The 72,089-nt window shown below is 33.1% G+C and overlaps 1 pseudogene; it reads left to right on the top strand.

Moving 5' to 3' along the window:
* Positions 1–40,118: 40,118 nt before the first annotated feature.
* LOC120130118 lies at positions 40,119–42,879 on the top strand (annotated as a pseudogene).
* Positions 42,880–72,089: the final 29,210 nt, after the last annotated feature.

The following is a 72,089-nucleotide window of genomic DNA, read 5'->3' as shown; positions in this document are numbered from 1 at the left end:
AATCACATAATATCATGATGATATAAACAAGGTCGACTCATCGCAAGTCTTCCTGATGATGTATAAAACATCCATGTATAATTTCTGCATTTATTGCACTCACCTTGACATTTTATATAATCCAAAATATGTGCCTCGCTATTATCCACAATAAACCCTTTTCTATTTGACTTGCTTCGATCACAAATCAATCACAATCTGTATAAATCAAAAATTCATAACGATAGATATGTTAGTATTGTACTAACATAAACATATTCCAAAATAAATTCATAATATACTTGAAACTCATTTTCTATAAAATACTTAACACTTAATAATTCCTTTTAACATTGGAACTAACTTTTCCAATTTACACAAAATGGTCCTTCACCATTTTATCACTTAGATTCTTAATACCAAAAATTCTAGCATTGAAATTATTACCATTCAAATTCTTTTATAAAGGTACAATTACATTTAAGTACCCTAACTATACGAATATTGGACTTAAATCACCAATCTTTTCAAACTTCCAAAATAGTCATATTTCTCATCTTTCAATATTCAAAGATGAACAAATAATTTCCACTTTACCGTTTTGCCCTTGCAATTTTCAAAAATTACAATTCAGTCACTTTAATCAAACAATCCAAATTAAACATAAAATTAAACCATTAAATATTATTTCCAACATTTTAAAATATGAAAATAATATTTTTATTTTCTTATTTTCGTGACCACTTTGTAATTTTTTTTAAATTTATATTTTGGTCCCTAAACTTTTTAAAGTTTATACTTTGGTCACCAAATTTATAAATTTTGTCACTAAATAAATCCATTTATGGAATAAAATTCTTTTTGTAAAAATCACCACTTAATTCCTTAAACTTTTCCCAATTTTCTACTTTGACCATCAAACTTTTAAAATTTGCATTTTGGTCATTATCTAAATTTTTGGGATATTACAGTAATGATCGATTTATAAGGGTTACAAATCTAATATTTGTATCAAATATTTATTGGTGTAGATATCGAACAGAAGTAAGTACTGGATGAGTCAACGAGATATGGTCGATCAAGAAAGAGATAAGTATATTGCTTGGATTAGTGAGGCAAAGGTGAGTGCTTATTATTAGGTATATTGATTATGGAAAGTAGAGTTGTGATAAGTCTATTTTCATGGTTTTGAATATAGGAATGCATGAATTAAAGTAGAGTTATGACTATGTAATTATATGAATGTGCATGATATGTATTATATGTTATGTGATATGTATATATTACATGATGATTATCTATGTGTCTATATGAATATATGATATAAGTCATGTGATATAATGAATGTGAAAACATGAACGAGATATGAAACTATATGAAAATATTATATGAGCTATGTGAAAATAAGTGATGTGAATACATGATTACAAGATATAAGATATGTGATGAGAATGAGATGACAATAAGTTATAAGAGTATATGTTTATGTGATACTAATATGTATATGTGAATATGTAATAAAAATAATTATAATGCCCATGTTATGTGAAATGAGGGCTAGAGGTTTTGTAGGATATCTATGTGTTCATTCGGGATATATATGTAATCCTTTGGAACATATATATGATTTTTTGGAACACATATTTGTCCTTTGGAATATATGTGTGATCTTTAAGAAGTGGTCTTTCAGGAAATCTATGTGGTCCTTCAGGATATATATGTGGTCCTTCGGGATAAATTCTATGTACCCTTAGTAGGAATTTATACGAGCTATGGTGACAGCATATGTGAACAACCTCTATGTAATAATATATCTTTAGTTCTCAAAAGTGTACATGGGCTATTAAAAGATATAACATAAATAAAGTGTGTGTTCTCATGTGTTTTGTTGTCTGAAAATGTATGATATGATGTATATAAGTGTTAATTACAAGTTTAAAGGATAAGAGAGATTAATGAGAATAATATATGATAATGTTAAGAATGTAGAAGATGATATATGTGCAAGTATGTATTTGCTACATGAAATAGTAGATGATTTTGTAAGATATGATAGAATTAAATGTTCATGCACTGTTAGGAATTTCAATTACATTATATGTTTTATATGTCTCACTAAGTTAACGACTTAGCGTGTGAGTGTTTCACACATAGGTTTCGATGAGATTATGGAGCAAAGAGGAACAAGACAAGTCAGATTTTCCTTTCGAAAGATCATATCATAATTGTATTTGAATAGTATTATTTTGTGATAAGAAATATAGTTGGCAAGTAAATAAAGTTTTTAATTGTATATGCTCTGATAAGTTTTCTAAACTCTTTGATTGAAATTGTATAAATTATACACTTTGATTTGATAAAAGATAGAATTTTAATTCTTTTGTAAAAGTAAATGTTTTAAAAAGTCAATGCAACACTTCAGACTCATATTTGGGTCGGGTACGGGTTGGGGTGTTAAATTTAATGGTATTAGAGCTAAGGTTTAGTCGATTCTAGGCTTAAACCGAAGTCAAACGAGTTTTAAAATGTGTGTCAACATGAAGTGAAAATTTCTGATCTGATAGAGTAAGGAGTGAGTTGTCTGGTTAATAAAGTAGGTCTATTATGTTATATTACAAGTATAGTAATGAAGTTTCGAAGTAAGCGAAAGGTAATAGACCTAATGGTGGTAGCAATTCACCTTCCTTGGCCAGTCATGATGAAGAGCTGACACCTGAGGAAGTGCCTTGTAAGATCAAATGTTGTTTTTAGAAAGTTGAAAACACGTTAGAATAACGTTAGAGGGTCTACACTGTTTTGAATCAGAGAAGTTATATGGAGTAGTTTCGTTATTATGTGGATAAGATAGAACATTGTGGACAAACTTCACTATAAGAACGTTAAAATATCAAAGGATATGGTTAGAATTTATAGAAGAGTTCAAGAATAAGTAAATTGGTGATAAGTTTATAAGATAAATGAAGTTAGAATTTATAAGTTGAAATGAGGGAATTTCAGTGAGTATGATTATGAGTACAAATTCAATTGATTGAGTAATTGATAGTGAACTATTTTGGCTAAGAATGGTGTATATGATTGGTTTGATGAGGATTTGCACTTTAGAATGAAAGAGTTGGTGTTGACTAACAATGTTATGTGATGATAAGTATATAGAGTTAGAAGATTTGAAGAAAATATCAGGTTGAGCTAATCAAGTATGACGTGGATTTGGATACGGTTGCATATTTTGATCATATGAATGTGATGTAGTGAAAGAGATAAGGATTCGTATGTTTAAGGGAAGTTAAGGATTAATAGATAAGTTTAAGATGATAAAAAAAATATGTGTATTGTGATTTGAACAAGGATTTTACAAGGAATAAGATTTGTGAGAATAATATGGATTATCAGAGTTATGAAGTCGTGATAAAGATGGGTAAACAGAGGTAAGTATAAGTAATATGAAAAGAGCATGAGAACATGAGGAAAAAGATATGATTTATGTTACCAAGAGGTCTTGCTTTTTTAATGTAATAAATAGATCTGGAAATGAAAGACGAAATTTAAAGAATCAAGTATGACAAGAGTGATATTGTGGTGAGCATTTCCTTGAAAAGTAAGAAAGGTTATATGAAAAGATTGTTGGATTTCGTAAGGTATATGTCTTAATCATATCTGATGGAAATTTAAGGTTGTGTTTCTTGGTCAAGTAGAAGTATTCAGAGAAAGATAAGCATTTATTTATATGTTATAAGAAAGTTTAAGGAAATGTATGTTAATTTTGAAATGAAAATGGATTAAAGGTTTGGTTGTTATTGCAAGGCAATTAGAGATTGATGAAGGAAATCAATTGACTCATGTTCGTAGATGGTAAGCATTGGGATTTTTGTTTATGTAATGGATGACATTATATGGATTTATAAAGGTCGAGTGTAGATGAAGAGTTGAGTAAGGGAAAAGGTAAGTTTATTAGCGGAAAACAGGAATATGTAATTTGAATGAAAAGGATTAAAGTTTGGTTGTTATTGCAAGGCAATTAGAGATTGATGAAGGAAATCAATTGACTCATGTTCGTAGATGGTAAGCATTGGGATTTTTGTTTATGTAATGGATGACATTATATGGATTTATAAAGGTCGAGTGTAGATGAAGAGTTGAGTAAGGGAAAAGGTAAGTTTATTAGCGGAAAACAGGAAACATTAAGTAAAGGAAGTAACATGAGAACATTAGAAGATATGTGTAGGAAATGTTCTTAATAATTTGTTCAGTAAAAATTCGAGGACAGATTTTCTTAAAAGAGAGGATATTTGTAACATCCCAATAACAGGGTAAGTGACTAAAATGTAAATTTTAAAAACTTTGAGATCAATTTTGAAAAAAGGTTAAAGTTCATGGATTTAATTTAGAATAATTTATGAGGGATTATTTTGTAAATGGTGAATGAAGTAAGGGTAAATTGGTCTTTTCCCAAGAAAGATTTTTTATCTTTTCTTTTTGGTGGGATATAAACATGTAGAGAATAAAGAGGAAAAGGGAAAGAAAAGTCTGGAGATTTATGGGTTTATCTACCTTCTTCTTCTTCTCTTCCTGTGTCTCCATAACTAAGGTGAGGATGCTTTCAGTTGGTTAATTCTTGTTGATTTTATTCTTGGGATGTTAAGTAAGCTTAAGGGAAGCTTAGGATGGCCTAATACTAAAGAATTTCAAGTTATGAGAGATTAAGTAAAATGAGTTTTTGAGTGAATTATTGAAATAGAAAGAGTAAATAGATTTTGAAGTTGAATTTGACTTGTCATGAGCTGAAATAAGGAATCTAAAGTGTTAGAAATGAATTCAAAACATGTTGATTTATTGGCTTGATTATTGAATTCAAGTGTGGTTATGGGATATTAATACTAGGATGAATTAAAGTGATCTAAGTTGATTAGAATAAGTGTAGTTATGCTTAAAGGGTTAAAATGATGTTATAGTAAAAGATTTAAGCAAGTTTGGTAAATTTTCGGGTAAGACAAAAAAAATTGGGCAAGGGGTATCGGTACTATTCATTCAGTACCAATACTTTAAAGAGAAAATGAGTGATAATTGGGGTATGGGTATCGATACTGGTTGATTGGGTATCGATACAATAAGGCAAAACTTTATAAATTATTCAAAGAGTATCTATACCAAATGAGTAGTATCGATACTAGGGGTATCAATACCATTAAACAAGTATCGGTACCATTTTGAAATAAGAATTCCATAATTGAATTAGGGTATCGATACCCAGACTTGGTATCAATGCCACAGCTAAGGAAGTATCGCTACCATACTTTGGGTACCGATACTGCTCAATGAGGAAATTCAAATTGGGTATTTCGTTTAACTTAGATTAGTGATGATCGATTCATAAGGGTTAGAATTCTACTATTCATATCAAATATTTATTGTTGTAGATATCGAACAGAAGTAAGTATTGGATAAGTCAACGAGATATGATCAATCAAGAAAGAGATAAGTATATTGCTTGGACTAGTAAGGCAAAGGTGAGTGCTTATTATTAGGTATATTGATATATGGAAAGTAGACTTGTGATAAGTTTATTTTCACGGTTTTGAATATAGGAATGCATGAATTAAAGTATAGTTATGACTATGTGATTATATGAATATGCATGATATGTATTATATGTTATGTGATACGTATATGTTACATGATGATGATCTATGTGTCTATATGAATATATGATATAAGTCATGTGATATAATGAATGTAAAAATGTGACAATGACATATGAAACTATATGAAAAGTGTGTATGAGCTATGTGAGAATAAGTGATGTGAATACAAGATCACAAGATATAAGCTATTTGATGAGAATGAGATGACAAGAAGTTATAAGAGTATATGTCTATGTGATACTAATATGTATATGTGAATATGTAATAAAACTAATTATAATGCCCATGTTATGTGAAATGAGGGCTAGAGGTATAGTTGGTATGCCAAGAGTCGAGGGTTCTATGTGGTCCTTCGGGATATATATATAATCCTTTGGAACATATATGCGGTTCTTTGGAACACATATTTGGCCCTTTGGATTATATATGTGATCCTTAAGGAGTGGTCCTTCGGGACATCTATGTGGTCCTTTGGGACATATATGTGGTCCTTTGGGACAAATTCTATGTGCCCCTAGTGGGAATTTATACGAGTTGTGGTGATGGCTTATGTGCACAACCTCTATGTACTCACATATCTTTAGTTCTCACAAGTGAACATAGGCTATTAAAAGATATAACATAAACAAAGTGTATGTGTTGTCATGTGTTTTGCTGTGTGAAAATGTATGATATGATGTATATAAGTGTTAATTACAAGTTTAAAGGATAAGAAAGATTAATGAGAATAATATATGATAATGTTAAGAATGTAGAAGATGATATATGTTCCTGTATGTATTTGCTACATGAAATAGTAGATGATTTTGTAGGATATGATAGAATTAAATGTTCATGCATTGTTAGGAATTTCAATTATATTATATATTTTATGCCTCACTAAGTCAACGACTTATGATGTGAGTGTTTTACACATAGATTTCGATGAGATTATGGAGCAAAGAGAAACAAGACAGGTCAGATTCTCCTTTCTAAAGATCAGATCATAATTGTATTTTAATAGTATGTATTTTGTGATAAAAACTATAGTTGGCATATAAATAAAGTTTTGAATTGTATATACTCTGATAAGTTTTGTAAACTTTGTATAAATTATACTCTTTGATTCGATACAAGATAGTATTTTAATTCTTTTGTAAAAGTCAATGTGACACCTCAGACTCATATCCGGATTGGGTACGGGTTGATAGTGTTATATTTAATGGTATCAGAGCTAAAGTTTAGCCGATTCTAAGCTTAAACCGAATTCAAATGAGTTTTAAAATGTGTACATACCAACATGAAGTGAAATTTTTCTGATCTGATAGAGTAATGAGTAAGTTGTCTTGTTAATAAAGTATGACTATTACGTTATATTAGAAGTATAGTAATGAAGTTTCGAAGTAAGAGAAAGGTGATAGACCTGATGGTGGTAGCAATTCACCTGTCGTAGCCAGGCAGGATGAAGAGCGGACACCTCAGAAAGTGCCTTGTAAGATCAAAGGTTGTTTTCATAAAGTTGAAAACACGTTAGAATAACGTTAGAGGGTCTACATTGTTTTGAATCGGATAAGTTATATGGAGTAGTTTTGTTATTATATGGATATGATAGAATATGGTGGACAAATGTCACTATAAGAACGTTAAAATATCAAAGGATATGGTTAGAATTTGTAGAAGAGTTTAAGGATATATAAATTGGTGATAAGTTTATAAGGTAAATGAAGTTAGAATTTATGAGTTGAAATAACGGAATTTCACTGAGTATGATTATGAGTGCGAATTCAATATATTAAGTAATTGATAGTTAGTTATTTCGACTGAGAATGGTGTATATGATTGGTTTGATGAGGATTTGCGCTTTAGATTAAAAGAGTTGGTGTTGACTAACAATGTTATGTGATGATAAGTATATAGAGTTAGAAGATTTGAAGAAAATATCAGGTGGAGCTAATCAAGTATGATGTGGATTTGGATACGGTTGTATATTTTTATCATATGAATGTGATGTAGTGAAGGAGATAAGGATTCATATGTTTAAGGGAAGTTAAGGATTGATAGAAAAGTTTAAGATGATAAAAAGAAATGTGTATTGTGATTTGAACAAGGATTTTACAAGAAATAAGATTTGTGCAAATAGTGTGGATTATCAAAGTTATGAAGACGTGATAAAGATGGATAATCAGAGGTAAGTATAAGTAATATGAAAAGAACATGAGAACATGAAGAAAAATATATGATTTATGTTACCAAGAGGTCTTGTTTTTTGAATGTAATAAATAGATCCGGAAATGAAAGATAGAATTTAAAGGATCAAGTATGATAAGAGTGATATTGAGGTGAGCATATCCTATAAAAGTAAGAAAGGTTATATGAAAAGATTTTTGGATTTTGTAAGGTATATGTCTTAATTATATCTGATGGAAATTTAAGGTTGTGTTTCTTGGTCAGGTAGAAGTAGTCAGAGAAAAATTGATATTTATTCATATGTATTAAGAAAGTTTAAGGAAATGTATGTTAATTTTGAAATGAAAATGGATTAAAGGTTTGGTTGTTATTGCAAGGCAATAGAGATTGATGAAGGAAATCAATTGACTCATGATCGTGAATGGTAATGATTGGGATTTATTTCTAAGTGATGGGTGACATTATATGGATTTATAAAGGTAGAGTGTAGATGAAGAATTGAGTAAGGGAAAAGGTAAGTCTATTAGCGATAAAAAGGAAAGCTTAAGTAAAGGAAGTAACACGAGAACATTAGAAGATATGTGTAGGTAGTGTTCTTATCAATTTGTGCAGTGAAAATTCGAGGACGAATTTTCTTAAAGGAGGGGAGATTTGTAACATCCCAATAACCGAGTCAGTGACTAAAATGTAAATTTTGAAAACTTTGTGCACAATTCTAAAATAAGTTAAAAGTTCAAGGATTTAATTGGGAATAATTTATGCCGGATTGTTTAGTAAATGTTGAATAAAGTAAGGGTAAATTGATCTTTTTCTAAGAATGATTTTATCTTTTCTATATGGTGGGATATAAACACGTGGAGAAGGAAGAGGAAAAGGGAAAGAAAAGTCTGGAGACTTATGGGTTCAGCTAGCTTCTTATTCTTCTCTTCCTATGTCTTCATATTTAAGGTGAGAATGCTTTTTGTTGGTTAATTCTTGTAAGTTTTGAGTTGATTTTATTCTTGGGATGTTAAGTAAACTTAAGGGAAGCTTAGGGTGGCCTAATACTAAAAGAATTTCAAGTTATGAGAGATTAAGTAAAATGAGTTTTAGAGTGAATTATTGAAATATAAAAAGTTAATGGATTTTGAAGTTGAATTTAACTTGTCATGAGGTGAAATAAGGAATCTAAAGTGTTACAAATGAATTTGGAACATGTTGATTTATTGGCTTGATTATTGAATTCAAGTGTGGTTATGGGATATTGAAATTATAATGAATTAAAGTGATCTAAGTTGATTAGAATAAGTGTAGTTAAGCTTAAAGAATGAGGTTCTAGTAAAATATTTAAGTAAGTTTGGTAAATTTTCGGGTAAGACAAATAAATTATGGGCAAGGGGCATTAGTAATGTTCATTCAGTATCGATAATTCGAAGAGAAAATGAGTGATAATTGGGGTATGAGTATCGATACCATGAGGCAAAACTTTATAAATTGTTCAAAGAGTATCGATACCAAAAAGAGTAGTATTGATACTGGGGGTATCGATACCATTAAGCAAGTATCGGTACCATTTTGAAATAAGGATTTCAAAATTGTATTAGGGTATCGATACCCAAACTTGGTATCGATGCCACAGCTAAGGAAGTATCGCTACCATACTTTGGGTACCGATACTGCTCAATGAGGAAATTGAAATTGAGTATTTCGTTTAACTTAGATTAGTAATGATCGATTCATAAGGGTTAGAATTATAATATTCGTATCAAATATTTATTGGTGTAGATATCGAAAGGAAGTAAGTATTCGATGAGTCAACGAGATACAATCGATCAAGAAAGAGATAAGTATATTGCTTGGACTAGTGAGGCAAAGGTGAGTGCTTATTATTAATTATATTGATATATGGAAAGTAGACTTGTGATAAGTCTATTTCACGGTTTTGAATATAGGAATGCATGAATTAAAGTATAGTTATGACTATATGATTATATGAATGTGCATGATATATATTATATGTTATGTGATATGTATATGTTACATGATGATGATCTATGTGTCTGTATGAATATATGATATAAGTCATGTGATATAATGAATGTAAAAAATGTGACAATGAGATATGAAACTATATGAAAAGATTATATGAGCATTGTGAAAATAAGTGATGTGAATACATGATCACAAGATATAAGCTATGTGATGAGAATGAGATGTCAAGAAGTTATAAAAGTATATGTCTATGTGATACTAATATGTATATGTGAATATGTAATAAAATTAATGATAATGCCTATGTTATGTAAAATGAGGGCTAAAGGTATAGTTGGCATGCTAAGAGTCGATGTAACACTCATCTCTTGTATATCATTCTGTACACGAGATACAAATGTCACATTATTCTTAAAATTGTTCTTCCTTAAAAGGTTTTCGAAAATATTTTTTCTTTTTTTTCTTCTAAAAATATAACTTTTTAATATAAAACAAACATTGATTTAAACCGATATAAGTTCTACTTAATTAAAGGTGAAAGCATTTTAATATTGTGATTACATGCCAACTGAGTTTTTACAAAATAACTAGATTGTCTTGTGTCACGGATTAGTCCACCTTAGTTGATGATCACCACAGCTACAAAAGCACTCCTTACTTAGCTAATCTTTTCTTTTACCTACGCGTGAGAAACAACACACGTTAAGCATTTACTTAGTGAGATATAATATAGTAAATAACATTAAAGAATACATAAGTATCTCATAGTTATTTAACTTCAAAAGAAGTTATATCATCCACCGGAATTTGTTAATTCATTCGTATTATATCCAAACCTTGGTCATATTATCCTTAATATCATTTTTAGTATGCCCAGCATACTTCTCTTTAGCGCATTAACCTCAATTATGTCTATTTTCACATATTAACACATCCATTTATGCATTTTAATATATATGGCATCCTTTCATGCCTTAATGCATCATTTCATGCATTTTTCAAATATGACATCCTTTAATGCATTTTCAATTATGGCATCCTTTCATGCCTTAATGTATCCTTTTATGCATTTTCAATTGTGGCATCCCTTCATGCCTTAATACATCCTTTCATGCATTTTCAGTTATGGCATCCTTTAATGCCTTAATGCATCCTTTCATGCATTTTTCAATTATGGCATCCTTTCATGCCTTCATGCATCATTTCATGAAATTTTCAATTATGGCATCATTTCATGCCTTAATGCCTCATTTCATGCATTTTCAATTATGACATCCATTCATGCCTTAATGCATCCTTTGATGCATCTTTCAATTAGGGCATCCTTTCATGCCTTAATGCATTCTTTCATTCATTTTCAATTATGGCATCATTTCATGCCTTAATGCATCCTTTCAAGCATTTTCAATTATGGCATCCTTTCATGACTTAATGCATCATTTCATGCATATTTCAATTATGGCATCATTTCATACCTTAATGCATTCTTTCACGTATTTTCAATTATGGCATCCTTTCATGTCGTAATGCATTCTTTCATGCATTTTCAATTATGGATTCGATTTAGAGTAGTTAATACTCTAAACTTATTGATAATGTTCTTTCCACACTTATAAAATATCATAATCAATATTATAAAACACATATAAAACTTAAGCAATCTAAAGTTAATATTCCTCATCTCTCATACTTATACTAAAGTACTCACCTGACTTACCTTGCTTTGACATTCAAAATTCACAAACTGCTACTCCGGAACTTGGCCTTTGGCTTTGGCTTTACTTTATTCAGGAGCTTGATTCTGATCTACACAATTACCCATTAAGTACACATAACATACACATGTTTTGTACTCCTTAACCTTATACTTTAAACATATTCAAAATATCATTATCTCAATTTCTATAACAATTTCAACCTAATTAGTTGTTCCAGGCTCCATAGTATCGATACTACTACCCTAGTACCGATACTTCTATACTATGTTACTGATACCCCCTTCAGGTATTGATATCGAATTTAGCTTCGATGTTGTTTGGTATCGAGACCCTTAACATGGTATCGATACTACTATACTATGGTACTGATACCCCCTTCTGGTATCGATACCAAAATTATATTCAATGTTTACTGGTATCAATACCCTTACCATGGTATCGATACTACCTTGTCGGTATCGATACTACACAGCTAATTCATTCCAGTTTAGCCTATAGTCGGTACTTTTCTATTAGTAACGATACCCTTGCCCAAATTTCCAGTTTTCAACACGAGGATTACATAAATTAGGGCAAATTTAATTATATTTACCCCATACATTACTATCAAACTCTTCTTTAACTATTCATACTAATATTCTTTCATTTTAATACTCAAAACATATAGTACCCCTCAAGATCATTGGATTCTAAGAATCACACTAAAATTTCTAACTTGAATTTAAACTCAACCAATGTTTCTAAACTCTTAGTTACTACCTTGACAAGTCAAAACTACTAATAATCATCAATAAACACCAATATACTAGCATTTCATTTCCAAACCCATTTTCTAAAATCCCAATTATTTCCTTCATTTAATAGTTTTAACCCCATTTAATCACTCCTTAAGCTTTTAACATACTCTAATCTTCAATGTGAAAGAGGAAGAAGAAGAGAGTGTTGACCTTTCTTTTCCCCTTTTTCCTTTTTTCTTTACTTAATATACCATAAAGAATGAATTTTAAATTCATTTTATTCCAAATACACACAAATGCCCTTTTTAATCTTTCATCACTAAAATTTAATCTAAACTACTATTTCTAACTCAATCTCATCTTTATCCATTAATCAATTTAGTTCTCCAAATTTTAATTTCTTTTATTTTTAATCACTAACCTATTATTTGGGGTATTACAGTCGAGGGTTCTATGTGGTCCTTCGGGATATATATGTAATCCTTTGGAACATATATGTGGTTCATTGGAACACATATTTGGTCCTTTGGAATATATATGTTATCCTTAAGGAGTGGTCCTTCGGGACATCTATGTGGTCCTTAGGGACATATATGTATTAATTCAGGACAAATATGTGGTCCTTCGGGACATCTATGTGGTCCTTCGAGACATATATGTGGTCATTCAGGAAAAATATGTGGTCCTTCGGGACAAATTCTATGTGCCCCATGTGGGAATTTATACGAGCTGTGGTGACAACATATGTGAACAACCTCTATGTACTCACATATCTTTAGCTCTCGCATGTGTACATGGGCTATTAAAGGATATAACATAAAAAAATAATGTGTTATCATGTGTTTTGGTGTGTGAAAATATATGATATGATGATGTATAGAAGTGTTAATTACAAGTTTAAAGGATAAGAGAGATTAATGAGAATAATATATGATAATGTTAAGAATGTAGAAGATGTAATATGTGCATGTATGTATTTGCTACATGAAATAGTAGATGATTTTGTAGGATATGATAGAATTAAATGTTCATGCATTGTTAGGAATTTCAATTACATTATATGTTTTATATGTCTCACTAAGTTAACGACTTAGCGTGTGAGTGTTTCACACGTAGGTTTCGATGAGATTATGGAGCAAAGAGGAACAAGACAGGTCATATTCTCTTTTTCAAAAATGAGATCAGAATTGTATTTGAATAATATGTATTTTGTGATAAGAAATATAGTTGGCATGTAAATTAAGTTTTGAATTGTATATGCTCTGATAAGTTTTGTAAACTCTTTGATTGAAATTGTATAAATTATACACTTTGATTTGATAAAAGATAGAATTTTAATTCTTTTGTAAAAGTAAATGTTTTGAAAAGTCAATGTGACACCTCGAACTCAATCCGGGTTGGGGGAGTTACACATGGAATGTTAAGCAAAAAGTTAAAAAAATCACAAGTCATGCGAATTAACTATCATGCATCCTAATTTGAACAAAAACAAGATCACAAAACATATGTCAATCAAAAAGTTAAAGCAAAATACATAATAGACAACAAAAAATTCCAACATTTCAATCAAAGAAAGCTCAAATTCTAGCAATCGAATATGCGAGAGACAAATTCAATGCAATTTCTACCCTCACTTACATCATATTGTCTCAATATGTAAATGAAAGCACATGGAAGGGAACATAAATACTCCCCGTTCAGAAGAGTAACCGTTGGAGTGCGGATTGATACCGAAGTTTCCTGTAAAGCTAAAGAGCAATACATCAGTAATGGGGTAATAATACTATGCTCATTATTTACCTCAATTTTTTTTGATTTGACGGTGGACATTGGATGTCACGGAGCGGTAGATGGCAATGTCTGTGATTAACCGAAAGAAGATAATTGACAGCTTCTTGATTTCTTGTTCTATCTATGGTTGTAATGTGAGACTCAGTAGGCGATGGCGAAGTTCAGTGATAACGATGAGCGACGGATGAGTTTGGTGCGGTTGAAGAACGAGCAGTGATGGCGGTTAAAGAAAGCGGCTGTTGGGTTAGAACAAAAAAAGAAAGAATGTTTTGTTTGGGGGTATTGTTGTGATATAGATCACGTGGGTTTATATTTATTTAATCGAGATAAATGGTGGACAATAAAAAGAATAAAGAATAAGAAATATGGTGGGGCCAAAGGTTCACGTGGGAAATGTGCAAATGGCATGGATATAGTTTACTTGGGGCCCAGATTATTAAAACCAAACTTGATGGGCGGCAGTTTAGGATGAAATGAAAATTTGGGTTTTTGCTAACGTGGGCATGGGGTCAAGGGGAGCGCTAACGTGCACCAAGGCTAAATGTAATGTTGATGTTTTGTCGCATGATAAGTTTGGGAACCAAAAACTGATCCATTATTTTGCGATTAAATGTCTTCGAATTCCATTCGAACCAACACCATGTTCGTAATTTCGATTTTGATTTCGATATGGTAAACACCTGATTACCTAAAAATTCAAAGAAATAAAATATATACTTGATAAAATAAATAAATAAATAAAAATTAAAGAAATGAAAATAAAAATGGGGTTATTCTAATTAAAATATTTTGTTTAACGTCATTTAGCTCGACGACCTGATTTAGAATACAAATTCTGATAAAGTTGTTTCCTTCACTTAATACGTTTTTTCCAATTAAGAATTTCCTTATGAAAAATTCTACGATCATAGATTTTTATTTTACCATTCTAGATTGCGACATTGTCATAGGCTTTTGTCCGGATATATTTCAACTTTAAAAGCTTGTCCAAAATAATCGATAAATTATTTCCTCCACCCAAAAATATGTTCTTCAGATATTTTTGGAAGCAAATTTAATTTCAATTTTGATGTCTACAAAAGAAAGAGAAAATTTAGATTGAGAAGGCATCAAATTCAAGTATTTACTTAGCTTTTTGCCTGAGGATCGCGAATTTACAGCATTAGCGATATCCAATTTTGTGACCTTAACAATTGCATCTTGCGAATTCTCATATAAAAAACTATGTTTAGAAGGTCGATTATATTAACATATATAACATTAGGCATAGAGTTAGGATGCTTCATAACTTTATAAACATTAAATTTAACAACCTCGCCATCGAATTCCATAGTTAGAATTCCACTTCTCACGTCGATTTTCGTATGTGTTGTACTGAGGAAGGGATAACCAAGAAGAATTTTTGAAGAAGTATTCGTCCAGTCGTTTTTCATGTCAATGACATAGAAATTAGCCGGAAAGATAAGTTCGTTTACCTTAACTATGACATTCTCCAAGAGTCCTTCGGGATAGATTACGAATCAATTTGCTAGTTGTATCGTCAATCTTGTATCCTTCAAGGGCTCAACAGAAAGTAAGTTGTACACATATAAAGGAATAACATTTGTAAAGGCTTCTATATCACACATTGCATGTTTTATTCCAACCTTACCGATTTTGCAAGGTATAGCAAACATACCTTGGTCCTTCAACTTTGGTGGAAGTCTTCATTGAAAAATGGTTGAAATGTGCTCTCCTAAATTGACCTTCTCATTTTTATAATTTTTTTGTTGCGCAAAGGTCCTTCAAAAATCGAGACCTTTCAGATTACTTCAAGGAGAGATATGTTGATTTCCATTTTCCAAAAAACTTCCAAAATCTCATTCTCCACGGATTTTTTTATCTCTTTTTACTAACATCGAGGGGAACAGAGGTGGAACGACATGGGGAGATTGCACATAATCCAAAAAACTTCTCATTCTCTTTGGGAGTTTGCATCAACTGCTTCTTCTTCCTTCTGGGATCTCAATTCTTTTTTCTTCTGGAATCTTGTGCCTTAATCTTCTAGGACTAGTTGTGCGAAAAAATTTCCACTCCGGAGGGTGATGACGCTTACATTATCCCGTGGGTTTGCCTCGAAGTTTTCCTTGTGATTGTAAGCGCCCCATGATCTACACCAGTTGACTAATCTACTTGTCTGCCTCTTGTAAATAAGCTTCAATAATATTATGGAATTTCTCATGGGAAATAACCAACAGCTCGACAATTGATTCAAGTGATGACTTTTGCGATTGATAAGGTTGTTGTGGTGTGGCCTAGGTTGATAGGCTTGATTAGGCCTAAGGTTTTGTGCATAACTGAAGTTTGGATGTTCTCTCCACCCCTGGTTGTAAGTATTTCTATGAGAGCTCTAACGCCTTGTGGAGTTCTCGAAAAATTACCCACCATGTTACTTATGCGCCAGATTCTTCTTGTAATATCGAGCAACATTCTGTTGGATGATCTAACATTGTGCATATTCTGCGTACCCTCGTCGTTCCGATTTTTCCTACAACAAGTAAATTAACTAAAAAATTAACTTATCGATTTTATTTTCAACGGAAATAAATTAACCTTCTCATTTTTTATAATTTTATTTTGTTGCGCAAAAGTCCTTCAAAAATTTAGACCTTTCAGATTACTTCAAGGAGATATATGTTGATTTCCATTTTTCGAAAAACTTCCAAAATCTCATTCTCCTCGGCTTTTTTATCTCTTTTTACTAACCTCGAGGGGAACAGAGGTGGAACGACATGGGGAGACTGCACATAATCCAAAAAAATTCTCTTTCTCTCTAGGAGTTTGCGTCAAATGTTTCTTCTTCCTTCAGGAATCTCAGTTCTTTTTTCTTCTGGAATCTTGTGCCTTAATCTTTTAGGACTAGTTGTGCGAAAAATTTTCCACTCCAGAGGGTGATGACGCTTACATTATCTTATGGGTTTGCCTCAAAGTTTACCTTGTGATTGTAAGCGTCCCGCGATCTACACCAGTTGACTAATCTGCTTGTCTGTCTCTTGTAAATAAGCTTCAATACGATTATGGAATTTCCCATGGGAAAGAACCAATAGCTCGAGAATTGATTCAAGTGATGACTTCTGCGATTGATAAGGTTACTGTGGAGGTGACTCGGTTGATAGGCTTGATTAGGCCTAAGGTTTTGTACATAACTGAAGTTTGGATGTTCTCTCCACCCCTGGTTGTAAGTATTTCTGTGAGAGCTCTAAGGCCTTGAGTAGGTCTCAAAAAATTACCCACCCCGTTTACTTATGCGCCAGATTCTTCATGTAATATCGAGCAACATTCTGTTGGATGATATGACATTGTGCATATTTTGTGTACCCTCGCCGCTCCAATTTTTCCTACAGCAAGTAAATTAACTAAATAAATTAACTTATCGATTTTATTTTCAAGGGAAATATAACTTATATTGGTTAGTCCGTGTTGCGGATAACTTGCACAAAGCTTATTATATCGCTTCCAATAATCATATATTGATTATATTTCTTTTTGTCGGATTCCAAGATTATTCTTCTTAATTCGTTTACCCTTGTTGCTGGGAAAAACTTGTCAAGAAAAATACGAGTTAAGTCAACCGATATATTGACAGAATTGGGTGGTATGTCAAATAACTACTCTTTAGATAAATCGTTTAAAGAAAAAGGAAAATCTCTCAATTTAATTTGGTCTTCGAAAACTCCATGTGGTTTCATGCTTGAGGAAACCATATACAATTTCGTGAGATGCTTGTGTGGATTTTCACTAGGAAGCCCTCGGAAAGTCGGAAGAAGGTGAATAAGCCCTATTTTAAGCTGAAACGGAGTTTCACCTCGAAGAAAAGCAATTTAAAGTGGCTGTTGAATGGCAGGCTCCACAACCAACTCTTGGATTGTACGATCTTCCATTGGTTCTGCCATGAAATTAGTTTTTAAGGTAGTTTCAGGTATCAATTATTCTTTGTTATTAACGTTGAATGATGTTTCAGATTCTGGGTCTAATTGTTGTTATTGTTCTTGGTATTATCGTCATCTTCTTTTCTCTCAAAGCATTTATCTATAAATTCTTCTAACTTGTGCTTCAATCTTTGGATCAAATTCTTCTAGTGTACATTGGTTCTACCTGGTCATAAATAAAAAAGAAACTAATCAACCACTTTTGTCGAAGTTTCCAACAACGACGCCAATTTGACATGCATCGTTTTACTGTAAAAATAATATTCCTTAATCTCAAATAAAAGTAATAAAAATAGTATAGTAGAGAGAAGAAGGGTCGATCTATAGAGACTTTGGAGCTGTTGATATGGAAGGCTTTTGATTCTAGTCCAGGCGAAATTATAAGTAAATATTGGGAGATTTGTTTGAAAGAGTAAATAAAAGTAAATCTAGGAAATTTAACTAAGGTAAAAACGTAGAAGATATTCAATTTAAGAAAGAATCCTTAGGCCTCGCTTTGCCTCAATTCCAATTGATCATTGAATAAGTTTTTTACTTAATATTAATGTCAGGTACATTCTACAAGGCCCAACTCTTATAACTTATTTTTCTCTCTGGTAAACTGACAATCCAAAATCAATCTTTGGATCCCAATCCTTATGTAGACTAGCCAAGACTATCATCGCAAGTGCTAACTCAGTTTAAGATTTGTAAAAACTGACTTGGACTATGTTGTCTCAATGAGAATCGAATTCGATATCAATTTCCCTTAGCAGACTGTCGCTAAGTGTGTTCCCAGGAAGTTGAACTTGCTACTAGTCGATTCTTACTCTCAACTTTAATTTGAAACAACAATAAACCCAACGAGCTCTTTTTGAAATGAAAGCGTTTTGATTTTAAAGGAAATGACCAAGTTTGCAGAAAATTGAGAATATAACCCGAATGTATTATGTGCTTTTCAATCCTCACAATTGAAATTGAGTCATCGCTTTAGCGTTTGGCTTATTGGAAAATTAGCTAAGCATGATATAAATAATAATTAACATATTTTAAACAAAGTAAATAAAATATGAAAAGTAAAAATGAAACAAAAGAAAAGAAAGAAACTTTAAAAAATAGAAAATAAGAATAAAGCTAAATTCAAGATATGTTTCATGCTTACACCGATGGGGTATTGATAGTTTTTTAAAACCCTAAAAATGACAAAAAATAATTCTTGGAAAAAATTTAAATCCTAAAAACAAAAAGATAACTCCTAATTCAAATTTAATATGCAGCTGAGTCATCCCCTTCTAGAAATGTTGATAGGACCTTCTTCTAGAAGTTGCTGACTGGGCGTAACGTCAGACGCTTTCATACCCATTACTCCAGACTCGACTCCAAAAATAAAAAATTTAAAATTTCATCTTTTTAGTATTGTTTCTAGTATTCAACGCCCTGCATAGAAAATGAACTAAAACACCAAAATCAGCAACATTTCTTTAATTAACAATGAGTAATTAAAGATGAAATAGTAACTAAATAAATCACTCATCACATGGCCTGAATGTTACGATTGAATCTAGGCGGTCACATGTCATATACAAAAATCTTTTTTTAGTGAATAAAATTCGTATAATGGTAAAAGTACGAAAATGTGCAATGGTAAAGTTCATATGGTAAACATATACATTTACTATCATTTGAAGTCTATATAAAACATGTCCAGAACCTAAAGACAATAGTAAAAACACTTGTCAGCAAAGTATAATAGAAAGGGCATACAAAAATATACAGTGGTACAAAAGTGAGGAGAGATCCATCCTCCTAATGCAAGTCTGCTAGCCTACTATTTGGTACTATTTGAAAGGTTAAAAATTAACGAGTGAGCTATAAAACCCATTGTGCTCCTAGCAGTGTATCAAAACATACAAATAAATTACTTTAGTAAAAGTTAATTTATAAAATAGGTTTTTAAAACTTGAACACTACCCTCATCCGATCACTAGAATGTGTAAGTTTTCCTGAACCAAACATCCACCCGGTAAGGACCTTATATTGATAGCATAAGGGCTTACGGTACGGACTTACCCAGTGCACAAAACAAAGGAGCATGCAATTAGGTCTTACAAGTTATAAACTAAGCTTGAGATACTTCCTCCAAACATGCTTCTTCAATGATAGTAAACGTACATGTATTTGAGTGGAAATGATAGTTTAATTTATTAAAATATTAAAAACATGTCATATTCCAAAATCAGATACATAAATACGGTATCCAGAGATCATATTGAAAATATACTATAAATCAGATATCATGCAATCAAAATATTGAATATAATCAAAATTTTAAAATAGTTCACAACAGTACTATAACACCAATATGAATACACAGGTACCGATCTGAGAAGTTTGGGATGGTAGCCTACTGTTGGGATTGTTAAAAGTTTCAAATTGACAACCGAAAGAATGCAAAGTGGGTTAATTGGATAAATTTGATTAGGGAGTAAGGAGAGAAAAAGATAAAAAATTTGGCACAAAGATTTAAAGTAGTTCGACTTATCAACCAAGTCTACATCCACTACCTTAGCTCCTCACTAAGGATTTTCTAACAAATTCACTAATTTGTTCTCTCTTTTTTCAAGGACAAAGAGATAACCTTTAAAACTCCACATCTTTTTAAATGGCTAAGATAGAACCAAAAACCCTTTTACAAGGAAAAGAATGTAAACAAGAAAACCTCTAAAAAGGAAGGTGTTTACAAATTAAAAGCTCACAAGAACAAAATATTTACAAGAGAATTGGAATAAAGAGTGAAAATCTCTTCTCTTGTGTTTGATTTCTTGGATAGGTGTTCTTAACCCTTCTTCAAGTGTTATCAACTTGTATTTATGTGTTGGAATGTTGTTATTGTCATTGCTAGTCGTTGGAGGTGGTTTGGAGCCGTTGGTGATCAATTTTCGTGCAAAATAAAGTTTCCCAAACCAAGGGGTATCATTACGCCTAAAGGGAGTATCGTACTACCTTTGTTAACATTTAAATCAACTAGTCTTTTATAGCCTTTGGGTATCGATACTATGCCTATAGTATCGATAATACTATACATAGTAGTATCCGTACCATTTTAGGTATCAATACTATTTTTGCATTCTGGAATTTGAGCAAAGCTGGTAGTATCGGTACTACCTAGTTAGTATCGATACTTCCCTTACCTTTGGTATCGATACCATATGAACAATATCGGTACTTGTTCAATTGGTATCGATACTGTAAAAAAAGTATCGGTACTGCTTGTCCAGAAAATTGTTTTGTTCTCAATTCCATGTTTTAATGACTTTGAATTATTTTTGAAAAACTTTGAATAAATTTAATTCAAGCCCATAAACATTTTGCCTTAATTGTTATATCAAAATATAGTTCAACAATCTCCCCCTTTTTGATATAACAAAACATTTGGAAAATGTTTTTTGGCAAAACCCCCTTAATAAAATATTTAATGAAAAAGATACCAATTGTTGAAAAATATGTGAAAATGTTTAGCTCCCCCTTTTTCATTAAGAAATTGAATTTTTCAAACCATATTTCTCCCCCTTTTTGTTAGATAAAAAATAATTCAACTTTAAAGTTCTAAAATAATTTTGGAGAGTAAGTGATAAATTTAATCTTAAAATCATTTGAAAAATCAAAAATAAAACTCCCCCTCAAAAAGTGCCAAACAAATTTTAACTTTAAAAGCTTAAAAATTAAACAAAATTGAATTTCAACAAAAAGTAACAAAAATGTTAGTAACACATGAAATTCAGTTTATCCAAGTCTAAAATACTTTATGCAATATTCAAATGTTGAAATTAAGTACATATGTATAAAGCCTTAAAACATTTCATACATTTGAAAATTTTGATATCAATTGTTAGAGAAATATCTTTAACATTTAAAACACAAGCATAAACATTTAAATTTAGGTCAAAAATTTAAAATTTGTAAAATCAAAGCATTTGAAAACTTTGATATCAATTGTTAGAGAGATATCATTTGCATTAAAATCAATTTTTACCAAAATTCATTATGATAATGAAAAAAAATTATGAAAAATCATTAAAAATTTAAATGTTCATCATAAAGCTTTTTCAACATACAAGAGATGAAAAAACAAAAGCATAATCATTTAAGATAAAAAAACTCATGCATGCATAAACAAAAATGAGCAACCAAATAACCAAAATAAAAAGCATTAAGCTTAGAGGTTACCCATTCCTTTTCAAGTGTGGCTAGAGAATCTCAATTTTTTCATCTTCATCATCATTGCTCCCACAAACCTACAAGAGACATTTATTTGGATTTGGTATGCAAATTGCTTTGGATCCTTGGACGTTAGTTTCAATGCCCTCTGTTCCCTTAGGAACACATACTTGTCTAATTTTAAAAGATTTTCTTTTCCTTATGGGACAAGTATGTTCCGAATGACCATAAAAATTACAATATGAGCATTTTGCTATTTTTAAACATAATGAATTGTTTTGAGAAATTAATTCTTTTTCTTTTGTTAAGCTTTCAAGCTTAACTTTCAAATCAAAATTTTCCTTTTCTAAATCATTAATTTTAACATTTGAAAGCTCTAAATCATTTTTGAAAATTTCTTTTTGATTTTCAAAATCAACTTTGGCTTTTAAAATCAAATCATTTTCAACTTTAAATTTCGAAATTAATTTCTTATATTTGGAACTCATTATCTCAAATTCCAAATACAACTCATTATAGGCATCTTGTAACTCATCAAAATAACATGAATTAAATTCGTTTGAGTTAGAAGATACCTCAGAATCTTCTTCGATGGCTATGAGACATAGGTTGACTACTTCTTTATCATCATTGGAGTCATCTTCATCACTCCAAGCTGCCACAAATGCCTTCTTCTTTAAGAGAGGGCATTCATACTTGACATGCTCCTTTCTTTAACAATTGATGCACACCGGGGGACCCTTCTTCTTGGTTGATTCATGCTTCACTTCCTTGGAAGGCATGAATATCTTGAATTTTTTGAAGAGCTTGGCCATCTATTCTTCTTCATCATCGTCTTCAACCACCTTTTCACTTGAATCTTGATTGCTCTAATTGGTGGACTTGAGGACAATGTTTACCTCCTTAATTTTCTTGTTTTGCTTCTCTTCATCTTCTTCCTCTTCTTTCATCGTCAACTCATGGGTGAATAGAGAACCAAATAGCTCATCGAGAGTGAGAGACTTTAGGTCTCTAGCTTCGATAATTACCATCTTCTTCGATTGCCAAGACTTTGGAAGAGAGTAGATCATCTTCCTCACAAGCTTTTCATTGGAGATTACTTCTCCAAATCCTTTGAGATCGTTGACAATCACGGAAAATCTATATGCCATAGGTTTGATGTCTTCATCGGGTTTCATCTTAAAGTTCTCATAAATATGGTTGAGAAGACTTATCTTTGTTTCCCTCACTTCATCGGTTCCTTCATGAGTGACTTGGAGCTTCTTCCATATTTCCTTGGCACTGGAACAAGATGAGACTTTTCCATATTAATCCGGGCCTAAGGTACAAAAGAAAATGTGCATGGCTTTAGCATTGAGCTGAAACTTTTTCTTCACTCCATCACTCCAATCATCAATCTCTCCGGTTGGAGTGGTATATCCTTTCATTATCAAATTCCAAGCTCCTAGATCGTTGGCTTGAATGAAGAGCTCCATCCTATTCTTCCAATAGTCATAATTCGCTCCATTGAAGGATGGTGGCTTGTTAACCAGTTGTGAATCTTCAATATATTAGGCACCGGAGGTTGAAGCCATTTCTTTGTCGGTTGCTTTTGGAATTGGTAGATCTTCTTCTAGGAATGTCTCAAAGAAGTTAAATCTTTTAAAGAGTTAGACTCTGATACCAATTGTTGGGAATTGTTAAGAGGCTCAAATTGATAATCGAAAGAATGCAAAGGGGGTTAATTAGATAAATTTGATTAGGGAGTAAGGAGAGAAAAAGATAAAAAAAAATTGGCACAAAGATTTAAAGTAGTCGACTTATCAACCAAGTCTACATCCACTACCTAAGCTCCTCACTAAGGATTTTCTAACAAATTCACTAATTTGTTCTTTTTTTTCAAGGACAAAGAGATAACCTTTACAACTCCTTATATTTTCAAATGGCTAAAATAGAACCAAAAACCCTTTTACAAGGAAAAATAATGTAAACAAGAAAATCTTTAAAAATGAAGGTGTTTACAAATTAAAAGCTCACAAGAACAAAATATTTACAAGAGAATTGGAATAAAGAGTGAAAAGCTCTTCTTTTGTGTTTGATTTCTTGGATAGGTGTTCTTAACCCTTTTTCAAGTGTCCTCAACTTGAATTTATGTGTTGGAATGTTGTTGTGGCTGTTTCTAGTCGTTGGAGGTGGTTTCGAGCCGTTGGGGATCAATTTTCGTGCAAAATAAAGTTACCCAGACCAAGGGGTATCGGTACTCCTAAAGGGAGTATCAGTACTACCTTTGTTAATATTTAAACCAACTAGCCGTTTATAGCCGTTGGGGCCTTTGGGTATCGATACTATGCCTATGGTATTGATAATACTATACACAGTAGTATCGGTACCCCTTTGGGTATCGGAACCATTTTTGCATTTTGGAATTTGAGAAAAGCTGGTAGTATCGGTACTACCTTTGGTATCGATACCATATGAACAATATCGATACTTGTTCAATTGGTATCGATACTGTAAGAACAGTATCGGGATTGCTTGTCCAAAAACTTTTTTTGTGCTCAATTCCAAGTTTTAAGGACTTTGAATTATTTTTTAAAAACTTTGAAAAACTTTGAATAAATTCAATTAAAGTCCAAAAATATTTTGCCTTGAATGTTATATCAAAATATAGTTCAACACCTACTCTCAAATCTACCTATCAAGGTCGGTAGCAATGTTAGATTCAACGAGTACAAAAAAGTTGTATCAAAATCCTACCACAATAAATAATAAACTTTAATTCAACTATTTAAAGAAACCTACGAGTAACTCTCGATGAACGTGAACCGTGTGGATGCACTAGACGAGAAGCGTCAGACATAGTCGGGCTTTGGTCGAGAGAATCACAATTACCTTAATAAAAATATAATTTCAAATTAATTTCATAATCAATTCCCAAATAAAAATGTCGAGACGTTTCTCTACCCGGTGACGGAGAGTGCAAATAGTACACCTCAAGGGGTGTAACTAGTCTCGAAAAAGTAAGTGTTTATCCTCCATGAATTAGGAGAAACACCAAGTTGTAGAGTCGCCACCAATCTTTTAATTCGATGAGATTCGTCACCAAAATGTCATATTATTTTAATAAAAATTCCTAAGAATAATATTAAAATAATACAAATCGGGTCTGCTTACCAGAAAAATGAGTTCGGGAGTCGGTTACTTATGGGGAAGAATTAGCACCCCCAAAACGCCCAAAATTAGTACTAGTATTTATTAATTAATGTCTTTGCAATAACTTATAAATTTGTTTTCTAAATTTAAATTTACAAATAATTTAATATAGATAAATACTAAATATTTAATATAACTAGTCATATTATAATATTTAATATTAAAACTAAATAAATTAGATTTAAAATTAACCTAATATACAAAAGTACTATAATAATAAATAATTATTAAAAAATAAAAGAGTAAAATTAATTAACCTTATTTGAAATAATATAAAATTTATATGCTAATTATATTATTTACCCTAAATTATTATTCATGATTAAAATAAAATTTATTAATATTTAAGGGACTAAATACATAATTTTACCTAAAATATATGTATATACGTGGTAGGGATTAAAATAAAAATAATTAAAATACGAAAACAAAATTAAAAGATACAACACCTGATTTCAGGAGCAAAATGGGAGATTTACAGAATCAGGGGGACCACGCTTGTAGTTTACCCATGCTAAAATTAGAAAGGTACCCTCCCCCAAAATGACATCGCACAAGGGAGGGTATTTAAGCCTCGAAACCTGCCCAAAGAGAGTAAACCCTCTCATTTCTTTATTTTTCTTCTCTCTCAAAGGAGAGAGAAGCTCTCCCTTCTCTCTAGACTTCCTGACCGGAGGAAGACCGGTCACTGACAGGTAGCTGTTCGTCACCGTAGTTCGCCATTGCCGACCACCTCCCACGGTTACCGAAAAACACCTAACTTACCTAAAATGTAGATCAAGACCCCCTCTACTTAAATCGAGCCCCTTCATTGCTAAACCCCCTTTAATAAGCCTAAATCTAGGATTTTTACCTTCGATAAAATCGATTTTCCGACGACCTTTAGGCTTCGGTGATGGTAAGTGCACTCAACTTTCGTTTCTTGCTTTTGAATATTGATCTTTGGTTACAGTCTTAGTCTTGCTCTTGTTCGTATCTCTTTCTTTTATGTTCGTTGTTTTTATTGTTTCTGTTTTGTTCCTCCTTTTGTATGTGCAGGAACGAGGCTATTTATAGCCCTCGTCGAACCACCCTTCGGACTGGTTAAAGAGGAGTACCCCCATGAGTCACCAAGGCTATGATGGTGACTCATCTCGGGTTGCGACGTGTGCAGCTGGTGTGTATCTTCTGGAGCCTTCTAGGGAGTTCTGGTGAGGCGGCGGTGGCATGGCAATCTTCAGTTGGAGTAGTGGAGGCAGTGGCCAGAATAGGCCCTAAGGTGGCAATGATACCCTAGGGTTCCTGCTGGATGGACTAGTGAACAGTTGGTGGAAACCCTAGCTGTTGATGGGCTTCTCACGTGGGCTTACTGGAATGGGCTGAATCAATTGTAACCAAAATCTGGACCTAGCCCGAGTTGGGTTGTAACTGGGCTTTCCTCTTTGTAAATGGGCCTCCATTTGTAATCATAAATAATATAATAATATATTAATACATATAATAATATATATATATATATTATATAACACTCGGACGAAAACTATTGTCGACAGTTGTCCATCTTTGCTTATTTTTGTGTAAACAAGAATAAAGCAAAGATAAAAAGACAAAGTTTTCATCGAGTGAACTTCTTGCTTTGCTGGGAATTTATTCCACTACTATTTCGTAGAGATCGAATTTTGATCTGATCTTGCTCCTGCTTCACTACTCTTATGTGAAGGCTGAGGATGACTTTGGAAATGATTTGCTTCACTACTCTTCCGTGAAGGCTGAATTTGCATGACTTGAACAGAATCTGTTTCACTACTCTTCCGTGAAGTTCAAACTCGAAATTAAATTGCTTCACTACTCTTCCGTGAAGGTTTCATACTTTGCTGAAAAATCCGTTCCACTATTCTTCCGTGGAGTTTTAATTTTGATCTTGTTTTTGCTCTTGCTTCACTACTCTTTTGTGAAGGTTGAGGATGACTTGATAAGAATCTATTTTCACTACTCTTCCGTGAAGATCAGACTCAGAATTAGATTGATTCACTACTCTTCCGTGAAGTTTTCATACTTTGCTAAAAAATCCGTTCCATTACTCTTCCAAAGAGAGTGAATTCTGACTTGAGAAGAATCATCTTGCTTGAAATTACTGACGGATGACCCAAAGGATTTACAAATTACCCAAAGGCTTTATAAATTACCAGAAGACTTTAATTTTCTATAAAATTACTTGAGAAACTTTTGGAAATTGCTTTCTTATTTTCATACGAAAACATCCTACCCTGAGGCTTTACAGATGACCCGAAGGATTTAAATATCATGCTCGAAGGTTTAACAGATGACCCGAAGGATTTACAAATTCGTGGAAAATAATTTACTGGGTAAGAAACTTTCTTACTTTTCAAAAAATTTTATTTTTGACAAAGATTGAATGAGAAACATTAAAAAATCGTTTTCTCATTTTTTTTCCAAACAACTTGTTGGTTGGGCATGCCCCAAAAATAATACTTTTTCTGTATGGATCACGTTCATCTATTCTTCAGATGTTTGCCTCTCCAAACATGATACCTTCTATTTGTAAGGTATTTTGTCCCTGTACCTTCTTGTGAAAAATTTATCCATGCAAATGCAATGAAATGCATGCTCTTTATGCAAATAATGTTCTTATGAATGAATGCAAAATATCAGTTCAATCCTTAATTGATTCCAAAGTTTGCTCTTTTTTCACTCGATCATTCCCTTTTTTGAATAACCATATGGTCAAATTATATATTTGTATATTCTTTACATTAAACTCTCAGAATTTATGGGACTCTTCCCATACTCAGAATTATGACCTTGTTGCCATACTTTTCTTGATAACACCAGCTGTCTCTATCTGAACTTTGTGTAAAAATTCGATAAAGTTTTCATCTTTGAAAAGAGAATCTATCATCTTTGAAAATAGAATCTATCATCTTTGAAAATAGAATCTATCATCTTTGAAAATATAATCTATCAACTTTGAAGAATGTAGATATGAATATACTAAACCTAACAAAGCTTAATCAGGAGATCAGCCACGTTTGTTCTGATTTGACTCTTGACACACATTACAAGAAAGATTTATCCTAATTCCTTTCATGTCTCCACATCTAATCAGATCTCTTCACAAGAAGGATTTTATCCTAATTTCTTTCATGTCTCCATATCTAATCAGATCTCGAGCAAGGGTTTTTTTAAATCATATAATGTCAAGATGCTTAACAACAACTCATTATTTAATCTTAGTTGACTCCACTAGTTTCTTATTGTTAAAGTTCCAACATTCATTTGTGGAAAGAAATCTTCATTATTTCTCATAGAATTGAGGAAAAGTTTCATCTTAAGTTAACCACATGATCGTAACATTGGTTCAGCACCGTAATTACTGTTTCGTAAAATATTTGACAACACATTCATCATTTCCTGTGGTTTATGTTTATATTTCTCATCCAGGAAACTCTTTATATGACGTTCAGAGCTTTTTGCATGACATTATAATGATATTTCAATAAGAATACAAATGGGGTGCTTTAGCTTGTTAGCATAATATAAAGGAACATTTGACAACACATTCATCCTTTCTAATGGCTCCTGTGGGGATAATGTAATCACATGGTGAACAAAACAATGATGTATGATCAACTTGATTGTCATTGTTTCTCCATTTTCATTCTTCATATCTTTCTGTTTCAGGGGAATGATTTTTCCTAGAATGATAAGGGTCCAACATGCCTTATTATTTTACTGATACAAACGCTACTGATGTGATCATTCAGAATACTCGGTTGGATCATTTTTTTCTGAAATCTTCATCTCATAACTATGATCAAGATAGTGCCTGTGATTTCCACTTGGGGCATATGGGCATTTTACGGGGAATTGTAGGCCGTTGTTAAAGGAGATAGAGATGCTTGTTGAAAATGAGACGTTGGCACAAGAATTGGTGGAACAGGGGATGACGAACTCGAGTGGTACATCAAAGCACAAAATTTAGCATTCGATTGAGTCAACTGACATTGCATTAGATGAGTAATGGGGCATTCTAATTAGGAAGAGATCGTTTCATCCATCATGGAGCTTTATTTCATTTGCAGCATCTTGTTTGAACTTTTTTTGTTCTTTCTCAGCTTTTTTGTAAGGATATTTTAAATGAACTTGTGATACTTTAAAGATGGTGAAAATTGAATCAAATTTGCATTCTTTTAGTTCTTTGAATATCAATTGAATTAAAAACTCTTTAAGTGATTAGAGTTATAAATTTGGACAAAGTGAAAAGATTGAAAACTGATAAAACAAATACCTTTGATCGTACCCTAGAAGATACACTCGAGCACCATACCTTTTCTTGCAATGACCAATATAGCCTTCTTATCTCATAAGAAAATGAACAAGAGGCTTGGTAATCAGGAATGTATAGGAGCAGACAACATGGGGCATCTCTTGTGTATGACATTGCAAAACTGAATAGACTACATTTATGATGTGATCCGATTCAGCATCAAAAATGGACTTGCATCTCCAACCTTTCTCAATGTTCAAAGGGGGATTTTCTTTAACTTAATCTTTCTTTATACCATAGTTATGATAATGGCTTACATACATTATATTTATAGTTATGATGATGATATTATGAATGTATGAAGTTATTATTATGAACCATATATTTATATCTTATATTACTTAGCTTATAAATGCTTTCTTTTGTAGGTACATGTTCGGCCACATCATGGGAGCTGATTTAAAGCTAGAATTGAAGTCAATGAGCTAGGAAACCTTACATAGGATGACTTGGGAGATCATGAAGAACAAATGGTGAAAAGTTGTCAGCTGACCCTCGAGCTCATAGCTCACTTGAGCTGGACTTTTGAGCTAGCTAGAGACTTCATTTCAGCTGGAGAGTTGCACCATCATCTTCACCACACAGAGCACTACAAATATGGTCTAGGTCAAATTTTGTGAATTCGTACCTTTTCGCGAAGAGTTGCCAATCCGAGAAGTGACCTTTCACAAGGAGCTGTCCTATGACTCATCTTCATGCAATTCATCTATGGCCAGCTCATCTTCAGCTCAAACTCATGGGAAGTAGCTCAAATGATGAAAGGTTGTTTCACACAAATGTGACCTTTCATAATTAGTTGCTGCCCCATTGATGCCAAGTCACCTAGACACATGTTTGATGCCAAGTCACGCCTAAGTTGCTGTTCATCTACACACCATGGAAGAGTCCACGCCTTAAGCATTCAACACCAACCATGTGAGTGCCACATGACCAGCCACCCATGTGCTTTGCATGTGAATGAATTAGGCGCCAAAATGAAAAGGCTTCTCTCTATTCGGCCTAAACATCATCATGCTTCAAATTGGCGCCAAGATGAAGAGTTATGGGAACCATTCGGCCAAAGACATCTCCCCTCATCCAAGCATCATTTATTTTCGTTTTAAGACATGTACTTTGCCGAAAAGGCATCTATTTATTCGGCCAAGCCTTTACAAAACTATAAATAGGCTTTGGCATTCATTTGTAAACTTAACCCTTTGATAATTAAAAATCCTTTTGTGAGATTATTCTCTCTTCAAGTTCTTTTCAGAACTATATCGATTAAGCAAGCCTTTTCTAAAGCTTGTGGCGTCATTTCCTCATTGATAATTCTGGTTCCTAGTTTAAATAACTAGTGGGTCAAAGTACTTTCATACCATCCCTTATAGAACTTATAAGAAACGGGTCTTTGCTCCTTTATAGCATTGGTTCCTTCTTAGTTTTATAAGATACAATCTGTCCATCACCATTATCACGCCTATATCATCACCATATTCCATCACCATATCACGCCAATAACATCATCCTTCCATTACCATTTCATCACCATTAAATCATCCTTCATTCATCAACAAGGCATACTTCATCACCACCATTGGAGGCCGAAGTCAACATCACTTGAAGGAGATTTATTCAACACTTCCGCAGCCCATCTTTGATAACTATTCTATCCATTTCAAATCTTTCCATTTCTATTTACTTTTCATTTCTTAATTATCATATTACTTAATCAATTCTTCTTCTTTTTGTGCATATTACATTCAATCCAAGGTGTAGCATTTGGTGTCTCTCCTAGATCGGGAAACAACAAGGTTGCCAACTTCTCCATCATTGAAGAAGCCTGGTTAGCCTTACATCAATTTATGTTGAGGAAGTTCATTGATGATCCTAATCTTAAAAAATGGAATGGTGGAGTGGATGAATTTAGTATAGGTCAGTTGTTTGGGAATTAATGAGCTTAATAAATTATAATCTGAATACTCAAAGGTTAATAAATTATTATACAATAACGCTGAGCTATTCCACTAAAGCAATTGGTTATATAGTAAACTCAAAAGCCATCAATTTTGACACTTGTCAAAGAATTATAACTTTGAAAATATTAAAAGAGTTGTTGATTCTTTTGATATTATGTGAATTCATGTTTATTATTTGCTTCAGTTGTGAGCCTGAATTAAGAAGTAATACTTTACAAAATTCTTTCATTCTTTTATTTCTAAAATAAAATCTAGGAGAAAAACATTTTCAAATAGGACAGTTTCAAATGCAAAAGGCCCTTGAAGCAGGTGAGGCTCATTCTGCCTCTATTGGAGAAAAAAGAATAAGCGATGCCAGAATAATGAAGTATTCTACAATCTCAAAAGCAAGTAGTCTGAGAGATCAGAAGGGATGAAGGATAGAACTTGTAACCCATCGAGAAGCAGATGATCGCCTTGTTTTAAAGGGACACATACCCCAACGCATTAATAAAATGCAAGAATAAGACCAATCAATGATGAATTTTGGCACCCAAATAGGGAGGAGCCACGAAAATACCTACCTTAGGGCATGACCCAAAACACAGATCATGTTGAAATAACAAGGTTCAAACCAAGAAGACATTGAGATTGAGTCTCGCAACTTGGAGTGGCAATGATAGACTATGAAAATTGAATCACCATTTATGCATTCATGATAACATCATTTGCATAAAAGAAAATGCATTACATTGATACATTTAATTGCATTCGTATTTCACACAAAAACACATGGTTTTTACAAATCATCATGTGAAAAGAGAAGATTCATGATGTCAAAATCCTAACAAGTGGAAGGTAGAATTCAAAACTCAAATACAAGGAATCATGTTTAGAGCGACATAACCTGAAGAACAGGGGCTAAGCCACAAAAGAAGCATTATTTTGAAGTGGGGCATGTTACCTGACCATTAAGTTGTTTTGAAAATAAGAGAAAACAATTTCCAAAGTTTCTCATTTAAATATTTTCTGAAAATGAAATTTTTGAAAAAAAAGCGATTTCCAAAGTTTCTTACCCAGTAAATTATTTCCAAAATTAATAAGTCCTTCAAGACATCATTAACTCTTTTGAGCATGATGATTAAATCCTTCGGGTTATTTGTCAATCTCACATGAGACAGCGGAACCAGACAAAAACGTGTAGTCTTTTTATCTTTTCCATATTCTTATTAACACAAGCATTGGCAAAGAGGGGAAACTGTAGATACTCATTTTTGTATTGGTTATTATTAATATTTATTATTATTATTAATTATTAATAATTATTATTATTTTTTTCTTTTTTACAGACCAAAACTGAAGCCCAATCGGGCCCGAAATGATCCACGCTCAAACCAACCCAATTACAAATGACCCTAGCTCAACATAACAACTAGGGTTTGAAACCCTAGTGTGCCCAGCAACTGTTGCCGCCAGTAGGGGAAGAGCTACACCGCAGCCACCGTTTCAATCACTCGCTCCCTCCGATTTCATCCACTTTTCAAGTTACTCCATCGTCATCATCTCAGCAAACAGTGATAACCAAATCAGAAAGAAAAATCAACCAAATCTAATTTTTAAAATCCAAAAATCCCAAAAAATCCAGATCTTTAAATGGTTTTGAGGAAGAAAAAAAGATTCGGGTTTTGAGGAAGAAAAAGAAAAAGGAGAATGATTTGGTTTGAAGAAAAAATGGTTGGGTTCTAAAAAGAGAGAACAAAAACCCGAAAAAATAGAGGAGCAGATTGGGGTTTTTCAGAAAAAATGAAAAAACAAGAAAAAAAACTTACCTCGGGTTTAAAGGCTCTCATCGGTGACGAGTGGGTTAGCCGAGCAGTCTAAGGTAATTTCTTGGAGGGTTATGGTTTGGGGGAGTTTAAGGGGGCAAGGATCTCGATTTAGGGGTTAAAAGGGTTAAGAGTTTATATTTAGGGTGTTTTCGATGGAGATTGGCCTCCAATCGGGGCTCTGTACGGTGGTGGCTACGATTGTTTGTGGCCACCTGTTGGTTTTCATAAAAAATGGGAAAAAAAGAAAATGGAAAACGAGAAAAAATGGGAGGGATCGATCGTATAATAAGAAAAATGGGGGAGTTAGGCGAGCCAAAACCCTATAATAGAGTATTTATAGGGCCCTAAAATGACGTAGTTTTAAGGATTAGGGCTTCAAGTTTTTATGCATGGGGTAAACTACGAGAGGGGGTTTCATGTTTCAGGATTTTACATTTTAGTCCTGGATTAAAACTTTTCCTAAGTTTATGATTTCAGCCTTTTTTATTTACGCATGTTCATTTTGGTCACTGTAAGCTATGTATTTTTTATTATTTCAATTTCCAGCTTGTAATTTTGGATATTTGTATTTCAATCCTAAATATATGGGTTTATTACATTTTCAGTGTTTGTAATATGTTATTTTTATTGTATGTGTTGTGTTACTTATTTAATTTGTTTTTGACACATTAACTTTCTAGTTTTATTATTTTAGTCCCTTTATGCTTATTATTTTATCTTTATGATTATTTTAATTTGAGTGCCTTACTTTAATAATTTCCGTTGTAGTCCAGAATGGTTGAAGTTGGTTTATTTATTATTGTAGTGCCTAGTTTGTAAAATATTTGCAATGGTTGCCTTGATTTCTTGTTGGTTATATAGTTTAATCCATAAAATCGCCATCTTTATTATTTTGATCCATTATTCATATATTTGTTAATTTTTGGCTATTTATAATATTTTCAAATATTATTTTACTCGAGGAATTTATAGAAACGCGCCTTAATTGACAAGGAGTGTGTTTCGAAGAATTGTTCGAATAAAATAATACATTTTTTAACCGAATGAATTTTTATATATATTTAATATATGTATTTTATCAAAAAAGTTGGGCAATATTATTTTGTATGGGGAATCCATGGAAATGCCCCATTTACTGACAAGGAAGGTATTTCGAGAATTGTTTGTGCAAAATAACAACATTTATATTTTTTTTCTAAAAAAGGATCATAATTTAAATGTATATTCGAATTTTCCAATTTCTATATTTAGATGATGTATAATCGCTTAGGTACCGATTTTGGAAGTTGTGGGGGTGTTAATCCCTCCCCACACGTAATCGATTCCTGAACCCTTTTCAAAATGAATTTCTGGTTAAACGCAAATCAATTTTTATCTTTTAAAATTATTTTTCTTAAATTATTTTAAAATGCATTTTTAGGTATTCGACCTACCTAACCCAAAGGTCAATGGCGACTCCAAAATTATTTATTTGTTTTTTATTTTAAATCCCAACCTTTTCCAAGATTAAGTTGGATCGATCCCCTCCATAACCCTAAAAAGCTTAAGGACCGTTCCGACAAATAGCATTCAGGCTTCTATACAAAATTGTTAATTATGTTATTGTTATTTTACTTTAACGGATTAAAAGATACGTGAATTGGAGTAAACAGGGTCGATTAGATAAATTATTCATCTTTATTCTCTCATATTGTTTTAGGTGATTAATTTTAGACTTATTAATAATATTCTCTCTCTTTTTCCTAAAATTCCTCCCATTTTCTCCAAGTAAAATTAGAATTAGAATATTTTTAAAGAAAAAACATTTGAATTGGTTTTGATAAGCTTAGGGTTAGAAAGAAAGAGGGGTTAGTGTAATTTCCACATCACCATCTGCTATCTGCCGTTTGTTTTACCACCTTGGCCTTGGGGATGGATAACATTATGCATATGCGACGCGTACAATTGGCACCCATCTGTGTGAACTTGAGTTTTAGTTGAAGTTGGGAAATTAGTAGTAGTCAAAGCAAGATCAAGTCTGTGAGTCAACCTTCACACCTTTCATTTCGTCTCAATAATTGAACTTCAATTATAATGAGAATACAACTCAAATTTTAAATTACAAGAATATCAATGTGACTTAATTATAAAACTATTAACATTTTTTATTATAATTTATTTGCTGATGTTAAAATAGTGGTATTATTTTTATTGCAATCATAGAAATACAATTAAAGATAGACAATTGAATGTTTCCGTACGTTTTAGAAAAAATCATAATCACTTTAACAACAACTAATAATGGCTGTCCCTTTTTCCCATATATATGGGGTAAGGGGAGGTAAGATAGTAGGCTACCCCCAACACCAGGTTGAGAGCAGCTTCCGTAAGAGACCTCCGAATTATGAAATGCCCTCCGTGGGACACGATCCCACGACCTCAAGGTTAAGAACCTTGTGCTCTACCAACTGAGCTGGATGGTCATTTCTTTAACAACAACTAATAATATTATTTATTCAAAACATATCGAACCCAATTAGAATAAAGATAATAAAGGTGTATGAGTTTGTATATATAAAAAAAAGTAAAGATAATAAATCTAAATCGTAATTAGAACAATAAAATAAAATTTCATAAAAAAAACTTTTATTGGTTTTAGATATGACTTTTTATTTAACCTCGTAAAATTATATTTGTATTTTGTCTAATTTTTCTCGCCAATTTCAAAAAATGTATATATTCACTTTCATTTTTATTTAATTAAGATACGCCACTTTCGTTTATATTTAGTTAAGATGTAGTCACCACGGGTTAGCTAGTTAATAGATTAGGTGATATAGTATATTGGTAAAATCACACATTTGATCCATGTTATTTACATATTCTCTCAATTTAATCATACTTTTAATTTATTGAAATAACTTTAATCCTCAAATCGAATGATATCGTGTGTCATTTGTGCCAAGACCAATGCTTGGTTTCCCAAGTGACCTAGGTTCCAATCCCTTTGGCCCCGATATGATTTGCTTTGTTTTCTTTCAACCAGGAAGTGACGCGTGTCATCTAATGGGTGGTAAATAAATATATTATTATTCGATTGAATGATTAAATTTATTTTAATTTATTAAGAATATGACTAAATTGAGAGAATATATAAATAAAAATGATCAAATATGTGATTATACTAAAATATTTAATGACATTTAACTTGTGATAACCCATCTTAATTAAATATATATTTTTTAAAATCAGTGAGAAGAATTAACAAAACATAAATATAAATAATTAATAATATAATTAACCCAATAAATAATTATAAAACACTTTTAATAGCTGATGACCCCCCAAAAAAAATTGTTGGTCACATGTAAAAACAGCAAAGTTAGGGAGGGAGGTGGGTAGAAGACAAAGGAAGAGTTACGCTTGAGAGATATTGTTTCCTAAGGCCAACTATTTTATTTGCCGTTCGCAGTAACCAAGACGCGGCTATCGGCTACCCTTAGTATTTTACTATGATTTTTTTAGTTATCGATATCTGATTTATTAGTCAATTATTTTAAATCAAGTATTATAAAGACAAAGATAATACTTTAAACCCAATTCATTTTATTCACAAAAGCTATAATTCAAACCCTTGATTTATTTTTAAAGAATTTAATGTGTTATCATACTAGATCAATTAGTTGTTAGTTACACCCTCTGTCTCATAGTTTGTCTTATATTAATAATGCACATAATTTTAAGAAATATATTTAATCATGAGAAATTATAAAATTATCTCTAAAAGTTGATTGATATATTTGATATGTGTAAAAAATAAACATATAACGGTAAAAAAAATGATGAGTCTATCACGCTCGACGAGTACTGATGAGAACCACTGACGATGTGCACCTAACTATTGCCCCTTTTCATTTAAAGGACTCTGGGTATAAGTTTTGAAATAAATTATCTCTAAAAGACTCGACATATAATTATAAATTAATTAAAATTTAATGATAAATTATTTAAAATATATAATAAACTATATCAGTGACCACCTAATTATTGCCCATTTTCATTTTGATCATAATTTTTGAAATTTTATCAATCAGATCACTCAACTATTTAGATTCATTCAAATTAAGCCATTTATCGTTAATATTTAACGGAGAAGTTGATGTGACAGTTAAAATATTTGGTATAATTACACATTTAGTCATTGTTACTTCTATAATCTATCAATTTGATCCTAATTTAAATAAATTAAAATAAATTTAACCCTCAAATCTAAAGGTTTGATTAAGTTGGAAAATATTTAAAATATATTTTTTATGTTGATTTGGATTTTGAATTATTTTTGATAATTTTTAACAAATTCAATTAAATCCAAAATCAATTTTACAAATTATTATTATATCAAAACATTAGTTCAACACTATTAAATTTCATTTTTTTAAATAATCCTATTAAATATATTATAAAGGGAAATCCATCAATTTTTTTTGCTTAAAATATAAGCCCCTTTATTTTCCTAAATTCATATAGTATCTTAATTTAATTTTGTTCACTTTCTTTTCCTTGGCTTTCTTGTTTTATTCTCAATCATTTCCACAAAAAGAAAACTTTTTTTCTATTCCAAATCTCGAAATCTTTGCAACCCAATTCATCTTTTTCAATTGATCACTCTAATTTCTTATCAAATACAGTCAGTTTTATGTTTTTTTCCTTGTAACCTATTAAGTTTTCTTTTCTGTTTTTACCGTGTTTGAGTATATAATTTTGGTAAATGATGAATAAAATCATGTTTGTGTATTAGATCTTTTCTTATCGAGTACAGTCAATTTTAAATGATTTGGCACACATGACATCATTGATTTGAGAGTTAGGTTTATTTTAATTTATTAAAATTAGGAATAAATTAATAGAATATATAAATAAAAATGACCAAATGTGTAATTATACCAAATATTTTAACTGTCACATCAACTTCTTCATTAAATATTAACGACAAGTGACTTAATTGAGTGCATTTAAATAGTTGAGTGATCTGATTAATAAAATTTTAAAAATGGTGGTCAAAATAAAAAGGGGCAATAGTATGATGGTCACTGGTATAGTTTACTCTTTATTTTAAATAATTTATATTCAAATTTTTTACTAACTTATAATTATACGTTGAGCCATTTAGAATTTTAATTTTTTATAAATTAAATTAATGGTGTTCATTGTTAGTGATGCTCATCGATACTCGTCGAATATTGTAATTTTTTTCAAAAATAATATAAATATTGTTGTTTATTAATTTTTATAAAATAACTTTTTTAATTGAGATAATTTTATAAAGTAAGGGAGAGATATTTAATACGACTGATGAAATATTTTAGTTCAATATACTAATTATTCTTTTCAATGAGAATCCCTACTATCCGGACCCAAAGAATTCAAGCTAGTAGCTTTATCTAAATATTCATAATTAATTTTAATAATAATAGATTTGTATTTTAGGTTTTCAACCTTGTTTGAAATCAGCAAAATTGAGTCGGTTAGAATCCAAGTCAATAATAACAGCCGCTCTTTCTCTGAATCTTTTTATTTTGCTTGTTCCTTTCATTTTGATTGTTTCAGATTAATTAATATTAAACATCTCACCAATAATTAACGATGCCTCACAACTTCTTGTCCGAAATTTAACCAGATTTTCAAACCTTAATCGACGTCCTCAACACTCAATATTATCGTCGTTTCTTATTCATAATTTATATATTATACAATGATTTAATCAGTCTTAAACTATAACATATAATTTAAATTTCAAAATATTTTAATGAAACTCTCAAAATATAAATGTTATATCAAGAAACATACAAACCTAAAATTTAATGTATTCAATATTAAATTTAAATTAGCATTTAATGTCAAATATGACGTTTAAAAACGTTAACTTGAGACTGTGCTAAAAGGTTACCAAATTCAAACGAGTAAAGCATATATATATATAAAGATATGGGATCCAACATACATGAATAGAAGACATCTTTCAGTTCCACCAACCGATTCTTGTACAACCATAATAATATTACATTAGTTGTCGTCTTCTCTTAATCTCAGGGAACACTTCGATTCAATTCTAAAATCATACAGAATGCCTGGATGTTTAAAAAACGAATTGTAAAACTTGCTATATTTATGTCATTGTTTTGTTAACGTCTGTGGTCTTGTACTGCATACCTTGTTAAGAGTACTCTTTTTCTCTATCTAAGTTTAGAGAAATTTTTAACGAGACTCTTAATTAGGTTTGTTTTATTAATAAAATTCATATTGCCCAGAAAAAAAAAGCATATTAAGAAAAGGAACTTTGCTTGCATCTGATACCCTCCATCCATCACATGTGGAGGGTGGATCAAAATTTTTCCTAATTTCGTGTGTTACTCTCTTTCTAGGGGGAAGTTGGCAGTACCCAGAACGGCCAGCACCGCAAAAGATACAGTTTTGTTGTTCTTCTTCTTGTCACAATGGATGGTTACCATGTAATACAAAATTTCCCAAATACCTAAAGCTGTGGGGACAAGATAAACCAAGGCCATCGATTGTGCCCAAAAAACAATCTTGCCAATTATGCCGGTTCCCAGTCCCCAACCAAGCCTATATATGCTTATCATCTCTTAAACAAACGCGTGTAGTCAAAAAAAAAAAATTCAGCTTCAGAGATATGCAGAGAAGCAGCATGTTCATTGAGCAAAACAATGCAGACTATGAAAATGGTGATGCAAAAAAGAACTTAGATGATGATGGTCGAAAAAAGAGAACTGGTATACCATCATCTTCTTCATCCTGCTTTTTTTTTTTTTACATTTACTTGTATTATTGTTCATGGATGTGAGCTTGGGTTATTCTGATTGATTTTTTTGAAGGGACATGGGTGACTGCAAGTGCTCATATTATCACGGCTGTGATTGGGTCGGGGGTGTTATCTCTTGCCTGGGCGATTGCTCAGTTGGGTTGGGTGGCTGGACCAGCTGTTCTCATGATATTCTCCTTCATCACCTATTTCACCTCCACCCTTCTAGCTGATTGCTATAGGGCTCCCGACCCGGTTCATGGGAAAAAAACTACACCTACATGGATGTTGTTAGAGCTTATTTAGGTAATATCAAGGTATCAACTGTTTAAAGTCTACATTTTTATGGTATTTCAAATAAAAAATGTCTGGGTTTTTTTATCGGGGGGAGAAAAGTTCAGCTTTGTGGATTGGCTCAGTATGCAAATTTTCTTGGAGTAACCATTGGCTATACAATCACTGCATCAATTAGTATGATGTAAGTTTTAAGAAGTTAAAGTTTGGAAGTTTGAACAATGGACTAATAATATGTTGGATTTTGGGTACACAGGGCGGTAAAAAAGTCAACTTGCTTCCACAAGCATGGGCATGAGGCAAAGTGCCAGACATCAAACAACCCATTCATGATCATATTCGGATGCATCCAAATCATACTCAGCCAAATCCAAGACTTCCATGAGCTTTCATGGCTCTCCATCCTTGCTTCCATCATGTCCTTCGCTTATTCATCCATTGGCCTTGGACTCTCCATTGCCAAAGTTGCAGGTTATTCGAATTCATCCATCATTCATTAATTCATTTCATCATTCATTAATTCATTTCATTTCATTTGTGGCTTATGTTAAATCAACATCAAGGTGGGACGGGACACGTGAAAGCGACAAGTTTAACGGGAGTCACTGTAGGGGTTGACGTGTCCGCCTCTGAGAAGGTTTGGAGGACATTCCAAGCTATTGGGGACATTGCCTTTGCCTATGCTTTCTCCACCGTCCTCGTTGAGATTCAGGCAAGTATTTATCTACGTATATAAAAATTTTATATTAAAAGATAAATCTATAAAAATATAAAGAGAGATGAAATTATAAGATTTTAGAAAGAAAAAATAGATTTTGATTTTAAATTATAAAATATATTTAATATATTTTAATTTTTTGAAAAACGTTTACTTTCGTTCATATATATATATAATCCTATTGTGCTTGTATGTATGTAGCATTATATCATGGGTGTGTCTACATATATAAGTGTGCATGGATGTTGAAATGTGTACGGATTAAATGTCTGCATGAAATGACGGTAATTGGAAAAATAATTGATGGCAGCTTGAATAAATTACCCTTCTAAAACATATCATCGATTGTTAGGCACATTGGTATAGATTACATAATATTATTTCTCATGTCTGCTAAAAGACGTAGCATGTCATGTGAAGGGACTATATTTTGTATAAATTATATTTTCTATTTACTTTAAAACACTTTTTTATTGAGTGTAATAGAATTTAATATTATTATAATACTTTTGACATATTTGATGTATTTTGTATTAATGTTAATAGAATTGATAGAATAAAAATATAAAATATCAAAACAATAGAGTTATTTAATTAATTTGATGTTTAGAATATGATAGCGAGTTGTCTTGGACTTTGTCTATTTTATTGTCCATCGATTCTAAGTGGTACTGCACTGTAGAAATTCCGACCCAAAATCTGAAATCGATTAAAGAAAAAGTTAATTTATGAGTTCATAAGGACCTTAAATAACGTGGAGCATTAGGACCACTGATTCCATTGTATTTCTTGTCCAAAAGATTGTAGTAATCTTTCCTTTTCTGCTCGTTGTGAATCATCAAACTATTAGTAACGGATAGTGACATCCAATATAGCTGAGTTTTCCATTTTAAAGATCTCAGGACACACTCAAATCCAGTCCACCGGAAAACAAGTCGATGAGGAGAGCGAGCGGAGTCGGTGTCATGACGACCACCTTATTCTACGTACTTTGCGGCATTATCGGATACGCGACCTTCGGAAATGATGCACCAGGGAATTTCCTTACGGGGTTTGGTTTCTACGAACCCTTTTGGTTGATCGACTTCGCCAACTTCTGCATTGCCGTCCATCTCATCGGTGCATACCAGGTTTTTGCCCAACCGTTGTTCGGCTTCGTCGAAAAACTGTGCACCAAACGTTACCCCGATAACAAGTTCATCACAAGCGAACACGCCATCAACGTTCCGTGGTGCGGCGTTTACTATCTCAACTTCTTCAGATTGGTATGGAGGACGGCATACGTTGTTGTGACGGCCATGTTGGCAATGACATTCCCTTTCTTCAATGATTTCTTGGGTCTTATCGGAGCAGGGTCGTTTTGGCCGTTGACAGTCTACTTTCCGATCGAGATGCACATTGCACAATCGAAGATACCAAAGTACTCATTCAGGTGGGTGTGGTTGAAGATAGTAAGCTGGGTTTGCCTGATCGTATCACTCATGGCTGCAGCTGGATCCATTCAAGGACTAATAAATAGCCTGAGTGCTTACAAGCCATTTCAGACGCCCAAGGAGTTATTATAACTTAGGTTAATGAAATATCTAACATTGGTCAATAAGAAACAACTTGCAGGAAATGTAATTTTAATGGTGTATTCCAGATGCAAATCTGCTCATAGCGTGCTACCTTTTTGAATGGCAATGCTCAACACAAAAGTTTACCAAACACTTCAAAGGGGAAAATTGCAGTTTCAAAACACATCTTTAATTCTCATCATGGAACCTATTTATACCACATAGAATGAAGGTGCACTCTCGTGCTAACGTCTTTTTGAAAGTTCAAGTGTCTTTGCTTATATGATAATTCATCTACACTGTTTTTCATCTTAAACAAAAATTAATGAAAATATTGAACCAAAAGTTATATAAATTTCATTGAAAAAAAATGATCCGGAGGTAGATTTTCCATTAGCTGTTGAGAAACAGATTGAAGCGCTTTCCTAACTGCATCAAACTCACCTGTATTCTGCAGCAAAACCATAGAGCATAAAGTCCATAACACGTTATCGATAATACCTAATTTTCATATTTAATCATATGATAAACTGTTATAGTGGAAACAGCACTATGACAAAGTTTAAATCTCAAACGATTGTTCACAAAACAGAACAAGAAATTAAACCATTTACTCAGTCAGCAAACTGTGACACAATTTTTTTTTTCTTTTTGCTGTTATTTTCGGGAAGGCTGTCGCTTAGAAACGTCGGATACGAAGTGCAAACCAGCAAACTCGTTCTCCCCTCTGTTTTCCTGACTTTTTTGTTTTGAAAAATAATATTTTTTTTCTTACAAACATCAATGGTTTTTCATAGATCTTATGTAATGAAAATAACCCAGTTTTGTTTTCTTCAGGTTTTTTCTACTACTGTAAATTTCTCGCTTAAAGTTGAATTTAGAAATCATATTTTTCTGTGTGGAACATTTGTTATTAATAAAGGTAATATAGAATAGAACCTAAGGTACCTGAACTAATTCATCTGAAGCTGAAGCACACACAGGCAGTTTGTCTCTAGGAAGAATTCGAATCTGCGCTCCACTCTCGGCAGTCATTCGCTTAATTACACTGCCACCTTTACCAAAAGGGCAGCCAACTTGACTGGGAAGGACAAGCAACCTTAAAACCATCGTGAAAGACTTAACAGTTTCCTCCTCAAATCTGAACTTCGATCTGCATCAATCATTCTTTCGAAAACAAGTAACAGTGCCTTCTGCAAACAGGAAGTATCATTTACAGATTTTAAACCTTTCACAGAACCAAAAATCTTATCATTGTTGTTTTCATCATTTTCTTTTTCTTCATCATTTTGGTTGGCTGCATTAGCCTCGTCGCCACCATCCTCCTTACCCAGCATTGTACCAACTTCAGTCTCTTTATCAGAAGATGTCGGAAAAGACTATTGATAAGTGTTTTATTTTGTTAATATTTTGTTTTTAAATTGTTCCTTAATCATTGGTTTTTTTTTTTTTGACTTATTTGTTCGTTTTGATTCATTTTCTGTAGATTCTGGAAATTAGTGGTGATGACGTCATCACCTTTTAGAAGGTCTAGTCAGCGCTTCTAGAAGAACGAATAAATCAGTCGCACGTTTCTGTAATTCGGATTTGAATTAAACTCATGTTTTAGGATATTATTTTAAATATTATATTTTATCATATTTTTGTTTTATGTATTTTAGTTTAAATAGTTTTAAATATTTTAATTATGATTTATTTCTTTATTTTAGGATTATCTTTACCTTGTTTTTAGGATTTTGAAAACTATAAATATCATCTCATGGTAAGCCTAGGGACATATCACTTAAGAACTGAGAATTTACTCTTCTTCTTCTCTCTAGCTTTATAAAATTTTCTCTTCTATTTTTGTAACACCCATCTCCCGTATACCTTACCGTATACGAGCAACAGATGTCAAATCATTTTTTTAAAATAGTTCCTTATTTGAAAACCAATACTATTTTGTTTCGTTTATAAAACATTTTAATTTACTTAAAATAAAACATACATTTAATAAAATAAACAACAAAACGAGAGGTTCAACGTTTCACCGTTTACAGAAGTTTAATTCAAAAGATTTTCAAAACATTTCTTTCTCTAAACCTATTACATGCCAACTAAAATATATCAAAAGTAGACATGTAAGTCGTACTGTTACTGACGAGGCGATTCTGGCTTGGATGTCTATTGATCTTCTAACTCAGCTGATATTCTGCTTATGCATGAAATAAACACACGTTAAGTATTACTTAGTGAGGCATACTTAATCATAAGTAAAATTCTAAACTCAATTTATTTAATTACAATTCACATTTCAATAGATTCTTTTAATTCAATAAAACTCTATGGTTTACATCTGGAGTGCTAATGCCGTCATTTCTCAACAATTTCTATAATCTATGTGGTTTGCATACCCTTTGCCAATATAAAGATGCATTTCCTTATTATGTAGTTTTTTTATTCACACATTTACCATATGGAAATTCATACAATTAGTATGAATATCTTTATGATTTGCACAAACAGTGCGCAATACAGAAATTCATACACTTAGTATGAATTTCTTAACTTTTGCACACGAAGTGCCATTTGGTAATCACCATACGTACATTAATAATTTCTCCAACTATGACTATTGTAGCATGTACGTACATAATTAAATGCACTCACCTGGATCGCCTTGGTTAGATATCCAAAATGGAAAGATGATTACTCCGGAACTTGGCCCTTGCCTTTTGCCTTACTCGACTCGGGAGCTTGATTTCGATCTATCCATATTCATTAAATACATGTATAATAGCAATTATTAGTGTATTTCCTAACAATTATAACTTAAACATTAATCAAAAGTACTTATTATTAACCTTTCTACAACAATATTAGCCTATCTTAAAATTTCTGGTTCTTCAGTATTAATACTCCTACCATGGTATCGATACTACTATACTATGGTACCGATACCCCCTTCCGATATTGATACCAATTTTAGATTCGATGATACCTGGTATCGATACCCTTACAATGATATCAATACTACCATATTATGGCACCGATACCCTTCTATGGTATCGATACCATTTTTGCATTTTGTTTCAAAATGGTATCGATACCTTCCCTTCGGTATCGATGCTGATTGAATCCATATCAATACTACTTAATTAATTCATCTCATTTTAGCTTATAGTATTGGCACTGTTCTATCAACACCGATACCTATGCCCAGATTTTCCAGTTTTCAACCCGTTACATACCCAAATTTGGCCAATTTTCCTGTCATTTACCCCTAACAATACTATGTAACTATTATCTACTTAACCATACTAACTTTCCTTTATTTAGATAATTAAAACATTTAGTATCCCTCAATAACATTTGATTCTAAGAATCACATCAAAATATTTAACTTGTTTTTACACTCATCCAATACTTCTAATCTTTCATTTACCTCTTTGACAAGTCAAAACTACTAATAATCATCAATAAATACCAATATACTAACATATCATTATAAAACTCATTTTCTAAAATCTCATTTATTTCCCTTATCTCTTTGTTTTAATCTCATCTAAACCTTCCTTAAGCTTCCATAATATACAAGGCTTCATAAACTAGTAAATTAAAAACTTACATTTGAGCTATAGAGGAACTTTGCTACGGGGGAAAGAGGAAGAAAATAAAGAAAGCTTTTGTGTAACCTAATTCCCTTTTCCCCTTTTCTTTAATACCAATTTAAAAAATACATTTTGAATTCTCTTTCATTTAAAGGACCAAAATGCCTATTAATAATCCATTGTCACAATTTAGTCTAAACCATTAATCCTAATCATTCTCATCTTTCATCATCTAATCAAATAAATCATCATATTTTTAAATCCTTTCAATAAAGTCCTTAATTCAATATTTGCGGCATTAAAATTCTCCCCCTTAATAAAATTCATCCTCGAATTTAAAAAAGTACCTATAGCAAAGAGATGTGGAAACTACTCTTTCATATCCTCATCTCTTTCCCAGGTAGCCTCTTCAACCTTATGATTCTGCTAAAGCACTTTAACCAACAAAATCCTCTTGTTATGTAATTCCTTTGTTTCCCTAGCTAAGATCCCCACTGGTTCCTCCTCATAAGATAAATCTAGTCGGATCTCTATTTCCTCAGGTGTGATAATATGAGATGGATCTGATCTGTACCTTTTAAGCATGGACACGTGAAAAACATTGTGGATCTTGTCCATATCAAGAGGCAAATCTAACTGATAAGCCACGTGTCCAACCTTTTTCAATATTTCATATGATCCAATAAATCTCATACTCAGCTTTCTATTTCTCCCAAAACGTAATACCTTCTTCCAAGGTGACACTTTAAAAAATACTTTGTCTTCCACTTAATATTATATTTCTTTCATTTTCAAATCTGCATAGGACTTCTAGATAATTTAAGGCTATCTTTAGATTGCTCTAGATAATTTTCACTTTATCCTCCATATCTTTCATCAAATCTGGTCCGACCAAGTCTCGATCTTTCAGTTCAAACCAATTTAATGGTGTTCTACATTTTCTCCCATATAGAGCTTATACGGGGACATCTTAATACTTGATTGATAACTATTATTATACGCAAATTCTGCTAACGACAAATACTTATCCCATGATCCCTTAAATTCAATCACACAAGCCCTCAATATATCTTCCAATATCTGAATGATTCGTTCTGATTACCCATATGTTTGTGGATGAAAAGTTGTACTGAAGTTCAATCGAGTACCCAATAACTCATGTAAAGACTTCCAGAATCTTGAAGTAAACCTTGGGTCTCTATCGGACACTATCGATGTCGGTACTCCATTCAATCTCACTATTTCTTTTATATACAACTCCACAAACTTATTCATCAAGTAATCTACTCGAACTGGGATAAAATGAGTTGTCTTGGTCAATTTTTCCACTATTACCCATATCGAGTCCTTTTTACTTGGTGACAATGGTAGCCCCGAAACATAATCCATTATGACTCTTTCCCACTTCCACTCAGGAATATATATTGGCTGTACCCGAATGGCACTTCATATTCAGCTTTCACTTGCTGACATGTTAAACATTTCGCAACAAACTCTGTTACAACTCTTTTCATGCCAGACCACCAATAACGACTCTTCAAGTCTTGATACATCTTATTCTCGCCTGGGTGCATAGTTAAAGGGCTACAATGGGCTTCACAAAGAATATCCCTCCTTAAATCATCATCATCGGGAATGCAAAGCCTTCCCCGGTAATATAAGCATCAATCATCCCTTATTTCAAAACCTTTGATATTTTTTTTCAACCTGCACCAATCTCATCAAACATTTCTTATCTCACCCTTGCAGCTCTTTTACACGATCCAACAACATCGATTTTAACTTTAATTCGAAAATGAAAGAACCACATTCATTCAAAGACATACGTGCGTCTAAAGCTAAAGCCCTTAAAGTTGTAAACATCTTTCGACTGAGTGCATCTGCTACCACATTAGCCTTTTCCGGATGATAGTCGATAACCAAATCATAATCTTTCAATAGCTCAATCCATCTTCTCTGCCTTAAATTCAGCTCTTTTTGAGTCAACAGATACTTTATACTTTTATGATATGCGTAGACATGGCAATGCTCACCGTACAAATAATGGCACCAGTTTTTTAAAGCGAAAACCACTGCGGCCAATTCTAAATCACGCGTCTGGTAATTCCTCTCGTGATTATTCAATTCTCTTGAGGCATAAGCCATAACTTTCCCTTCTTGCATCAGCACACATCCTAACCCATTATGGGATGCATCACTATAAACAACATATTCTTTACCCGACTCAGGTTGCACGAGTACTGGAGCCTCAGTTACAATTCTCTTTAGCATTTCAAAACTTTCTTGGCATTTTTCTGTCCAAACAAAAGGTACATCCTTTCGTAATAGCTTTGTTAGCGGCAGAGCTAACATTGAAAAGTTCTTCACGAATCGCCTATAATAACCAACAAGTCCCAAGAAACTCTGAACTTCCGTAATATTCTTTAGGGATTGCCAATCTACTATAGCTTGAATCTTATTGGGATCCACTCTACTGCCTTCTGCCGACACTACATGACCAAGAAAAGAAATCTCAGATAACCAAAATTTTCATTTGGATAATTTAGCGTACAATTTCTTATCACGAAGTATCTGAAGGACAACTCGAAGATGAGCGTCATGATCCTCCTTTGACTTGGAATATACCAGGATATCATCTATAAACACTACCACAAACCGATCAAAATATGGTTGGAATACTCTATTCATTAAACTCATAAACGTTGTACAAGCATTTGTCAATCCAAACGACATTACCACAAATTCATAATGTCCGTATCGAGTCTGAAAAGTCATCTTGGAGATGTCCTCCCTTTCGATCTTTAACTGATGGTACCCGACCTCAGATCTATCTTAGAGAACACTACTTCACATTTCAATTGATCAAACAGGTCATCAATCCTCAGAAGAGGATACTTGTTCTTTATTGTTACCTTATTTAGTTGACGATAGTCAATACATAACCGCGTAGACCTGTCATTATTTTTCACAAATAACTTAGGCGCTCCCCACAGAGAAACATTGGGTCGGATAAAACCTTATCGAGTAGTTCTTACAACTGAGCCTTTAATTCCCTTAACTCCGTTAGAGCCATCCCTTAACTCCGTTGGAGCCATCCGATATGAAGCCATAGAAATAGGTTCGGTACCTGGATAAACCTCAATTCTAATTTCAACTTCGCAATCTGGAGGTAAACCCGGTAGGTCTTCAGGAAAAACTTCTGGAAACTCCCTAACTGTGGGGATATCATGTAGTCACGCTTCCTGCACTCTAGTGTTTATCACGTTAGCTAAAAAAACAACGTATCCTTTTGACATCATTTTCTTTGCGGTCATGGTTGATATCACATTGGACAGGGATTTTGCCTCCTCACATATCCCCACAATTTCAGAGCCTTCCACATCCTTTAAGAATAATCGTTTTTGGCGACAATCTACCTATCCATTATATGGAGAAAACCAATCCATGCCCAAAATGATTTCAAACTCATCAAAGGGCAACTCCATCAAGTTTGCCAAAAATACTACCCCTTGAATCTTAATTGGACATTTTCACACATCCTAGACATCCTTGCACTTTGACCCATATGATTTATCGCTATCATTTCACTAGAAATTGGTTCTAAAGGAATTTCTCTAGTTCTAATCAACTTGATACTGATATATGAATGTGTAGGACCTGGCTCAACTAGAGAAAAAACAGGTTCATCAAAAAAGTGAAATATACTTGTTATGATCTCTGGATCATCCCTATCTTCACTGGTCTTTCTATTACAAAAACGGACCACACCCCGAGTCTCTTGTTAAACTCATTTTGACTGCCTGATCTTTCTCTCCCTCTACTTCTACTTGGTGCGGTGACTGATCTCTCTTATTGTGCAGATCTATCTCCTGATTTCTTTGGGAAACACCGAGCAAAGTGAACAGGTTCACCATAATGGAAATAAGCACTTGAAAGAAACCTGCATACTCCCCCATGTGACTTTCCGTATGTTTGATATAGAGGTTTCTCTCCCTGAGCTCTACCCGAGCTAGTAGCATAAGAATAGGACTACTTAGTTTTCTTTGAAGCTGCAGATGATCAATTTTATCAGTGAATCAAGAACCCTAGCCCTTGCCCCTTTTTGCATAATGTGAAGATGTAGACATTTCGATTCTTTTTCTCGTCTGAATACTTTTTTCTTTTACTAACGTCTCCTCCTGAGCTCTTTTAATAGCCTTCGCTCTGTTAATAACTTCTTGTAGACTAGACAAGTTTAAGGCCAACATAATTTCTTACAACTTTTGCCTCAAACCCTCAATAAACCAATCCCGACAAGCTTTTTCATTAGGAACTACCTCTGTAGCATATCGGCTAAGTTTGTTGTATTCAGCCTCATACTCATGCACTGCTCGATCACCTTGCTTCAAATTTAGAAATTTCAACAGCATAGATCTCATAAAATGTTCCTTGATATACTTGTTCTTGAACTCATCTTGGAAAAATTGCCAATTCACTTATTCCGACGATGCATACATTGTCTTATTTGTCCACCACACCCGAGCTGATCCTCAGAGTAATGATACCACTCCGCCTAACTTTTCATGATCCGAACACTACAAACTTTCCAACATTGCCTTAACATCATTGAACCATAAGTTTGCGTCCATTGAACCTTCACTTTCTTCTACCTTAAACTCAGGAGCTCCCAAACTTCTTAACTCATTTGGAATAAGTATTCGTGGTACTTGAGGAGTAGGTAGAGGAGGAGAAGGTTGAAACCATGTCAAAATGACATCTAGAGCTTGCATAAAAGCTTAGAACTACGGAACAGGCATCCCCTAAGGTGTCGGTGTGCTGGCATTCTCTGAAAGAATCGGATGTTTGCTATTTTCCTCATAACTTTCACTTCCCGATCCATCTCTACTTTCTGGACCAGCCACTGTTCTCGAATTCATAGAATACGACATCTATCATAACATTCATACAAATCAAAATTAAGTTAGTAAGAAGAGACACCTTTCATATTCATTCTATGCCCTATCAGTAACCTTGACATCTTAGTGGCATGTAAACTATTTTTATATTAAACTACACTCGTTTTCTGCCGAGAATCGGCTAAACCTGTAGCTCTGATATCAATAAATGTAACACCCATCTCCCGTATACCTTTCTGTATACGAGCTACATATGTCACATCATTTTTTAAACAGTTTCTTATTTGAAAATAGTACTATTTTGTTTCATTTATAATACATTTTAATTTACTTAAAATAAAACATACATTTAATAAAATAAACAACAAAACGGGAGGTTCAACATTTCACCGTTTATAGAAGTTTAATTCAAAAGATTTTCATAGCATTTTTTTCTCTAATCCTATTACATGCCAACTAAAATACATCAAAAGTAGACATGTAAGTTGTACTATTACTGACGAGGTGATTCTGGCTTGGATGTCTATTGATCTCCTTACTCAGCAGGTATTATACCTACGCATGAAATAAACACACATTAAATATTACTTAGTGAGGCATACTTAATCATAAGTAAAATTCTAAACTCAATTTATTTAATTATAATTCAAATTTCAAGAGTTTCTTTTAATTCAATAACACTCTATGGTTTACATCCGAAGTGCTAATACCTTCATTTCTCAACTATTTCTATAATCTATGTGGTTTGCATACCCATTACCAGTATAAAGATCCATTTTCTTATTATGTAGTTTTTTTTATTCACAAATTTACCATATGGAAATTCATACACTTAGTATGAATCATTTTATGATTTGCACACACAGTGTCTAATACGAAAATTCATACACTTAGTATGAATTTCTTAACTTTTGCACACGAAGTGCCCAATACGGAAATTCATACACTTAGTATGAATTTCTTAGCTTTTGCACACGAAGTGCCCAGTACAGAAATTCATACACTTAGTATGAATTTCTTAACATTTGCACACGAAGTGCCCAATACGGAAATTCATACACATAGTATGAATTTCTTAACTTTTGCACACGAAGTGCCATTTGGTAATCACCATACATACATTAATAATTTCTACAACTATGACTATTGTAGCATGTACGTACATAATTAAATGCACTCAACTGGATCGCATTGTGTAGATATCCAAAATGGAAAGATGATTACTCCAGAACTTGGCCCTTGCATTTTTCCTTACTCGACTCGGGAGCTTGATTTCGATCTATCCCATATTCATTAAATACATGTATAATAACAATTTTTAGTGTATTTCCTAACAATTATAACTTAAACATTAATCAAAAGTACTTTTCTACAACAATATCAACCTATCTTAAAATTTATGGTTCTTCAGTATCGATACTCCTGCCATGGTATCGATACTACTATACTATGGTACTTATACCCCATTCCGATATCGATACCAATTTTAGATTTGATGATACCTGGTATCGATACCCTTGCCACGGTATTGATACTACCATACTATGGTACTGATACCCATTTATGGTATCGATACCATTTTTGCATTATGTTTCAAAAAGGTATCGATACCTTCCCTTCGGTATCAATACTCCCCCTTCGGTATCGATACTGATTGAATCGACATCGATACTAATTAATTAATTTATCTCATTTTAGCCTATAGTATTGGTACTATTTTATCAGTACATAACCATACCCAGATTTTCCAATTTTCAACCCGATACATACCCAAATTTGGCTAATTTCCTCTCATTTACCCCTAACAATACTATGTAACTATTCTTTACTTTACCATACTAACTTTCCTTCATTTAGATACTTAAAACATCTAGTATCCCTCAATAGCATTTGATTCTAAGAATCACATCAAAATTTCTTACTTGTTTTTACACTCATCCAATACTTCTAATCTTTCATTTACCTCTTTGACAAGTCAAAACTACTAATAATCATCAATAAATACCAATATACTAACATATCATTATAAAACTCATTTTCTAAAATATCATTTATTTCCCTTATCTCTTTGTTTTAATTTCATCTAAACCTTCCTTAAGCTTCCATAATATACAAGGCTTCAATAACCACCCAAAAACAAAGGAATAAACTAGTAAATTGAAAACTTACCTTTGAGCTATGGAGGAACTTTGCTACGGGGGAAAGAGGAAGAAAAGAAAGATAGATTTTGTGTAACCTAATTCCCTTTTTCCCCTTTTAATTAATACCAATTTAAAAATACATTTTAAATTCTCTTTCATTTAAAGGACTAAAATACCCTTTTAATAATCCATTATCACATTTTAGTATAAACCATTAATCCTAATCATTCTCATCTTTCATCATCTAATCGAAAAAATCCTCCTATTTTTAAATCCTTTCAATAAAGTCATTAATTCAATATTTGGGGCATTACAATTTTCTTTCAAGTTTTTGTATTTTTTACTTTATTTTATGTTTTTAAACGAAATCTCCCACCAAAGATGAAGGATCAAGGTATGTTAGTCATACCTTGTAAAATAGGTAATTTTAAAAATAAACGTGCATTGTGTGATTTAGGAACTTCAATTAAAGTTATGTCATTTTGTATTTATAAAATGATTACTAACAAGCCTTTGAAGGAAACGAGAGTAACCATATAGTTGGTTGATCGGTCCGTGATCTATCTAGTGGGAATGATGGAAAATATCTTAGTGAAGGTCGATGTATTATTTTTCCTGTAGATTTCTATGTCATTAACATGGAACATGACATGTAGGATACTTATGTCGAAATACTGAGAATGGAATTTGATGGTGAGATCGTTGAATTTGATGTTTACAAAGCAATAAAATACCCGGATCGAGTTGAAAAAATTAATTCTGTTGATATTTTAGATCATTTAATTGATGAATATATTGAATCTAATTTTTCTTATAATATTTCCAGAGAACTTGAACTTGCCACAAAGAGGAAAAAAAAGAGTTTGAAAATATTTATTCAATCAATTCTGATTCATTTTTACCTTCCTCTAAAACTGAAATTTTACCTTATTTTTTGTAGGCACCTGAGGTAGAATTAAAGCAGTTACCAGAACACTTGAAGTACTCCTTTTTAGGTGAAAACGAAACCTTACCAGTGATCATCTCAAATAAAATATCCGAATGAGAAGAGGAAGCTTTGGTAACGGTGTTGCATTCGCACAAAGAAGCTATAGGATGAACTATTGCTAACATAAAAGGATTATGTCCATCGACTTGCATGCACAAGATCAAAATTGAAGAAGGAGGAAAGCCGTCACGAGAAGGACAACGCCGATTAAATCTACCAATGATGAAAGTAGTAAAGAAGGAAATTCAGAAACTCCTTGATGCTGACGTAATCTATCCGATATCAGATAGTAACTGGGTAAGTCCGATTCACGTGATTCCCAAGAAAACGGGAGCCAAAGTGGTCGAAAATCAAGAAGTGGAGTTAGTGCCAACAAGAGTTCAAAATGGATGACGAATTTGTATTGATTATAGGAAGTTGAACTCTCTTACTCAAAAAGATCATTTTTCTCTTCCCTTTTATAGACCAAATGATTGAAAGATTAACTGGGAAAACTCATTACTGTTTCCTTGATGGATTTTTTTGGTATTTTCCAAATCCCAGTAGCGCCAAAAGATCAAGAAAAAATTACTTTTATTTGTCTCTTCGGTGCATTTGCATATTGACGAATGCCTTTTGGCCTTTGTAACGCACCCGCCACCTTCCAAAGATGCATGTTGAGTAATTTTCCGACTATGTGGAGAATGACATCGAAGTCTTTATGGATGATTTCACGATTTATGGTAATTATTTTAGTAAATGTCTTAATAATTTAACTAATGTGCTTAAAAGATGCTTAGAATATAACATTGTTTTAAGCTATGAAAATGCCATTTTATGGTTGATAAAGGGTTAATTTTAGGTCATATTGTTTCCTCAAAAGGAATTGCGGTTGATAAAGCTAAAACATATATTATATGCTCACTTCCTTACCCCACAACTGTGAGGGAAATTCATTATTTTCTTGGCCATGCCGGATTTTACCGCATGTTTATTAAAGATTTTTTGAAGATATCACAACCTTTATTCAATCTTCTCCAAAAGGATCAAGACTTTGATTTTGATTCAAAATGCAAGGTGTCTTTCGATTCATTAAAGGAAAAGCTTATTTCAGCTCCAATTATTTAGCCACCAGATTGGAATTACCCCTTTGGACTTATGTGTGACACATCAGATACTAGCGTTGGAGCCGTTCTCGGCCAAAAAATAGGGAAATAGCCACATGTCATAGCCTATGCATCCCAAACTTTGGACTCGGCTCAGAAAAATTATTCAACTATGGATAAAGAACTTTTTTGCTATAATTTTTGCTTTAGAAAAATTTAGATCTTATTTGCTTGGCACTAAAATTACTGTTTTTTCTGATCATGCATCTTTAAGGTTTTTGATCAACAAAAAGGAAGCAAAACCGAGGCTTATCCGATGGATCTTGCTTTTACAGGAGTTTAACTTGGAAATCAAAGACAAAAAGGGATGCGAAAATCTGGTAGTGGATCACTTGAGCCAAATTCCGCTTTCCACATCTGACCAACCATTTAGTGTAGAATTTCCTGAAGAAAAACTGATGGTGGCGCAAAGCATAACTCCATGGTTTGGGGATATGGTTAATTATTTGGCCACAGGTAAGTTACCATTAGATTTGTCGAGAGCTGAAATCAATCGAATTAAGCGAGAATCTTGATATTATATTTAGGACGATCCTTATTTATGGAAGCACTGCTCAGATCAAGTAATTCATTGCTGTATTGCCGAAAATAAGGTAAATTCAATTTTACAATTTTGTCACTCTTACTCTTATGGTGGTCATTTTGGGCCAAAACGTAAAGCTTATAAAATTATTGAATGTGGTTTCTTTTGGCCTAACATCTTTCGAGATTCTTATTTGTTCTGTAAAACTTGTGAGATATGTCAACGTACAGGTAATTTAAGTCGTAGATATTAGATGCCACTAAATCCGGTGCAAGTTTATGAAACTGTAGATTATGTTTCTAAATGGGTGGAAGCTAAGGCCACTCAGAATATTGATGCTAAAAACTACAGTTAATTTTTTTTTTGAAAAATTCTATTTTTACTAGGTTTGGCAAGCCAGAGGCTATAATAAGCGATAGAGGAACACATTTCATAAATCGAGTGATCGAATCACTGATGAAGAAATTTGGAGTAACTCAAAGAATTGCTACAGCTTACCATCCATAAACAAACGGACATGCAGAAGTATCAAATCGGGAAATTAAAACAATTATTGAAAAAATTGTTAAACCGGACCGAAAGGATTGGAGTTTAAAATTAACTGATGCACTTTGGGCATATCGAACCTCTTATTAAGGTCACATTGGGATGTCACCATACCGGCTTGTTTTTAGTAAACCATGCTATTTACCGGTTGAGTTAGAACATTGGGCTTATTGGGCCGTTAAACAAAGTAACATGGACATGGATGCGGTTGGTGAAGCTCAAAAATTACATATTCAAGAACTTCAGGAAATACGAAAAAATGCCTACGACAGTGCTCGGATATTTAAAGAAAAAACAAAAAAATTCATGATAATCATATTTCTTTTAAAAAATATTTTTTCGGTTAAAAGGTTCTATTATTTAATTCTAAATTTAAACTTTTTGCAGAAAAACTCAAATCATAATATCTCGAACCATTTACAGTGACTCAAGTATTTCCTCACGGTGATGTTGAAGTTGAAAATAACTCAAGTATTTCCTCAATTATTTTAATTAGGATTTAGTTCTTTATTTTAGGATTATCTTTACCTTGTTTTTAGGATTTTGGAGGCTATAAATACTCTCTCAGGGTAAGCCTAGAGACATATCTCTCAAGAATTGAGAATTTACTCTTCTTCTTCTCTCTAGCTTTATAAAATTTTATATTCTATTTTCTTTCAAGTTTTCATTTTTTACTTTATTTTAAGTTTTTCAAATATGCTAAGTATGACTTTTCAACGAAATCTCTCACCAACTCCTGAGTTATTTTCAATTTCAACATCATCGTGAGGAAATACTTGAGTCACTTTAAATGGTTCGAGCCATTTTGATTTGAGTTTTCCTGTAAAAAGTTTAAATTTAGAGTTAAATAACATAATCTTTTGACCGACATAAAATGTTTTAAAAGAAATTCGATTAGCATGAAATTCTTTTTTTCTTTAAATATTCGAGCATTGTCGTAGGCAATTTTTTCGGATTTCCTCAAGTTCTTGAATATGTAATTTTCAAACTTCACCAACCGCATCCATGTCCATGTTGCACTGTTTAATGAGCCAATAAGCCCGATGTTCTAACTCAACCGACAAATGGCATGGTTTACCAAAAACAAGCTGGTATGGTGACATCCCAACGTGACCTTTATAAGCGGTTCAATATGCCCAAAGTGCATCAGTTAATTTTAAACTCCAATCTTTTCGGTCCGGTTTAACATTTTTTCCAAGAATTATTTTAATTTCCCGATTCGATACTTCTGCCTGTCTATTTGTTTGTGGATGGTAAGTGGTATCAATTCTTTGAGTTACTCCATATTTCTTCATCACTGATTCGATCACTCGATTTATGAAATGTCTTCTTCTATCACTTATTCTAGTTTGTGGAGTGCCAAAACTGGAAAAAATAGATTTTTTCAAAAAATTAACTGTAGTTTTAGCATCATTATTCTGAGTGGCCTTAGCTTCCACCCATTTAGAAACATAATCTACAGCTAAAATAATATAATTATTTCCAAATGACGAAATAAAAAGACCCACATAATTGATTCTCCAAACATAAAAAATTTCACAAACTTGCACCGGATTTAGTGGCATCTGATTTCTAGGGCTTAAATTACCTGTACGTTGACATCTCTCACAACTTTTACAGAGCAAATAAGAATCCCGAAAAATGTGAGGCCAAAAGAAACCACATTCAAAAATTTATGAGCTGTACATTTTGGCCCAAAATTATCACCACAAGAGTAAGAGTGACAAAATTATAAAATTGAATTTACCTTATTTTCGACAATACATCGCCGAATTACCCGATTCGAGCAATGCTTCCATAAATAAGGATTGCCCAAATATAATATTGGGATTCTCGCTTAATTCAATTGATTTCAACTCTTAGCAAATCTAATGGTAACTTACTTGTGGCCAAATAATTAACCATATCTGCAAACCATGGAATCATGATTTACGCCACCATTAGTTTTTCTTCAAGAAATTCTTCTCTAAGTGGTGGGTCAGATGTAGAAAGGGGAATTCGACTCAAGTGATCTGCTACCAGATTTTTGCATCCCTTTTTGTCTATGATTTCCAAGTTAAACTCTTGTAAAAGCAGGATCCATCGGATAAGCCTCAATTTTGCTTCCTTTTTTCTCATCAAATACCTTAAAGATCCATGATCAGAAAAAACAATAATTTTAGTGCCAAGCAAATAAGATCTAAATTTTTCTAAAGCAAAAATTATAGAAAAAAGTTCTTTGTCCATAGTTGAATAATTTTTCTGACCCGAGTCCAAAGTTCGGGATGCATATGCTATGACATGTGGCTATTTCCCTATTTTTTGGCCGAGAACGGCCCAACGCTAGTATTCGATGCGTCACACATAAGTTCAAAGGGGTAATTCCAATATGGTGGCTGAACAATTAGAGCTGAAATAAACTTTTCCTTTAATGAATCGAAAGATGCCTTGCATTTTGAATCAAAATCAAAGTCTTGATCCTTTTAGAGAAGATTGCATAAAGGTTTTACTATCTTCGAAAGATCTTTAATAAACCTGCGGTAAAATCCTACATGGCCAAGAAAAGAATGAATTTCCCTCACAGTTGTGGGGTAAGGAAGTGAGCGTATAATACCTGTTTTAGCTTTATCAACTGCAATCCCTTTATCAACCATAAAATGACATTTTCATAGTTTAAAACAATGTTATATTCTATGCATCTTTTAAGAACATTAGTTAAATTATCAAGACATTCACTAAAAGAATTACCATAAACCGTGAAATCATCCATAAAGATTTCGATGCCATTATTCACATAGTCGAAAAATATACTCAACATGCATCTTTGGAAGGTGGCAGGTGTGTTACAAAGGCCAAAGTGTATTCATCTATATGCAAATGTACCGAATGGACAAGTAAAAATCATTTTTTCTTGATCTTCTGGCGCTACTAGCATTTGGAAAAAACCTGAAAATCCATCAAGGCAACAATAATGAGTTTTCCCAGAAATGATCTTTTCGAGTAAGAGAACTCAACTTCCTGTAATCAATACAAACTCACCATCAATTTTGAACTCTTGTTAGCATTAACTCCCCTTCTTGATTTTCGACCACTATGACTCCCGTTTTATTGGGAATCACGTGAATTGGACTTACCCAATTACTATATGATATCATATAGATTACATCAGCATCAAGGAGTGTTTGACTTTCCTTCTTTTCTACTTCCATCATTGGTGAATTTAATTGGCATTGTCCTTCTCGTGATGACTTTGCTCCTTCTTCAATTTTGATATTGTACATACAAGTTGAGAGACTTAATCCTTTAATGTTGGGAATGGTCCATCCTATAGCTTCTTTGTACGAACGCAACACTGTTACCAAAGCTTCCTCTTCTCATTCGGATAATTTATTTGAGATGATCACTAGTAAGGTTCCCTAAAAAGGCATACTTCAAGTGTTCTGGTAACTGCTTTAATTCTACCTCAGCCTGCAAAACAGAAGGTAATATTTTAGTTTTAGAGGAAGGTAAAAATAAATCAGAATTGATTGAATAAATATTTTTAAACTCATTTTTTCCTCTTTGTGGAAAAATTCAAGATCACTGGAAATATTATAAGAAAAATTAGATTCAATATATTCATCAATTAAAGGATCTAAAATATCAACATAATTAATTCTTTCAACTCGATCCGGGTATTTCATTGCATCGACCTGTCATGTTCCACTTCTAACATCGTTCTTTGTATGTGCGGTGCTTAGGAAGGGTCGGCCTATGAGTACATCAGAATAAGTATTAGACCTGTCATGTTCCATGTCAATGACATAGAAATATGCTTGAAAAAATAATACATCGACCTTCACTAAGACATTTTCCATCATTCCCACTGAATATCACGGACCGATCAGGCAACTGTATGGTTATGCCCGTTTTCTTCAAAGGTTTTTTAGTAATAATGTTATAAATAGAAAATGGCATAACGTTAATTGAAGCTCATAAATCACACATTGCAAGTTTAATTTTAAAATTACCTATTTTAGAAGGTAATGTCGAACATACCTTGATCATTCATCTTTGGTGGGAGCTTTCGTTGAAAAATTGCGGAAATATGTTCTCCCAAATTTACCTTTTCGTGCCCCATTAATTTCCTCTTTGTTGTGCAAAGCTCCTTTAAAAATCGAGCATACCTCGGTACTTACCGAATTACTTCAAGAAGAGGCATGCTAACTTGAATTTTTTGTAACACCTCTAAGATCTCCCTTTCTTCAGCTCTTTTATCAAGCTTTAACAATCTTGATGGGAAGGGTGGTGCGATTTCATGAGAAGAAGAAGGATAAGGATGTGCATTAGATGTACCTTGTATTTCTGGAAGCATCGTTTCTTCTTGTTCTTCTTGTTGTGCTGCTTTTTCTTTTGGAACTTCGGGTATGATGACTGTTCCACTTCGAAGTATGATGGAACTAATATTCTCTCTCGGATTTAACTTCGTTTGAGAAGGTAGTTTCCTTGTAATTCTAATTTCCCTACAGTTTGAGCCAGTCAGCTCACTTGTTTATCCAACTCTTGAAAATGTGTTTTGATTCGACTTTGGAATTTTTCCTTGGATGTAAATGTAACCATCTTTTCTTGTGAAATTGTTAACCTTTCTATAATTTGCTAAAATGATAACTTTTGCATTTATTGTTGAGGAAGAGGTCTTGGTTGATAAGATGGCATTTGATTTGGCACATAGCTGAAATTTAGGTGGTCTCGCCATCCCATATTATAAGTATTTCTATATTGGTTGTACGGTCTCTGTGGAGGACCTGGAAAGTTTCGTACGACATTGATTTCTCCATTGCCTCCTTCTTGTATCATCGGGCAGTAGTCCGTCGGATAGTCTTGCTTCGTGCATATCCCACATGCTCTTATTACCCTAGATTTTTCCTGCAACATGTGAATTAACTACTTCAATTAATTTATCTAATTTATTTTAAAGGGAAAATGTACTTATCTCGTGAACCTGTCAGCTGGGTTCACTTGAAAACTATTGAGAGTTGTCAGTCATGATTGAAATTAACTCTCTCGCTGTTGTTGGGGTCATGTTGACTAATGCTCCTCTGCTAGTCGCATCTACCATTTTCATCTCCATAGGTAAAAGACCTTCATAAAAATATTGAAGTAATGTTTGCTCACTTAATCTGTGTTGCGGACAACTTGCACAAATCTTTTTAAATCATTCCCAATAGTCATAAAGACTTTATTCGGTCTTTTACTAAATGTTCCTTCGTAACTCGCTTGCTTTAGGTGCTGGAAAGAACCTGTCAAGAAAAATTTACCTTATGTCAGTCATGAATTACCTGAATTTGGAGGTAAATAAAATAACCAATATTTAGCCAAGCCAGCTAAAGAGAAAGGGAAAACTCTCAATTTAATTTGATATTCGGTAACTCCATATGGTTTCATGCTAGTGCAAACCATGTGGAATTCAAATAAGTGTTTGTATGGATTTTTATTGGGAAGGTCGTGAAAGAGGGATTAAGATGAATAAGTCTCATCTTTAATTGTAATAGGGTACCGCCATTAGAAAAAGTGATGCATAATGACGTCTGAGTGACATGAGCTGCGGATAGTTCTTGGATTGTTTGTTATTCTTCTATCATCAGGATTTTATCTTTGTTACATGCGGCTGCTTTAGAGTTTGTCTCCGAATTTGATTCCGTTTCTAAACTGTGTTCTTGTCTTTTCCTTTTTTCCTATATTTTAAAATTCACATGGACCCCACCTTAATTTTTAACTATTTTAAAACTCAAACCCCAAGTTTATCAGAATCCTAGCCGGCCACACCCACCCCTAATCCACACTCTTTTATTTTTCCAACTCATTTTTCCCTTTTTGTTTTTATATACTCATTAAAAGCCAAGAACCCTTCAAATTTATTATTCTCTTTGCGTTGCACGGGTCTCCATCTCCCTCTACCTTGCACCAATTGGTTTACCGATTTATTCTCAAGTGACCACGTTGCCACTCAAGCTTAGAGGCCGCCGCCGCCACGCCACTCTGACTATCATCGCCGTTTCAAACGATTTCAGGTCACTTCCCACTCTAACTCCTCCTCGTCGTGGAAGAGGCTGACCGCATGGCTCTCCACCGAGAATACCAACACCCATGTATGAAACTGCCGCCTCTTTTCCTTTCGTCAGTCGTTCCACCTTCTACCACCATCACGCTTCCAGTCTGAGTAATCCTCGACCATCCATACCTTCATCACCGGCCACTCTGACTTTCTACTCAATGCCGTCGGGTTCCACTTCCCATTCCATGACGACTGTCACGTCCCCACCGTTTGCAGCACATGAACAACCCGAGGTAAATTTTGAACCTGTTGATATTGAACCATTACTAATTTGGCATCCTATTTTTGGCTATTCTGAAGATTTTAGGAATAGATTCAATTTCCCGGGTGGTGTACCGCCACAACCGAGCCCCACATCTTCACATGGACCTGAGCTTTCCTCGTCTCGCTGCTCACCCAGGTAGCCCCAACATCTGTCCTTTGACGCATGCTCAGATGAATCTAAAGGGCCACCAGATGAAACATTTGATCATTTTGATGAAAGGAATCAAAGAGGCCAAACCTATTATGTACCACCAGAGGAGATACTGCAACGTTACCTCGATTTCAATGACGACGAGGCTAGGAGTTTCGATAGCATTCGTCACCGTAGGTTTCAAGTTTGTAAGTATATTCCATCTCGGACACTTGACACTTTACATTTACATGATGCTATTATGCACTATTTTGATGCAATTGGTTGGACTCTCTATTCAAATATTAAATGCAATATTATTACAAGTTAGTCTTTAAGTTCTATACCACTTTCATTTTTCTGCAGCGTCATGTCGTTTCTATCAATACACCTGATGTTATTACTTTTCGGTTGCAAGGGCAATACTTTAGGATGTCATTAAATGATTTTAACTTCTCTATGGGGTTCGTGAATGATGTCAGGACCATGGTTATCTGACATCTTTACGTTAGATTCTATAAGACTTCGATATTGATATGCCTTATGAAGCACTTACAGGATTGCCAGGCGTCCAATTCGATGCACGCGTTACAAAGGCGTGGCACATTCATGACCCTGCTCTCCGTTACATACACCAGTTTCTTGCTTACAACTATTTCGGTCGTAATGATACTACATCTTGTTTAAGTAAGGTTGAATTATTTTTCTTACGGTGTATGTAAACAATCACAAAGGTAAATTTAGTATATTGGTTTGCTCGAGCCTTCGCGTGAGTTTTACGAACCAATCGACCCTTGATCCTTGGATCTTATATTACACATTTAGCATCTCGTTTGTTTTCGTTGAGCTTTGACACTGTGAATTTTACTTATGATTTTGCTATGGATCCACTTAATGCTAGACTCAATAGGACTTCTTGCAGGCACTCCCGTTGCCCTTCACATTATACCTTCTGGCACTATTACACCTCATAATGGGCGTGTTTACATGAGGAGGACTGAACCACCTCTGACAGGTAGCTCCCAACCGGATATGCGAGCCAAGATGCAACGCGTGTCTGGTCTCCTAGACAATATTGAAGCCAACCTTGCTAAGGTCATTTCTTACCTTCGCCTGGGATTGTCTCGACGTGGTCATGGCCGCGGTCACCACTTGATTGGGGAGTATTCCTTTTCACTCTCTTTGTTTTTAAATTTGATATACATTTTGGAAAAAAAGATTAAGTGAGGGGGAAGGATAAGAATGTCAAAATTTTCCTCGCCTTGTTTGACTGTTTGAAATTGAGTTATTCTCATATTGATGTGTTGGGATCATTAGTTGCTATTCTTGAACTTCACTTTATACTCTTGCTTCCTTTTGGATTGTGTCTATGTTTTGATCGAATTTAATTTGCATGATGGTGATTGGTGTAACTAGTGAATATTTTGTTAAGTATATGTTGAAAATATTTTGATGTTTCGATATAAAAAATTAAATTAAAAGAATTTTAATTTTGAAAAAGATTTTTTTCTAAGCATATTCGATATATTAAATTGAATATCAAAATATTACTCAAAGTATTTCAAAATTCATTTTAAATTCTTACTCAAGTGTAAAATTAAGTTTTAATCTTAAAATAATTTCAAAACGATTTTATAAAATATTTCGAACCATTTCAAAGCAAAAAATTCCAGATTGCTCAGAGGGAACCGATTCCCCCTGAATGGTTTGGCTCTTAGAATTCCAGTATGCTTGGAGGGAACCGATTCACCTCAGGGGGTACCGATTCCCCCCACGCTCCAAGCAGAAATATTAATTGTTTTCACACTTAAACAGCTCCAAAAATTTCATTAATGATCTCCAACATTCAGAATTGATTCAAGGTGTATTTAAGCAAGCTTATAAGCCATTGATCAACAACAAGAAACATCAAGCAACTAGAATAAAGAGAGAATCAAAGAGAAAGCATCAAACCTCAAGTTTGAGCATTTCAAGCCTATTTTTCATTCAATATTCATTTTGCTTTCAAGAACACTTATTGTGCTCAATTGTATTCATTCTTGAGTGTTATTTTCTTAGTTATAGAATTGTGCAAACAATCTACCTTTTGAGGATTTCCTTGTAAGTTTTGCAAATTTGTATTGTTCTCTTTGGGAGAGAGTGTTCTCAAGAATTTGGGGTATAATTCTTGAGGGTTTGTAAGGTTACTCTTTGTCCTCAAAAAGAAAGACAAATTAGTGAATTTATCGAAAATCCTTAGTGTGGATAGCTAAGGTAGTGGACGTAGACTTTGGTTGAGAAAGTCGAACCACTCTAAAGCGCTGTGCAAATTTCTTTCAATTTTCTGCAAAAGCTTCCACCAAAATTTTAATTTCCAATTCACCCCCTCTTGGCCATATTAATCAATCGATTAACTCAACAATTGGTATTAGAGCCTAACTCATTTGAAGGTTTAATCACCTCTTGAGTCGATTCGGGAAGAGTTACATCGATAATCAAAGTCATCAATGGCCTCTACTTCAAACTTCGACTCTGGTCTCGATTCGATGCCTGTCAACAAGCCTCCTTTCTTCAATGGGGCTAACTATTCCTATTGGAAAAATAGAATGATGTACTTCATTCAAGCAAGTGACATGGGAGCATGGAATGTCATATAAGAAGGATGCTTCAAGCCTCTCACTCATCCAAGATTATGGAGTGAAGGAGAGACAAAAATGTTCCAACTCAACTCCAAAGCCATCCATATCATATTTTGTGCTTTTGGACCAGATGAATGCGAAAGAGTTTCATCTTGTACAACCGCCAAAGAAATATGGGACAAACTTCAAGTCACTCATGAGGGTACCGATGAGGTAAAGAAATCTAAAATTAGTATTCTAACGCATATCTATGAAAATTTCAGGATGAAACCAAATGAAGATATCAAAGCTATGACGGATAGATTCTCAACGATTTTCAATGGTCTCAAATCATATAGAGAGATCATTTCAAATGAAAAGCTTGTGAGGAAGTTAGTCTACTCCCTCCCAAAATCGTGGCAATCAAAGAAGATGGCAATCATCGAGTGTAAGGATTTAACGTCCTTAACTCTTGAAGAGCTAATCGATTCGCTCCTCACTCATGAAATGATGCTTAAAGATGAGGTGGACCTTGATAAGATTGAAGAGACACCAAAGGAGAATGAGAAGAAGAAAAACATTGGAGTTGCTCTCAAATCCACAAAAGATGAGAGTGATTCGGATGAAGATGGCGAGACAAGGAAATGGAATTGTTTGCCAAACGGTTCAGAAAAATGATGAGACCTTACCGAGGAAGAAAATTCAAACGAAATGAAGGCCTAAAAATGAACCAAAAGAGAAGGACTCGATCATGTGCTATGAATGCAAAAAGCCGGGGCATGTCAAATATGATTGCCCACAATTGAAGAGAAATGGCCAATCAAAGAATAAGCACAAGGCTCATGTGGCTACATGGAGCGATGAAGAAGGTTCCGATGAAGAGGAACAAGAAGTAGCAAACTTGTGCTTGATGGCATTCGGGAAAGATTCTAAGGTAACCTCTAACTCATCTGATTTTGATGATTTATCCTATGACGAGTTATTAGAGGAATATAATGGGTTGGCTTTGGATTATGAGAAATTGTTTTTAAAATATAAAAATAATGTTTCAAAATTAAAAAATGAAAATAAACTCATATCCAAAACCAACAACGATCTTCAAAGTAAAATCAAAGATTTGCAAATCAAACTAGAAGAGTTTGAAAAGAAAAATTTGGATTTGCAAAATTTACTTTCAAAGGTCAATGATGATCATCAAAAGAAAATTGATGATCTTAAAGCCTCTCTTGATAAAGTTAGAACAAAACATTTTGAAAATGGAGAAAATTCAAAATCCAACTTTGTTAGAAAAAGTTTTAAAAACTACAATCATAGAGGTCCCCAAAGAACCTCTAATGGAAAAATCGTTAGAAGTATATGGGTTTCTAAAGAGCTCATTACTACTAAAGATAAGGATATCCTACACAAATGGATACCTAAGGGGACTAGGATTTTGGAAACTAATGAATATGGACCCAAAAGAATTTGGGTACCAAAAATTAGAAATTAATCTATGTTTGTAGGAAAATGAGCATTGCTACAAGGCACGGGAAACAAATCCAAATTCATGGTACCTTGATAGTGGATGCTCAAGATACATGACCATAGACAAAAACTGATTCATTGAGTTTAAAGCCAAAACTGAAGGAGAAGTGACTTTTGGTGATGATTCAAAAGGCCACATTAAAGGTATTGGTACTATTGGTAATACCTCTTCCATACAAATTAAGAATGTTTTATATGTGAATGGATTAAATCATAATCTATTGAGTATTAGTCAATTTTGTGATAATGGATTCAATGTCATGTTTGATATTAATGGTTGTAAAGTCATTGACATTGCATCTAATCAGATTATGCTTGTTGGTCATAGAATAGGAAACATATACATGGTGCATTTAGATTCTATTCATATGACTAATTTGTGCCTAATTGCTAAGGATGAACATGATAGTTGGTTATGGCATAGGAGACTAGGACATGCTAGTATGAGTGTTTTGCAATGGCTAATTCAAGGTGATTTAGTTCGAGGGTTGCATAAGCTTAAAGTTGATAATGATAAAATCTGTGATGCTTGTGCTAAAGGAAAACAAAAGCGAGTTTCTTTTAAATCCATTAATGACGTATCAACTAGTCGAGTATTACAATTGATCCATATAGATCTTTTTGGGCCAACTAGGACTACTAGCTTGTGTGGAAAACAATATGCATTTGTCTTGGTAGATGACTATTCTAGATATACTTGGGTTCTATTCTTAAGTACTAAAGATGAAGCATTAGAAAATTTCATCACATTTTCAAAAGTAATCCAAAACAAAAAAGGTTACTCTATCACTAGAGTTAGAAGTGATCATGACACTGAATTTGAAAATCTTGGATTTAATGAGTTTTGTAATTCTAATGGTATTAGCCATAATTTTTCAGCACCTAGAACCCCTCAACAAAATGGAGTTGTTGAGAGGAAAAATCAAACTTTAGAAGAAATGGCTAGAACCACGCTTTATGAAAATAATTTACCAAAATATTTTTGGGCGGAAGCCACAAATACATCTTGTTATGTTGTAAATCGAGTAATGATTAGGCCTATTTTAAAGAAAACTCCATATGAAATTTTCAAAAATAAAAAGCCTAACATTAGCTATTTTCATCCTTTTGGATGTAAATGTTTTGTTTTAAATAACGTTAAAGAAAACCTTGGCAAATTTGATGCTAAAAGTGATGAAGGAATTTTTCTGGGTTATTCCTTAAATTCTAAATCTTATCGAGTATTTAATAAAAGAACTTTAGTTGTAGAAGATTCTATACATGTTGTTTTCGATGATAATCCCCTTTCGAGGAAGGATTCTTGTGTGAATGATGATGTAGGTATTATAAATACAAATGAAGTTAGACATGACGTTGAAGAACCATCATCAAAGGAAGAAACAAAAGATGAGGTAGCTCATGATCCTCTTGAGAATCCAACCATTGAAGAAAGGGAAGTATCTTATCCAAGAGAGTACAACTATGTCAAGGATGGTGAGATTATAGGTGATCCATCCAAAGGGGTAACAACTCGATCTTCTCTTAGAAATATTTGTAATTATGTTGCATTTATTTCATGCATAGAGCCTAAGAATATTAAAGAAGCATTAAAAGATTAACATTGGATTATGGCTATGCAAGAAGAATTAAATCAATTTGAGAGAAGTAAAGTATGGACATTAGTTGAAAGGCCTAGTAATAAATCTACTGTAGGTACTAGATGGGTATTTAGGAATAAGCTTGATGAGAGTGGTAATATAGTGAGAAACATGGCTAGACTTGTTGCTCAAGGGTATACTCAAGAAGAGGGCATAGACTATGATGAAACATACGCTCCCGTGGCTAGGATGGAAGCAAGTAGAATGTTAATAGCATTTACATGTTTTCATGAATTTAAATTATATCAAATGGATGTTAAAAGTTCATTTTTAAATGGTTTTATAAAGGAAGAAGTGTATGTGGAATAACCTCCAGGTTTTGAAGATTTAAAATTTCCGGATCATGTTCTTAAATTGACAAAAGAGCTTTATGGTTTAAAACAAGCTCCTAGAGCTTGGTATGAAAGATTATCAAACTTTTTAATTGAAAAAGGTTTTTCAAAAGGGAAGGTTGACACTACATTGTTTTTAAAGCATAAAGGTAAAGATTTATTAGTAGTTCAAATTTATGTTGATGATATAATATTTGGTTCTACTAATGATGTTCTTTGCCAAGAATTTTCTAAGCTAATGCAAAGTGAGTTTGAGATAAGCATGATGGGGGAGCTCTCATTTTTCTTGGGACTCCAAATCAAGCAAAGAAAAGATGTCATCTTCATCAATCAAGCTAAGTACGTCAAAGATATGCTCAAAAACTTTGGAATGGAAAATGGAAAACCTCACGACACTCCAATGAGCTCTTCAACAAAGCTTGACTTAGATGAAGGAGGTAAATGTGTAGATGTTAAATTATATAGGTCAATGATTGGCTCTTTGCTTTATCTAACTGCAAGTAGACCGGACATTATGTTTAGTGTTTGCTTATGTGCTAGATTTCAATCATGTCCTAAGGAATCACATTTACTAGCTGTTAAGAGAATCTTTAGATACCTTAAGGACACTCCTAGTTTAGGACTTTGGTATCCTAGAGACTCTAGCTTTAGCTTGCATACCTTTTCTGATGCGGATTATGGAGGATGCAAATTAGATAGGAAAAGCACCTCCGGTACTTGCCAATTCCTTGGAAATATGTTGATTTCTTGGTTTTCAAAGAAACAAAATTGTGTTGCATTATCTACCACTGAAGCCGAATACATTTCAGCTGGTAGTTGTTGTGCACAAGTTTTATGGATGAAACAACAACTTTTTGATTATGAAATTGAAGTAGGTACCATTCCTATCAAGTGTGACAATACTAGTGCTATTTTTCTCACTAAAAATCCCATCCAACACTCTTGAACTAAGCACATTGAAATAAGACATCACTTCATTAGAGACCATGTCACTAAGGAAGATGTAGTTCTAGAATTTGTTTATAATTTGCACCAATTAGCGAATATCTTTACAAAACCTTTAGACAAGGAAAGATTTTGGACACTTAGGAGAGAATTAGGTTTGACCAACCTATCTTCACTTAGTGTTTAAAATAATTTTAGCACTTTTACGACTAAATGAAAAATGCTTAGAATAGTAATTTTTGATTGCATTCATTGCTATTAGTTAGGGAGAGTTTATGATTCTTGATGAAAATTAACTTTATGTTCAAATATAGTTTAAAGATTAATTTGGTTGTTTGAACGTGATTAATTTTCAATATATGAGTTGCCAATACCACTAGAGAAAATTAATTTAGCATTTTGTGTGTTTAAAATCAGATTTTAGCATTTTGGTGCATAGGGAATCGATACCCCCATGAGGGAACCGATTCCCCCTTTGAAGGGGAACCGATTCCCCCTAGGGGAATCGATAACCCCCTGGGGTTCTAGATTTTAACACGGGCAGAACACCCAAAAATCCTAAACCCTCTTTTTCTTCCTTACCACCGTTTCCCCTCTCTACTCTCCCTATCTCCATTCTTACCTTAAATCAACATTTTTAATTGGAATTCTCTTCAAATATCATCTTCTAAACCTGCTAGCATCATTAAAATTGTGTAAACAACATCAAAATCCACTCAATCATCTTTCAAGGTATATTTTTCTAAATTCTCTATTTCATTGATTTTGAACATAGGACTAGTTTTAATTAGTTCTAGATAGAAAAAGTGATCGGGCATTTATTTTTTAATGATTAGAAACTAGATATTACAACTAATTTCATCAAAAACACAAGAATTTTCCAAAAATTTTGAAATTTTTGAAATAAAAAAAAAATTGTTTTTCAAATTATTGTGTTTTAATTGAATTATGTTGTTGTTATATACATATATTGTTTTTCAAAACCTTATTTTTCACTAGTTTTCAAAAACTTTACCCATTAGGATTGGTTTAGAAAACCTTGAAATATTGAGGACTCAATTGAGTTTTGGGATTGATTGAATTGCATACATGTGTTTTCTAAATTACATGTTATCCATTCTATTCCGATTTCCTAAACCATGTCCAATCCTAAACGTGCTAGGTCATCATCTAGTCGCTCAAACCATCAATCCAACCCACCTCCAAATCCTCCTCCTATTCCTGAAATTCCAATTCCTAATCCTAATCCCATTGATCCTAATATGACTATCCAAAACTCGTGCTTCAATCATCCTGGTCCTAGAAATCATCGTTTTTGGTATTATCAATATTTTGACTCTTACAAAATTAGAGAAGAACACATCCCATCTCATCAAGCTATGTTAGATATCGATTTTAGATATCTTCCTCTTTTACAAGAGTGGAAATTTGATAAACTTTGTGACCTTGAACCTATAGTTTACTATCAACTTGTTCGCATCTTTTATTCTAATGCCGTTTGTGTCAAAAATTGAGCTCAAACTGAAACCATAGGAGTTGGTTCCTACCTCCTAGGACAATTCTTACATATTAACTCGGCTTACATAGCCAAAGCATTAGGATTAGACAATGATGGTATATCAAATGAAAAACAGGTTTTAGGTTCTCGTTATAAAAGAAGGGATAGTGCGAGTATCTTAGACCTTCATGATCATTTTCTTCATCTAATGATTTCTTGGTGGTTTCGACCATCCGGAGTTCGTTACTCTACTCTTCGTGCTTTAGATCTTTGGTGGTTACATTGTTTCCAAAACAGTATTAAAATAAACCTACCTCAGATTATTTTTGCTGAAATCGTTGAAACCATAAATCTTGTTCCTAACAAGAAACTCTGTTCATCTCTAGTTTACAGTTGCATTATGAGTAATCTTTTTTCTAAAGCCGGGCTTAGAGTAGGTCTAGATG

Source organism: Hibiscus syriacus, unplaced genomic scaffold (assembly GCF_006381635.1).
Source record: "Hibiscus syriacus cultivar Baekdansim isolate YM2019G1 unplaced genomic scaffold, ASM638163v2 tig00110514_pilon, whole genome shotgun sequence".
Lineage (NCBI taxonomy): Eukaryota > Viridiplantae > Streptophyta > Magnoliopsida > Malvales > Malvaceae > Hibiscus > Hibiscus syriacus.
This window is presented reverse-complemented; position numbering and strand designations above follow the sequence as displayed.